The sequence below is a fragment of the Pleurodeles waltl genome, chromosome 3_1 (assembly GCF_031143425.1).
Source record: "Pleurodeles waltl isolate 20211129_DDA chromosome 3_1, aPleWal1.hap1.20221129, whole genome shotgun sequence".
Taxonomy (NCBI): Eukaryota; Metazoa; Chordata; class Amphibia; order Caudata; family Salamandridae; genus Pleurodeles; species Pleurodeles waltl.
Window position 1 is genome coordinate 858956453 of NC_090440.1, and position 72089 is coordinate 859028541.

Here is a 72089-nt window from a genome sequence, read left to right on the forward strand (position 1 = left end):
TGGCAGAAAGTTCTGGAATCTGAGAGGAGCCACAAATTTCCTTCCACCCAGCGTTCCTCCACGTCTCCCGATAAAAATGATACCTCACTTGTGTGGGTAGGCCTAGCGCCCGCGACAGGAAACGCCCCAAAGCGCAACGTGGACACAGCCAAATTTTTGAAGGAAAACAGAGGTGTTTTTTGCAAAGTGCCTACCTGTAGATTTTGGCCTGTAGTTCAGCCGCCACCTAGGGAAACCTACCAAACCTGTGCATTTCTGAAAACTAGAGATCTAGGGGAATCCAAGATGGGGTGACTTGTGTGGCTCGGACCAGGTTCTGTTACCCAGAATCCTTTGCAAACCTCAGAATTTGGTTAAAAAAACACACGTTCCTCACATTTCTGTGACAGAAAGTTCTGGAATCTGAGAGGAGCCACAAATTTCCTTCTACCCAGCGTTCCCCCACATCTCCAGATAAAAATGATACCTCACTTGTGTGGGTAGGCCTAGCACCGGCGACAGGAAACGCCCCAAAGCACAACGTGGACACAGCCAAATTTTTGAATGAAAACAGAGGTGTTTTTTGCAAAGTGCCTACCTGTAGAGTTTGGCCTGTAGCTCAGCCGCCACCTAGGGAAACCTACCAAACCTGTGCATTTCTGAAAACTAGAGACCTAGGGGAATCCAAGATGGGGTGACTTGTGTGGCTCGGACCAGGTTCTGTTACCCAGAATCCTTTGCAAACCTCAAAATTTGGCTAAAAACATGTTCCTCACATTTGTGTGGCAGAAAGTTCTGGAATCTGAGAAGAGCCACAAATTTCCTTCCACCCAGCGTTCCCCCACGTCTCCCGATAAAAATGATACCTCACTTGTGTGGGTAGGCCTAGCGCCCGCGACAGGAAACGCCCCAAAGCGCAACGTGGACACAGCCAAATTTTTTAATGAAAACAGAGGTGTTTTTTGCAAAGTGCCTACCTGTAGAGTTTTGCCTGTAGCTCATCCGCCACCTAGGGAAACCTACCAAACCTGTGCATTTCTGAAAACTAGAGACCTAGGGGAATCCAAGATGGGGTGACTTGTGTGGCTCGGACCAGGTTCTGTTACCCAGAATCCTTTGCAAACCTCAAAATTTGGCTAAAAACATGTTCCTCACATTTCTGTGGCAGAAAGTTCTGGAATCTGAGGGGAGCCACAAATTTCCTTCCACCCAGCGTTCCCCCACGTCTCCCGATAAAAATGATACCTCATTTGTGTGGGTAGGCCTAGCGCCCGCGACAGGAAACGCCCCAAAGCGCAACGTGGACACAGCCAAATTTTTGAAGGAAAACAGAGGTGTTTTTTGCAAAGTGCCTACCTGTAGATTTTGGCCTGTAGCTCATCCGCCACCTAGGGAAACCTACCAAACCTGTGCATTTCTGAAAACTAGAGACCTAGGGGAATCCAAGATGGGGTGACTTGTGTGGCTCGGACCAGGTTCTGTTACCCAGAATCCATTGCAAACCTCAAAATTTGGCTAAAAAAACACTTGTTCCTCATATTTCTGTGGCAGAAAGTTCTGGAATCTGAAAGGAGCCACAAATTTCCTTCCACCCAGCGTTCCCCCACGTCTCCGTGATAAAAATGATACCTCACTTGTGTGGGTAGGCCTAGCGCCCGCGACAGGAAACGCCCCAAAGCGCAACGTGGACACAGCCAAATTTTTGAAGGAAAACAGAGGTGTTTTTTGCAAAGTGCCTACCTGTAGATTTTGGCCTGTAGCTCAGCCGCCACCTAGGGAAACCTACCAAACCTGTGCATTTCTGAAAACTAGAGACCTAGGGGAATCCAAGATGGGGTGACTTGTGTGGCTCGGACCAGGTTCTGTTACCCAGAATCCTTTGCAAACCTCAAAATTTGGCTAAAAAAACACATGTTCCTCACATTTCTGTGGCAGAAAGTTCTGGAATCTGAGGGGAGCCACAAATTTCCTTCCACCCAGCGTTCCCCCACGTCTCCCGATATAAATGATACCTCACTTGTGTGGGTAGGCCTAGCGCCCGCGACAGGAAACGCCCCAAAGCGCCACTTGGACACAGCCAAATTTTTGAAGGAAAACAGAGGTGTTTTTTGCAAAGTGCCTACCTGTAGATTTTGGCCTGTAGCTCAGCCGCCACCTAGGGAAACCTACCAAACCTGTGCATTTCTGAAAACTAGAGACCTAGGGGAATCCAAGATGGGGTGACTTGTGTGGCTCGGACCAGGTTCTGTTACCCAGAATCCATTGCAAACCTCAAAATTTGGCTAAAAAAACACATGTTCCTCACATTTCTGTGGCAGAAAGTTCTGGAATCTGAAAGGAGCCACAAATTTCCTTCCACCCAGCGTTCCCCCACGTCTCCCGATAAAAATGATACCTCACTTGTGTGGGTAGGCCTAGCGCCCGCGACAGGAAACGCCCCAAAGCGCAACGTGGACACAGCCAAATTTTTGAAGGAAAACAGAGGTGTTTATTGCAAAGTGCTTACCTGTAGATTTTGGCCTGTAGCTCAGCCGCCACCTAGGGAAACCTACCAAACCTGTGCATTTCTGAAAACTAGAGACCTAGGGGAATCCAAGATGGGGTGACTTGTGTGGCTCGGACCAGGTTCTGTTACCCAGAATCCTTTGCAAACCTCAAAATTTAGCTAAAAAAACACATGTTCCTCACATTTCTGTGGCAGAAAGTTCTGGAATCTGAGGGGAGCCACAAATTTCCTTCCACCCAGCGTTCCCCCACGTCTCCCGATAAAAATGATACCTCACTTGTGTGGGTAGGCCTAGCGCCCGCGACAGGAAACGCCCCAAAGCGCAACGTGGACACAGCCAAATTTTTGAAGGAAAACAGAGGTGTTTTTTGCAAAGTGCCTACCTGTAGAGTTTGGCCTGTAGCTCAGCCGCTACCTAGGGAAACCTACCAAACCTGTGCATTTATGAAAACTAGAGACCTAGGGGAATCCAAGATGGGGTGACTTGTGTGGCTCGGACCAGGTTCTGTTACCCAGAATCCTTTGCATACCTCAAAATTTGGCTTAAAAAACACATGTTCCTCACATTTCTGTGGCAGAAAGTTCTGGAATCTGAGAGGAGCCACAAATTTCCTTCCACCCAGCGTTCCCCCTCGTCTCCCGATAAAAATGATACCTCACTTGTGTGGGTAGGCCTAGCGCCCGCGACAGGAGACGCCCCAAAGCGCAACGTGGACACAGCCACATTTTTGAAGGAAAACAGAGGTGTTTTTTTGCCAAGTGCCTACCTGTAGATTTTGGCCTGTAGCTCAGCCGCCACCTAGGGAAACCTACCAAACCTGTGCATTTCTGAAAACTAGAGACCTAGGGGAATCCAAGATGGGGTTACTTGTGTGGCTCGGACCAGGTTCTGTTACCCAGAATCCATTGCAAACCTCCAAATTTGGCTAAAAAAACACATGTTCCTCACATTTCTGTGGCAGAAAGTTCTGGAATCTGAGAGGAGCCACAAATTTCCTTCCACCCAGCGTTCCCCCACGTCTCCCGATAAAAATGATACCTCACTTGTGTGGGTAGGCCTAGCGCCCGCGACAGGAAACGCCCCAAAGCGCAACGTGGACACAGCCAAATTTTTGAAGGAAAACAGAGGTGTTTTTTGCAAAGTGCCTACCTGTAGATTTTGGCCTGTAGCTCAGCCGCCACCTAGGGAAACCTACCAAACCTGTGCATTTCTGAAAACTAGAGACCTAGGGGAATCCAAGATGGGGTGACTTGTGTGGCTCGGACCAGGTTCTGTTACCCAGAATCCATTGCAAACCTCAAAATTTGGCTAGAAAAACACATGTTCCTCACATTTCTGTGGCAGAAAGTTCTGGAATCTGAAATGAGCCACAAATTTCCTTCCACCCAGCGTTCCCCCACGTCTCCCGATAAAAATGATACCTCACTTGTGTGGGTAGGCCTAGCGCCCGCGACAGGAAACGCCCCAAAGCGCAACGTGGACACAGCCAAATTTTTGAAGGAAAACAGAGGTGTTTATTGCAAAGTGCCTACCTGTAGATTTTGGCCTGTAGCTCAGCCGCCACCTAGGGAAACCTACCAAACCTGTGCATTTCTGAAAACTAGAGACCTAGGGGAATCCAAGATGGGGTGACTTGTGTGGCTCGGACCAGGTTCTGTTACCCAGAATCCTTTGCAAACCTCAAAATTTAGCTAAAAAAACACATGTTCCTCACATTTCTGTGGCAGAAAGTTCTGGAATCTGAGGGGAGCCACAAATTTCCTTCCACCCAGCGTTCCCCCACGTCTCCCGATAAAAATGATACCTCACTTGTGTGGGTAGGCCTAGCGCCCGCGACAGGAAACGCCCCAAAGCGCAACGTGGACACAGCCAAATTTTTGAAGGAAAACAGAGGTGTTTTTTGCAAAGTGCCTACCTGTAGATTTTGGCCTGTAGCTCAGCCGCCACCTAGGGAAACCTACCAAACCTGTGCATTTCTGAAAACTAGAGACCTAGGGGAATCCAAGATGGGGTGACTTGTGTGGCTCGGACCAGGTTCTGTTACCCAGAATCCTTTGCAAACCTCAGAATTTGGCTAAAAAAACACATGTTCCTCACATTTCTGTGGCAGAAAGTTCTGGAATCTGAGAGGAGCCACAAATTTCCTTCCACCCAGCGTTCCCCCACGTCTCCCGATAAAAATGATGCCTCACTTGTGTGGGTAGGCCTAGCGCCCGCGACAGGAAAGGCCCCAAAGCGCAACGTGGACACAGCCAAATTTTTGAAGGAAAACAGAGTTGTTTTTTGCAAAGTGCCTACCTGTAGAGTTTGGCCTGTAGCTCAGCCGCTACCTAGGGAAACCTACCAAACCTGTGCATTTATGAAAACTAGAGACCTAGGGGAATCCAAGATGGGGTGACTTGTGTGGCTCGGACCAGGTTCTGTTACCCAGAATCCTTTGCAAACCTCAAAATTTGGCTAAAAAAACACATGTTCCTCACATTTCTGTGGCAGAAAGTTCTGGAATCTGAGAGGAGCCACAAATTTCCTTCCACCCAGCGTTCCCCCTCGTCTCCCGATAAAAATGATACCTCACTTATGTGGGTAGGCCTAGCGCCCGTGACAGGAAACGCCCCAAAGCGCAACGTGGACACAGCCAAATTTTTTAAGGAAAACAGAGGTGTTTTTTGCAAAGTGCCTACCTGTAGATTTTGGCCTGTAGCTCAGCCGCCACCTAGGGAAACCTACCAAACCTGTGCATTTCTGAAAACTAGAGACCTAGGGGAATCCAAGATGGGGTGACTTCTGTGGCTCGGACCAGGTTCTGTTACCCAGAATCCTTTGCAAACCTCAAAATTTGGCTAAAAAAACACATGTTCCTCACATTTCTGTGGCAGAAAGTTCTGGAATCTGAGAGGAGCCACAAATTTCCTTCCACCCAGCATTCCCCCACGTCTCCCGATAAAAATGATACCTCACTTGTGTGGGTAGGCCTAGCGCCCGCGACAGGAAACGCCCCAAAGCGCAACGTGGACACAGCCAAATTTTTGAAGGAAAACAGAGGTGTTTTTTTGCCAAGTGCCTACCTGTAGATTTTGGCCTGTAGCTCAGCCGCCACCTAGGGAAACCTACCAAACCTGTGCATTTCTGAAAACTAGAGACCTAGGGGAATCCAAGATGGGGTTACTTGTGTGGCTCGGACCAGGTTCTGTTACCCAGAATCCATTGCAAACCTCCAAATTTGGCTAAAAAAACACATGTTCCTCACATTTCTGTGGCAGAAAGTTCTGGAATCTGAGAGGAGCCACAAATTTCCTTCCACCCAGCGTTCCCCCACGTCTCCCGATAAAAATGATACCTCACTTGTGTGGGTAGGCCTAGCGCCCGCGACAGGAAACGCCCCAAAGCGCAACGTGGACACAGCCAAATTTTTGAAGGAAAACAGAGGTGTTTTTTGCAAAGTGCCTACCTGTAGATTTTGGCCTGTAGCTCAGCCGCCACCTAGGGAAACCTACCAAACCTGTGCATTTCTGAAAACTAGAGACCTAGGGGAATCCAAGATGGGGTGACTTGTGTGGCTCGGACCAGGTTGTGTTACCCAGAATCCTTTGCAAACCTCAGAATTTGGCTAAAAAAACACATGTTCCTCACATTTCTGTGGCAGAAAGTTCTGGAATCTGAGAGGAGCCACAGATTTCCTTCCACCCAGCGTTCCCCCACGTCTCCCGATAAAAATGATACCTCACTTGTGTGGGTAGGCCTAGCGCCCGCGACAGGAAAGGCCCCAAAGCGCAACGTGGACACAGCCAAATTTTTGAAGGAAAACAGAGGTGTTTTTTGCAAAGTGCCTACCTGTAGAGTTTGGCCTGTAGCTCAGCCGCTACCTAGGGAAACCTACCAAACCTGTGCATTTATGAAAACTAGAGACCTAGGGGAATCCAAGATGGGGTGACTTGTGTGGCTCGGACCAGGTTCTGTTACCCAGAATCCTTTGCAAACCTCAAAATTTGGCTAAAAAAACACATGTTCCTCACATTTCTGTGGCAGAAAGTTCTGGAATCTGAGAGGAGCCACAAATTTCCTTCCACCCAGCGTTCCTCCACGTCTCCCGATAAAAATGATACCTCACTTGTGTGGGTAGGCCTAGCGCCCGCGACAGGAAACGCCCCAAAGCGCAACGTGGACACAGCCAAATTTTTGAAGGAAAACAGAGGTGTTTTTTTGCCAAGTGCCTACCTGTAGATTTTGGCCTGTAGCTCAGCCGCCACCTAGGGAAACCTACCAAACCTGTGCATTTCTGAAAACTAGAGACCTAGGGGAATCCAAGATGGGGTTACTTGTGTGGCCCGGACCAGGTTCTGTTACCCAGAATCCATTGCAAACCTCCAAATTTGGCTAAAAAAACACATGTTCCTCACATTTCTGTGGCAGAAAGTTCTGGAATCTGAGAGGAGCCACAAATTTCCTTCCACCCAGCGTTCCCCCACGTCTCCCAATAAAAATGATACCTCACTTGTGTGGGTAGGCCTAGCGCCCGCGACAGGAAACGCCCCAAAGCGCAACGTGGACACAGCCAAATTTTTGAAGGAAAACAGAGGTGTTTTTTGCAAAGTGCCTACCTGTAGAGTTTGGCCTGTAGCTCAGCCGCCACCTAGGGAAACCTACCAAACCTGTGCATTTCTGAAAACTAGAGACCTAGGGGAATCCAAGATGGGGTGACTTGTGTGGCTCGGACCAGGTTCTGTTACCCAGAATCCTTTGCAAACCTCAAAATTTGGCTAAAAAAACACATGTTCCTCACATTTCTGTGGCAGAAAGTTCTGGAATCTGAGAGGAGCCACAAATTTCCTTTCAACCAGCGTTCCCCCACGTCTCCCGATAAAAATGATACCTCACTTGTGTGGGTAGGCCTAGCGCCCGCAACAGGAAATGCCCCAAAGCGCAACGTGGACACAGCCAAATTTTTGAAGGAAAACAGAGGTGTTTTTTGCAAAGTGCCTACCTGTAGATTTTGGCCTGTAGCTCAGCCGCCACCTAGGGAAACCTACCAAACCTGTGCATTTCTGAAAACTAGAGACCTAGGGGAATCCAAGATGGGGTGACTTGTGTGGCTCGGACCAGGTTCTGTTACCCAGAATCCTTTGCAAACCTCAAAATTTGGCTAAAAACATGTTCCTCATATTTCTGTGGCAGAAAGTTCTGGAATCTGAGAAGAGCCACAAATTTCCTTCCACCCAGCGTTCCCCCATGTCTCCCGATAAAAATGATACCTCACTTGTGTGGGTAGGCCTACCGCCCGCGACAGGAAACGCCCCAAAGCGCAACGTGGACACAGCCAAATTTTTGAAGGAAAACAGAGGTGTTTTTTGCAAAGTGCCTACCTGTAGATTTTGGCCTGTAGCTCATCCGCCACCTAGGGAAACCTACCAAACCTGTGCATTTCTGAAAACTAGAGACCTAGGGGAATCCAAGATGGGGTGACTTGTGTGGCTCGGACCAGGTTCTGTTACCCAGAATCCATTGCAAACCTCAAAATTTGGCTAAAAAAACACATGTTCCTCACATTTCTGTGGCAGAAAGTTTTGGAATCTGAAAGGAGCCACAAATTTCCTTCCACCCAGCGTTCCCCCACGTCTCCCGATAAAAATGATACCTCACTTGTGTGGGTAGGCCTAGCGCCCGCGACAGGAAATGCCCCAAAGCGCAACGTGGACACAGCCAAATTTTTTAAGGAAAACAGAGGTGTTTTTTGCAAAGTGCCTACCTGTAGATTTTGGCCTGTAGCTCAGCCGCCACCTAGGGAAACCTACCAAACCTGTGCATTTCTGAAAACTAGAGACCTAGGGGAATCCAAGATGGGGTGACTTGTGTGGCTCGGACCAGGTTCTGTTACCCAGAATCCTTTGCAAACCTCAAAATTTGGCAAAAAAACACATGTTCCTCACATTTCTGTGGCAGAAAGTTCTGGAATCTGAGAGGAGCCACAAATTTCCTTCCACCCAGCGTTCCCCCATGTCTCCCGATAAAAATGATACCTCACTTGTGTGGGTAGGCCTAGCGCCGGCGACAGGAAACGCCCCAAAGCGCAACGTGGACACAGCCAAATTTTTGAAGGAAAACAGAGGTGTTTTTTGCAAAGTGCCTACCTGTAGATTTTGGCCTGTAGCTCAGCCACCACCTAGGGAAACCTACCAAACCTATGCATTTCTGAAAACTAGAGACCTAGGGGAATCCAAGATGGGGTGACTTGTGTGGCTCGGACCAGGTTCTGTTACCCAGAATCCTTTGCAAACCTCAAAATTTGGCTAAAAAAACACATGTTCCTCACATTTCTGTGGCAGAAAGTTCTGGAATGTGAGAAGAGCCACAAATTTCCTTCCACCCAGCATTCCCCCACGTCTCCCGATAAAAATGATAACTCACTTGTGTGGGTAGGCCTAGCGCCCGCGACAGGAAACGCCCCAAAGCGCAACGTGGACACAGCCAAATTTTTGAAGGAAAACAGAGGTGTTTTTTGCAAAGTGCCTACCTGTAGATTTTGGCCTGTAGCTCAGCCGCCACCTAGGGAAACCTACCAAACCTGTGCATTTCTGAAAACTAGAGACCTAGGGGAATCCAAGATGGGGTGACTTGTGTTGCTCGGACCAGGTTCTGTTACCCAGAATCCTTTGCAAACCTCAAAATTTGGCTAAAAAAACACATGTTCCTCACATTTCTGTGGCAGAAAGTTCTGGAATCTGAGAGGAGCCACAAATTTCCTTCCACCCAGCGTTCCCCCACGTCTCCCGATAAAAATTATACCTCACTTGTGTGGGTAGTCCTAGCGCCCGCGACAGGAAACGCCCCAAAGCGCAACATGGACACAGCCAAATTTTTGAAGGAAAACAGAGGTGTTTTTTGCAATGTGCCTACCTGTAGATTTTGGCCTGTAGCTCAGCCGCCACCTAGGGAAACCTACCAAACCTGTGCATTTCTGAAAACTTGAGACCTAGGGGAATCCAAGATGGGGTGACTTGTGTGGCTCGGACCAGGTTCTGTTACCCAGAATCCTTTGCAAACCTCAAAATTTGGCTAAAAAAACACATGTTCCTCACATTTCTGTGGCAGAAAGTTCTGGAATCTGAGAGGAGCCACAAATTTCCTTTCACCCAGCGTTCCCCCACGTCTCCCGATAAAAATGATACCTCACTTGTGTGGGTAGGCCTAGCGCCCGCGACAGGAAACGCCCCAAAGCGCAACGTGGACACAGATAAATTTTTGAAGGAAAACAGAGGTGTTTTTTGCAAAGTGCCTACCTGTAGATTTTGGCCTGTAGCTCAGCCGCCACCTAGGGAAACCTACCAAACCTATGCATTTCTGAAAACTAGAGACCTAGGGGAATCCAAGATGGGGTGACTTGTGTGGCTCGGACCAGGTTCTGTTACCCAGAATCCTTTGCAAACCTCAAAATTTGGCTAAAAAAACACATGTTCCTCACATTTCTGTGGCAGAAAGTTCTGGAATCTGAGAGGAGCCACAAATTTCCTTCCACCCAGCGTTCCCCCACGTCTCCCGATAAAAATAATACCTCACTTGTGTGGGTAGTCCTAGCGACCGCGACAGGAAACGCCCCAAAGCGCAACGTGGACACAGCCAAATTTTTGAAGGAAAACAGAGGTGTTTTTTGCAAAGTGCCTACCTGTAGATTTTGGCCTGTAGCTCAGCCGCCACCTAGGGAAACCTACCAAACCTATGCATTTCTGAAAACTAGAGACCTAGGGGAATCCAAGATGGGGTGACTTGTGTGGCTCGGACCATGTTCTGTTACCCAGAATCCTTTGCAAACCTCAAAATTTGGCTAAAAAAACACATGTTCCTCACATTTCTGTGGCAGAAAGTTCTGGAATGTGAGAAGAGCCACAAATTTCCTTCCACCCAGCATTCCCCCACGTCTCCCGATAAAAATGATACCTCACTTGTGTGGGTAGGCCTAGCGCCCGCGACAGGAAACGCCCCAAAGCGCAACGTGGACACAGCCAAATTTTTGAAGGAAAACAGAGGTGTTTTTTGCAAAGTGCCTACCTGTAGATTTTGGCCTGTAGCTCAGCCGCCACCTAGGGAAACCTACCAAACCTATGCATTTCTGAAAACTAGAGACCTAGGGGAATCCAAGATGGGGTGACTTGTGTTGCTCGGACCAGGTTCTGTTACCCAGAATCCTTTGCAAACCTCAAAATTTGGCTAAAAAAACACATGTTCCTCACATTTCTGTGGCAGAAAGTTCTGGAATCTGAGAGGAGCCACAAATTTCCTTCCACCCAGCGTTCCCCCACGTCTCCCGATAAAAATTATACCTCACTTGTGTGGGTAGTCCTAGCGCCCGCGACAGGAAACGCCCCAAAGCGCAACATGGACACAGCCAAATTTTTGAAGGAAAACAGAGGTGTTTTTTGCAATGTGCCTACCTGTAGATTTTGGCCTGTAGCTCAGCCGCCACCTAGGGAAACCTACCAAACCTGTGCATTTCTGAAAACTTGAGACCTAGGGGAATCCAAGATGGGGTGACTTGTGTGGCTCGGACCAGGTTCTGTTACCCAGAATCCTTTGCAAACCTCAAAATTTGGCTAAAAAAACACATGTTCCTCACATTTCTGTGGCAGAAAGTTCTGGAATCTGAGAGGAGCCACAAATTTCCTTTCACCCAGCGTTCCCCCACGTCTCCCGATAAAAATGATACCTCACTTGTGTGGGTAGGCCTAGCGCCCGCGACAGGAAACGCCCCAAAGCGCAACGTGGACACAGATAAATTTTTGAAGGAAAACAGAGGTGTTTTTTGCAAAGTGCCTACCTGTAGATTTTGGCCTGTAGCTCAGCCGCCACCTAGGGAAACCTACCAAACCTATGCATTTCTGAAAACTAGAGACCTAGGGGAATCCAAGATGGGGTGACTTGTGTGGCTCGGACCAGGTTCTGTTACCCAGAATCCTTTGCAAACCTCAAAATTTGGCTAAAAAAACACATGTTCCTCACATTTCTGTGGCAGAAAGTTCTGGAATCTGAGAGGAGCCACAAATTTCCTTCCACCCAGCGTTCCCCCACGTCTCCCGATAAAAATAATACCTCACTTGTGTGGGTAGTCCTAGCGACCGCGACAGGAAACGCCCCAAAGCGCAACGTGGACACAGCCAAATTTTTGAAGGAAAACAGAGGTGTTTTTTGCAAAGTGCCTACCTGTAGATTTTGGCCTGTAGCTCAGCCACCACCTAGGGAAACCTACCAAACCTATGCATTTCTGAAAACTAGAGACCTAGGGGAATCCAAGATGGGGTGACTTGTGTGGCTCGGACCATGTTCTGTTACCCAGAATCCTTTGCAAACCTCAAAATTTGGCTAAAAAAACACATGTTCCTCACATTTCTGTGGCAGAAAGTTCTGGAATGTGAGAAGAGCCACAAATTTCCTTCCACCCAGCATTCCCCCACGTCTCCCGATAAAAATGATACCTCACTTGTGTGGGTAGGCCTAGCGCCCGCGACAGGAAACGCCCCAAAGCGCAACGTGGACACAGCCAAATTTTTGAAGGAAAACAGAGGTGTTTTTTGCAAAGTGCCTACCTGTAGATTTTGGCCTGTAGCTCAGCCGCCACCTAGGGAAACCTACCAAACCTGTGCATTTCTGAAAACTAGAGACCTAGGGGAATCCAAGATGGGGTGACTTGTGTTGCTCGGACCAGGTTCTGTTACCCAGAATCCTTTGCAAACCTCAAAATTTGGCTAAAAAAACACATGTTCCTCACATTTCTGTGGCAGAAAGTTCTGGAATCTGAGAGGAGCCACAAATTTCCTTCCACCCAGCGTTCCCCCACGTCTCCCGATAAAAATTATACCTCACTTGTGTGGGTAGTCCTAGCGCCCGCGACAGGAAACGCCCCAAAGCGCAACATGGACACAGCCAAATTTTTGAAGGAAAACAGAGGTGTTTTTTGCAATGTGCCTACCTGTAGATTTTGGCCTGTAGCTCAGCCGCCACCTAGGGAAACCTACCAAACCTGTGCATTTCTGAAAACTTGAGACCTAGGGGAATCCAAGATGGGGTGACTTGTGTGGCTCGGACCAGGTTCTGTTACCCAGAATCCTTTGCAAACCTCAAAATTTGGCTAAAAAAACACATGTTCCTCACATTTCTGTGGCAGAAAGTTCTGGAATCTGAGAGGAGCCACAAATTTCCTTTCACCCAGCGTTCCCCCACGTCTCCCGATAAAAATGATACCTCACTTGTGTGGGTAGGCCTAGCGCCCGCGACAGGAAACGCCCCAAAGCGCAACGTGGACACAGATAAATTTTTGAAGGAAAACAGAGGTGTTTTTTGCAAAGTGCCTACCTGTAGATTTTGGCCTGTAGCTCAGCCGCCACCTAGGGAAACCTACCAAACCTATGCATTTCTGAAAACTAGAGACCTAGGGGAATCCAAGATGGGGTGACTTGTGTGGCTCGGACCAGGTTCTGTTACCCAGAATCCTTTGCAAACCTCAAAATTTGGCTAAAAAAACACATGTTCCTCACATTTCTGTGGCAGAAAGTTCTGGAATCTGAGAGGAGCCACAAATTTCCTTCCACCCAGCGTTCCCCCACGTCTCCCGATAAAAATAATACCTCACTTGTGTGGGTAGTCCTAGCGACCGCGACAGGAAACGCCCCAAAGCGCAACGTGGACACAGCCAAATTTTTGAAGGAAAACAGAGGTGTTTTTTGCAAAGTGCCTACCTGTAGATTTTGGCCTGTAGCTCAGCCGCCACCTAGGGAAACCTACCAAACCTATGCATTTCTGAAAACTAGAGACCTAGGGGAATCCAAGATGGGGTGACTTGTGTGGCTCGGACCATGTTCTGTTACCCAGAATCCTTTGCAAACCTCAAAATTTGGCTAAAAAAACACATGTTCCTCACATTTCTGTGGCAGAAAGTTCTGGAATGTGAGAAGAGCCACAAATTTCCTTCCACCCAGCATTCCCCCACGTCTCCCGATAAAAATGATACCTCACTTGTGTGGGTAGGCCTAGCGCCCGCGACAGGAAACGCCCCAAAGCGCAACGTGGACACAGCCAAATTTTTGAAGGAAAACAGAGGTGTTTTTTGCAAAGTGCCTACCTGTAGATTTTGGCCTGTAGCTCAGCCGCCACCTAGGGAAACCTACCAAACCTATGCATTTCTGAAAACTAGAGACCTAGGGGAATCCAAGATGGGGTGACTTGTGTTGCTCGGACCAGGTTCTGTTACCCAGAATCCTTTGCAAACCTCAAAATTTGGCTAAAAAAACACATGTTCCTCACATTTCTGTGGCAGAAAGTTCTGGAATCTGAGAGGAGCCACAAATTTCCTTCCACCCAGCGTTCCCCCACGTCTCCCGATAAAAATTATACCTCACTTGTGTGGGTAGTCCTAGCGCCCGCGACAGGAAACGCCCCAAAGCGCAACATGGACACAGCCAAATTTTTGAAGGAAAACAGAGGTGTTTTTTGCAATGTGCCTACCTGTAGATTTTGGCCTGTAGCTCAGCCGCCACCTAGGGAAACCTACCAAACCTGTGCATTTCTGAAAACTTGAGACCTAGGGGAATCCAAGATGGGGTGACTTGTGTGGCTCGGACCAGGTTCTGTTACCCAGAATCCTTTGCAAACCTCAAAATTTGGCTAAAAAAACACATGTTCCTCACATTTCTGTGGCAGAAAGTTCTGGAATCTGAGAGGAGCCACAAATTTCCTTTCACCCAGCGTTCCCCCACGTCTCCCGATAAAAATGATACCTCACTTGTGTGGGTAGGCCTAGCGCCCGCGACAGGAAACGCCCCAAAGCGCAACGTGGACACAGATAAATTTTTGAAGGAAAACAGAGGTGTTTTTTGCAAAGTGCCTACCTGTAGATTTTGGCCTGTAGCTCAGCCGCCACCTAGGGAAACCTACCAAACCTATGCATTTCTGAAAACTAGAGACCTAGGGGAATCCAAGATGGGGTGACTTGTGTGGCTCGGACCAGGTTCTGTTACCCAGAATCCTTTGCAAACCTCAAAATTTGGCTAAAAAAACACATGTTCCTCACATTTCTGTGGCAGAAAGTTCTGGAATCTGAGAGGAGCCACAAATTTCCTTCCACCCAGCGTTCCCCCACGTCTCCCGATAAAAATAATACCTCACTTGTGTGGGTAGTCCTAGCGACCGCGACAGGAAACGCCCCAAAGCGCAACGTGGACACAGCCAAATTTTTGAAGGAAAACAGAGGTGTTTTTTGCAAAGTGCCTACCTGTAGATTTTGGCCTGTAGCTCAGCCGCCACCTAGGGAAACCTACCAAACCTATGCATTTCTGAAAACTAGAGACCTAGGGGAATCCAAGATGGGGTGACTTGTGTGGCTCGGACCATGTTCTGTTACCCAGAATCCTTTGCAAACCTCAAAATTTGGCTAAAAAAACACATGTTCCTCACATTTCTGTGGCAGAAAGTTCTGGAATGTGAGAAGAGCCACAAATTTCCTTCCACCCAGCATTCCCCCACGTCTCCCGATAAAAATGATACCTCACTTGTGTGGGTAGGCCTAGCGCCCGCGACAGGAAACGCCCCAAAGCGCAACGTGGACACAGCCAAATTTTTGAAGGAAAACAGAGGTGTTTTTTGCAAAGTGCCTACCTGTAGATTTTGGCCTGTAGCTCAGTCGCCACCTAGGGAAACCTACCAAACCTGTGCATTTCTGAAAACTAGAGACCTAGGGGAATCCAAGATGGGGTGACTTGTGTGGCTCGGACCAGGTTGTGTTACCCAGAATCCTTTGCAAACCTCAGAATTTGGCTAAAAAAACACATGTTCCTCATATTTCTGTGGCAGAAAGTTCTGGAATCTGAGAGGAGCCACAAATTTCCTTCCACCCAGCGTTCCCCCACGTCTCCCGATAAAAATGATACCTCACTTGTGTGGGTAGGCCTAGCGCCCGCGACAGGAAAGGCCCCAAAGCGCAACGTGGACACAGCCAAATTTTTGAAGGAAAACAGAGGTGTTTTTTGCAAAGTGCCTACCTGTAGAGTTTGGCCTGTAGCTCAGCCGCTACCTAGGGAAACCTACCAAACCTGTGCATTTATGAAAACTAGAGACCTAGGGGAATCCAAGATGGGGTGACTTGTGTGGCTCGGACCAGGTTCTGTTACCCAGAATCCTTTGCAAACCTCAAAATTTGGCTAAAAAAACACATGTTCCTCACATTTCTGTGGCAGAAAGTTCTGGAATCTGAGAGGAGCCACAAATTTCCTTCCACCCAGCGTTCCCCCACGTCTCCCGATAAAAATGATACCTCACTTGTGTGGGTAGGCCTAGCGCCCGCGACAGGAAACGCCCCAAAGTGCAACGTGGACACAGCCAAATTTTTGAAGGAAAACAGAGGTGTTTTTTTGCCAAGTGCCTACCTGTAGATTTTGGCCTGTAGCTCAGCCGCCACCTAGGGAAACCTACCAAACCTGTGCATTTCTGAAAACTAGAGACCTAGGGGAATCCAAGATGGGGTTACTTGTGTGGCTCGGACCAGGTTCTGTTACCCAGAATCCATTGCAAACCTCCAAATTTGGCTAAAAAAACACATGTTCCTCACATTTCTGTGGCAGAAAGTTCTGGAATCTGAGAGGAGCCACAAATTTCCTTCCACCCAGCGTTCCCCCACGTCTCCCAATAAAAATGATACCTCACTTGTGTGGGTAGGCCTAGCGCCCGCGACAGGAAACGCCCCAAAGCGCAACGTGGACACAGCCAAATTTTTGAAGGAAAACAGAGGTGTTTATTGCAAAGTGCCTACCTGTAGATTTTGGCCTGTAGCTCAGCCGCCACCTAGGGAAACCTACCAAACCTGTGCATTTCTGAAAACTAGAGACCTAGGGGAATCCAAGATGGGGTGACTTGTGTGGCTCGGACCAGGTTCTGTTACCCAGAATCCTTTGCAAACCTCAAAATTTTGCTAAAAAAACACATGTTCCTCACATTTCTGTGGCAGAAAGTTCTGGAATCTGAGGGGAGCCACAAATTTCCTTCCACCCAGCGTTCCCCCACGTCTCCCGATAAAAATGATACCTCACTTGTGTGGGTAGGCCTAGCGCCCGCAACAGGAAACGCCCTAAAGCGCAACGTGGACACAGCCAAATTTTTGAAGGAAAACAGAGGTGTTTTTTGCAAAGTGCCTACCTGTAGATTTTGGCCTGTAGCTCAGCCGCCACCTAGGGAAACCTACCAAACCTGTGCATTTCTGAAAACTAGAGACCTAGGGGAATCCAAGATGGAGTGACTTGTGTGGCTCGGACCAGGTTCTGTTACCCAGAATCCTTTGCAAACCTCAGAATTTGGCTAAAAAAACACATGTTCCTCACATTTCTGTGGCAGAAAGTTCTGGAATCTGAGAGGAGCCACAAATTTCCTTCCACCCAGCGTTCCCCCACGTCTCCCGATAAAAATGATACCTCACTTGTGTGGGTAGGCCTAGCGCCCGCGACAGGAAAGGCCCCAAAGCGCAACGTGGACACAGCCACATTTTTGAAGGAAAACAGAGGTGTTTTTTTGCCAAGTGCCTACCTGTAGATTTTGGCCTGTAGCTCAGCCGCCACCTAGGGAAACCTACCAAACCTGTGCATTTCTGAAAACTAGAGACCTAGGGGAATCCAAGATGGGGTTACTTGTGTGGCTCGGACCAGGTTCTGTTACCCAGAATCCATTGCAAACCTCCAAATTTGGCTAAAAAAACACATGTTCCTCACATTTCTGTGGCAGAAAGTTCTGGAATCTGAGAGGAGCCACAAATTTCCTTCCACCCAGCGTTCCCCCACGTCTCCCAATAAAAATGATACCTCACTTGTGTGGGTAGGCCTAGCGCCCGCGACAGGAAACGCCCCAAAGCGCAACGTGGACACAGCCAAATTTTTGAAGGAAAACAGAGGTGTTTTTTGCAAAGTGCCTACCTGTAGAGTTTGGCCTGTAGCTCAGCCGCCACCTAGGGAAACCTACCAAACCTGTGCATTTCTGAAAACTAGAGACCTAGGGGAATCCAAGATGGGGTGACTCGTGTGCCTCGGACCAGGTTCTGTTACCCAGAATCCTTTGCAAACCTCAAAATTTGGCTAAAAAAACACATGTTCCTCACATTTCTGTGGCAGAAAGTTCTGGAATCTGAGAGGAGCCACAAATTTCCTTTCAACCAGCGTTCCCCCACGTGTCCCGATAAAAATGATACCTCACTTGTGTGGGTAGGCCTAGCGCCCGCAACAGGAAACGCCCCAAAGCGCAACGTGGACACAGCCACATTTTTGAAGGAAAACAGAGGTGTTTTTTGCAAAGTGCCTACCTGTAGATTTTGGCCTGTAGCTCAGCCGCCACCTAGGGAAACCTACCAAACCTGTGCATTTCTGAAAACTAGAGACCTAGGGGAATCCAAGATGGGGTGACTTGTGTGGCTCGGACCAGGTTGTGTTACCCAGAATCCTTTGCAAACCTCAGAATTTGGCTAAAAAAACACATGTTCCTCACATTTCTGTGGCAGAAAGTTCTGGAATCTGAGAGGAGCCACAAATTTCCTTCCACCCAGCGTTCCCCCACGTCTCCCGATAAAAATGATACCTCACTTGTGTGGGTAGGCCTAGCGCCCGCGACAGGAAAGGCCCCAAAGCGCAACGTGGACACAGCCAAATTTTTGAAGGAAAACAGAGGTGTTTTTTGCAAAGTGCCTACCTGTAGAGTTTGGCCTGTAGCTCAGCCGCTACCTAGGGAAACCTACCAAACCTGTGCATTTATGAAAACTAGAGACCTAGGGGAATCCAAGATGGGGTGACTTGTGTGGCTCGGACCAGGTTCTGTTACCCAGAATCCTTTGCAAACCTCAAAATTTGGCAAAAAAAACACATGTTCCTCACATTTCTGTGGCAGAAAGTTCTGGAATCTGAGAGGAGCCACAAATTTCCTTCCACCCAGCGTTCCCCAATGTCTCCCGATAAAAATGATACCTCACTTGTGTGGGTAGGCCTAGCGCCGGCGACAGGAAACGCCCCAAAGCGCAACGTGGACACAGCCAAATTTTTGAAGGAAAACAGAGGTGTTTTTTGCAAAGTGCCTACCTGTAGATTTTGGCCTGTAGCTCAGCCACCACCTAGGGAAACCTACCAAACCTATGCATTTCTGAAAACTAGAGACCTAGGGGAATCCAAGATGGGGTGACTTGTGTGGATCGGACCAGGTTCTGTTACCCAGAATCCTTTGCAAACCTCAAAATTTGGCTAAAAAAACACATGTTCCTCACATTTCTGTGGCAGAAAGTTCTGGAATGTGAGAAGAGCCACAAATTTCCTTCCACCCAGCATTCCCCCACGTCTCCCGATAAAAATGATACCTCACTTGTGTGGGTAGGCCTAGCGCCCGCGACAGGAGACGCCCCAAAGCGCAACGTGGACACAGCCAAATTTTTGAAGGAAAACAGAGGTGTTTTTTGCAAAGTGCCTACCTGTAGATTTTGGCCTGTAGCTCAGCCGCCACCTAGGGAAACCTACCAAACCTGTGCATTTCTGAAAACTAGAGACCTAGGGGAATCCAAGATGGGGTGACTTGTGTTGCTCGGACCAGGTTCTGTTACCCAGAATCCTTTGCAAACCTCAAAATTTGGCTAAAAAAACACATGTTCCTCACATTTCTGTGGCAGAAAGTTCTGGAATCTGAGAGGAGCCACAAATTTCCTTCCACCCAGCGTTCCCCCACGTCTCCCGATAAAAATTATACCTCACTTGTGTGGGTAGTCCTAGCGCCCGCGACAGGAAACGCCCCAAAGCGCAACATGGACACAGCCAAATTTTTGAAGGAAAACAGAGGTGTTTTTTGCAATGTGCCTACCTGTAGATTTTGGCCTGTAGCTCAGCCGCCACCTAGGGAAACCTACCAAACCTGTGCATTTCTGAAAACTTGAGACCTAGGGGAATCCAAGATGGGGTGACTTGTGTGGCTCGGACCAGGTTCTGTTACCCAGAATCCTTTGCAAACCTCAAAATTTGGCTAAAAAAACACATGTTCCTCACATTTCTGTGGCAGAAAGTTCTGGAATCTGAGAGGAGCCACAAATTTCCTTCCACCCAGCGTTCCCCCACGTCTCCCGATAAAAATGATACCTCACTTGTGTGGGTAGGCCTAGCGCCCGCGACAGGAAACGCCCCAAAGCGCAACGTGGACACAGATAAATTTTTGAAGGAAAACAGAGGTGTTTTTTGCAAAGTGCCTACCTGTAGATTTTGGCCTGTAGCTCAGCCGCCACCTAGGGAAACCTACCAAACCTATGCATTTCTGAAAACTAGAGACCTAGGGGAATCCAAGATGGGGTGACTTGTGTGGCTCGGACCAGGTTCTGTTACCCAGAATCCTTTGCAAACCTCAGAATTTGGCTAAAAAAACACATGTTCCTCACATTTCTGTGGCAGAAAGTTCTGGAATCTGAGAGGAGCCACAAATTTCCTTCCACCCAGCGTTCCCCCACGTCTCCCGATAAAAATGATGCCTCACTTGTGTGGGTAGGCCTAGCGCCCGCGACAGGAAAGGCCCCAAAGCGCAACGTGGACACAGCCAAATTTTTGAAGGAAAACAGAGTTGTTTTTTGCAAAGTGCCTACCTGTAGAGTTTGGCCTGTAGCTCAGCCGCTACCTAGGGAAACCTACCAAACCTGTGCATTTATGAAAACTAGAGACCTAGGGGAATCCAAGATGGGGTGACTTGTGTGGCTCGGACCAGGTTCTGTTACCCAGAATCCTTTGCAAACCTCAAAATTTGGCTAAAAAAACACATGTTCCTCACATTTCTGTGGCAGAAAGTTCTGGAATCTGAGAGGAGCCACAAATTTCCTTCCACCCAGCGTTCCCCCTCGTCTCCCGATAAAAATGATACCTCACTTATGTGGGTAGGCCTAGCGCCCGTGACAGGAAACGCCCCAAAGCGCAACGTGGACACAGCCAAATTTTTTAAGGAAAACAGAGGTGTTTTTTGCAAAGTGCCTACCTGTAGATTTTGGCCTGTAGCTCAGCCGCCACCTAGGGAAACCTACCAAACCTGTGCATTTCTGAAAACTAGAGACCTAGGGGAATCCAAGATGGGGTGACTTCTGTGGCTCGGACCAGGCTCTGTTACCCAGAATCCTTTGCAAACCTCAAAATTTGGCTAAAAAAACACATGTTCCTCACATTTCTGTGGCAGAAAGTTCTGGAATCTGAGAGGAGCCACAAATTTCCTTCCACCCAGCATTCCCCCACGTCTCCCGATAAAAATGATACCTCACTTGTGTGGGTAGGCCTAGCGCCCGCGACAGGAAACGCCCCAAAGCGCAACGTGGACACAGCCAAATTTTTGAAGGAAAACAGAGGTGTTTTTTTGCCAAGTGCCTACCTGTAGATTTTGGCCTGTAGCTCAGCCGCCACCTAGGGAAACCTACCAAACCTGTGCATTTCTGAAAACTAGAGACCTAGGGGAATCCAAGATGGGGTTACTTGTGTGGCTCGGACCAGGTTCTGTTACCCAGAATCCATTGCAAACCTCCAAATTTGGCTAAAAAAACACATGTTCCTCACATTTCTGTGGCAGAAAGTTCTGGAATCTGAGAGGAGCCACAAATTTCCTTCCACCCAGCGTTCCCCCACGTCTCCCGATAAAAATGATACCTCACTTGTGTGGGTAGGCCTAGCGCCCGCGACAGGAAACGCCCCAAAGCGCAACGTGGACACAGCCAAATTTTTGAAGGAAAACAGAGGTGTTTTTTGCAAAGTGCCTACCTGTAGATTTTGGCCTGTAGCTCAGCCGCCACCTAGGGAAACCTACCAAACCTGTGCATTTCTGAAAACTAGAGACCTAGGGGAATCCAAGATGGGGTGACTTGTGTGGCTCGGACCAGGTTGTGTTACCCAGAATCCTTTGCAAACCTCAGAATTTGGCTAAAAAAACACATGTTCCTCACATTTCTGTGGCAGAAAGTTCTGGAATCTGAGAGGAGCCACAAATTTCCTTCCACCCAGCGTTCCCCCACGTCTCCCGATAAAAATGATACCTCACTTGTGTGGGTAGGCCTAGCGCCCGCGACAGGAAAGGCCCCAAAGCGCAACGTGGACACAGCCAAATTTTTGAAGGAAAACAGAGGTGTTTTTTGCAAAGTGCCTACCTGTAGAGTTTGGCCTGTAGCTCAGCCGCTACCTAGGGAAACCTACCAAACCTGTGCATTTATGAAAACTAGAGACCTAGGGGAATCCAAGATGGGGTGACTTGTGTGGCTCGGACCAGGTTCTGTTACCCAGAATCCTTTGCAAACCTCAAAATTTGGCTAAAAAAACACATGTTCCTCACATTTCTGTGGCAGAAAGTTCTGGAATCTGAGAGGAGCCACAAATTTCCTTCCACCCAGCGTTCCCCCACGTCTCCCGATAAAAATGATACCTCACTTGTGTGGGTAGGCCTAGCGCCCGCGACAGGAAACGCCCCAAAGCGCAACGTGGACACAGCCAAATTTTTGAAGGAAAACAGAGGTGTTTTTTTGCCAAGTGCCTACCTGTAGATTTTGGCCTGTAGCTCAGCCGCCACCTAGGGAAACCTACCAAACCTGTGCATTTCTGAAAACTAGAGACCTAGGGGAATCCAAGATGGGGTTACTTGTGTGGCCCGGACCAGGTTCTGTTACCCAGAATCCATTGCAAACCTCCAAATTTGGCTAAAAAAACACATGTTCCTCACATTTCTGTGGCAGAAAGTTCTGGAATCTGAGAGGAGCCACAAATTTCCTTCCACCCAGCGTTCCCCCACGTCTCCCAATAAAAATGATACCTCACTTGTGTGGGTAGGCCTAGCGCCCGCGACAGGAAACGCCCCAAAGCGCAACGTGGACACAGCCAAATTTTTGAAGCAAAACAGAGGTGTTTTTTGCAAAGTGCCTACCTGTAGAGTTTGGCCTGTAGCTCAGCCGCCACCTAGGGAAACCTACCAAAACCTGTGCATTTCTGAAAACTAGAGACCTAGGGGAATCCAAGATGGGGTGACTTGTGTGGCTCGGACCAGGTTCTGTTACCCAGAATCCTTTGCAAACCTCAAAATTTGGCTAAAAAAACACATGTTCCTCACATTTCTGTGGCAGAAAGTTCTGGAATCTGAGAGGAGCCACAAATTTCCTTTCAACCAGCGTTCCCCCACGTCTCCCGATAAAAATGATACCTCACTTGTGTGGGTAGGCCTAGCGCCCGCAACAGGAAATGCCCCAAAGCGCAACGTGGACACAGCCAAATTTTTGAAGGAAAACAGAGGTGTTTTTTGCAAAGTGCCTACCTGTAGATTTTGGCCTGTAGCTCAGCCGCCACCTAGGGAAACCTACCAAACCTGTGCATTTCTGAAAACTAGAGACCTAGGGGAATCCAAGATGGGGTGACTTGTGTGGCTCGGACCAGGTTCTGTTACCCAGAATCCTTTGCAAACCTCAAAATTTGGCTAAAAACATGTTCCTCATATTTCTGTGGCAGAAAGTTCTGGAATCTGAGAAGAGCCACAAATTTCCTTCCACCCAGCGTTCCCCCATGTCTCCCGATAAAAATGATACCTCACTTGTGTGGGTAGGCCTACCGCCCGCGACAGGAAACGCCCCAAAGCGCAACGTGGACACAGCCAAATTTTTGAAGGAAAACAGAGGTGTTTTTTGCAAAGTGCCTACCTGTAGATTTTGGCCTGTAGCTCATCCGCCACCTAGGGAAACCTACCAAACCTGTGCATTTCTGAAAACTAGAGACCTAGGGGAATCCAAGATGGGGTGACTTGTGTGGCTCGGACCAGGTTCTGTTACCCAGAATCCATTGCAAACCTCAAAATTTGGCTAAAAAAACACATGTTCCTCACATTTCTGTGGCAGAAAGTTTTGGAATCTGAAAGGAGCCACAAATTTCCTTCCACCCAGCGTTCCCCCACGTCTCCCGATAAAAATGATACCTCACTTGTGTGGGTAGGCCTAGCGCCCGCGACAGGAAATGCCCAAAGCGCAACGTGGACACAGCCAAATTTTTTAAGGAAAACAGAGGTGTTTTTTGCAAAGTGCCTACCTGTAGATTTTGGCCTGTAGCTCAGCCGCCACCTAGGGAAACCTACCAAACCTGTGCATTTCTGAAAACTAGAGACCTAGGGGAATCCAAGATGGGGTGACTTGTGTGGCTCGGACCAGGTTCTGTTACCCAGAATCCTTTGCAAACCTCAAAATTTGGCAAAAAAACACATGTTCCTCACATTTCTGTGGCAGAAAGTTCTGGAATCTGAGAGGAGCCACAAATTTCCTTCCACCCAGCGTTCCCCCATGTCTCCCGATAAAAATGATACCTCACTTGTGTGGGTAGGCCTAGCGCCGGCGACAGGAAACGCCCCAAAGCGCAACGTGGACACAGCCAAATTTTTGAAGGAAAACAGAGGTGTTTTTTGCAAAGTGCCTACCTGTAGATTTTGGCCTGTAGCTCAGCCACCACCTAGGGAAACCTACCAAACCTATGCATTTCTGAAAACTAGAGACCTAGGGGAATCCAAGATGGGGTGACTTGTGTGGCTCGGACCAGGTTCTGTTACCCAGAATCCTTTGCAAACCTCAAAATTTGGCTAAAAAAACACATGTTCCTCACATTTCTGTGGCAGAAAGTTCTGGAATGTGAGAAGAGCCACAAATTTCCTTCCACCCAGCATTCCCCCACGTCTCCCGATAAAAATGATAACTCACTTGTGTGGGTAGGCCTAGCGCCCGCGACAGGAAACGCCCCAAAGCGCAACGTGGACACAGCCAAATTTTTGAAGGAAAACAGAGGTGTTTTTTGCAAAGTGCCTACCTGTAGATTTTGGCCTGTAGCTCAGCCGCCACCTAGGGAAACCTACCAAACCTGTGCATTTCTGAAAACTAGAGACCTAGGGGAATCCAAGATGGGGTGACTTGTGTTGCTCGGACCAGGTTCTGTTACCCAGAATCCTTTGCAAACCTCAAAATTTGGCTAAAAAAACACATGTTCCTCACATTTCTGTGGCAGAAAGTTCTGGAATCTGAGAGGAGCCACAAATTTCCTTCCACCCAGCGTTCCCCCACGTCTCCCGATAAAAATTATACCTCACTTGTGTGGGTAGTCCTAGCGCCCGCGACAGGAAACGCCCCAAAGCGCAACATGGACACAGCCAAATTTTTGAAGGAAAACAGAGGTGTTTTTTGCAATGTGCCTACCTGTAGATTTTGGCCTGTAGCTCAGCCGCCACCTAGGGAAACCTACCAAACCTGTGCATTTCTGAAAACTTGAGACCTAGGGGAATCCAAGATGGGGTGACTTGTGTGGCTCGGACCAGGTTCTGTTACCCAGAATCCTTTGCAAACCTCAAAATTTGGCTAAAAAAACACATGTTCCTCACATTTCTGTGGCAGAAAGTTCTGGAATCTGAGAGGAGCCACAAATTTCCTTTCACCCAGCGTTCCCCCACGTCTCCCGATAAAAATGATACCTCACTTGTGTGGGTAGGCCTAGCGCCCGCGACAGGAAACGCCCCAAAGTGCAACGTGGACACAGATAAATTTTTGAAGGAAAACAGAGGTGTTTTTTGCAAAGTGCCTACCTGTAGATTTTGGCCTGTAGCTCAGCCGCCACCTAGGGAAACCTACCAAACCTATGCATTTCTGAAAACTAGAGACCTAGGGGAATCCAAGATGGGGTGACTTGTGTGGCTCGGACCAGGTTCTGTTACCCAGAATCCTTTGCAAACCTCAAAATTTGGCTAAAAAAACACATGTTCCTCACATTTCTGTGGCAGAAAGTTCTGGAATCTGAGAGGAGCCACAAATTTCCTTCCACCCAGCGTTCCCCCACGTCTCCCGATAAAAATAATACCTCACTTGTGTGGGTAGTCCTAGCGACCGCGACAGGAAACGCCCCAAAGCGCAACGTGGACACAGCCAAATTTTTGAAGGAAAACAGAGGTGTTTTTTGCAAAGTGCCTACCTGTAGATTTTGGCCTGTAGCTCAGCCGCCACCTAGGGAAACCTACCAAACCTATGCATTTCTGAAAACTAGAGACCTAGGGGAATCCAAGATGGGGTGACTTGTGTGGCTCGGACCATGTTCTGTTACCCAGAATCCTTTGCAAACCTCAAAATTTGGCTAAAAAAACACATGTTCCTCACATTTCTGTGGCAGAAAGTTCTGGAATGTGAGAAGAGCCACAAATTTCCTTCCACCCAGCATTCCCCCACGTCTCCCGATAAAAATGATACCTCACTTGTGTGGGTAGGCCTAGCGCCCGCGACAGGAAACGCCCCAAAGCGCAACGTGGACACAGCCAAATTTTTGAAGGAAAACAGAGGTGTTTTTTGCAAAGTGCCTACCTGTAGATTTTGGCCTGTAGCTCAGTCGCCACCTAGGGAAACCTACCAAACCTGTGCATTTCTGAAAACTAGAGACCTAGGGGAATCCAAGATGGGGTGACTTGTGTGGCTCGGACCAGGTTGTGTTACCCAGAATCCTTTGCAAACCTCAGAATTTGGCTAAAAAAACACATGTTCCTCACATTTCTGTGGCAGAAAGTTCTGGAATCTGAGAGGAGCCACAAATTTCCTTCCACCCAGCGTTCCCCCACGTCTCCCGATAAAAATGATACCTCACTTGTGTGGGTAGGCCTAGCGCCCGCGACAGGAAAGGCCCCAAAGCGCAACGTGGACACAGCCAAATTTTTGAAGGAAAACAGAGGTGTTTTTTGCAAAGTGCCTACCTGTAGAGTGTGGCCTGTAGCTCAGCCGCTACCTAGGGAAACCTACCAAACCTGTGCATTTATGAAAACTAGAGACCTAGGGGAATCCAAGATGGGGTGACTTGTGTGGCTCGGACCAGGTTCTGTTACCCAGAATCCTTTGCAAACCTCAAAATTTGGCTAAAAAAACACATGTTCCTCACATTTCTGTGGCAGAAAGTTCTGGAATCTGAGAGGAGCCACAAATTTCCTTCCACCCAGCGTTCCCCCACGTCTCCCGATAAAAATGATACCTCACTTGTGTGGGTAGGCCTAGCGCCCGCGACAGGAAACGCCCCAAAGTGCAACGTGGACACAGCCAAATTTTTGAAGGAAAACAGAGGTGTTTTTTTGCCAAGTGCCTACCTGTAGATTTTGGCCTGTAGCTCAGCCGCCACCTAGGGAAACCTACCAAACCTGTGCATTTCTGAAAACTAGAGACCTAGGGGAATCCAAGATGGGGTTACTTGTGTGGCTCGGACCAGGTTCTGTTACCCAGAATCCATTGCAAACCTCCAAATTTGGCTAAAAAAACACATGTTCCTCACATTTCTGTGGCAGAAAGTTCTGGAATCTGAGAGGAGCCACAAATTTCCTTCCACCCAGCGTTCCCCCACGTCTCCCAATAAAAATGATACCTCACTTGTGTGGGTAGGCCTAGCGCCCGCGACAGGAAACGCCCCAAAGCGCAACGTGGACACAGCCAAATTTTTGAAGGAAAACAGAGGTGTTTATTGCAAAGTGCCTACCTGTAGATTTTGGCCTGTAGCTCAGCCGCCACCTAGGGAAACCTACCAAACCTGTGCATTTCTGAAAACTAGAGACCTAGGGGAATCCAAGATGGGGTGACTTGTGTGGCTCGGACCAGGTTCTGTTACCCAGAATCCTTTGCAAACCTCAAAATTTAGCTAAAAAAACACATGTTCCTCACATTTCTGTGGCAGAAAGTTCTGGAATCTGAGGGGAGCCACAAATTTCCTTCCACCCAGCGTTCCCCCACGTCTCCCGATAAAAATGATACCTCACTTGTGTGGGTAGGCCTAGCGCCCGCAACAGGAAACGCCCTAAAGCGCAACGTGGACACAGCCAAATTTTTGAAGGAAAACAGAGGTGTTTTTTGCAAAGTGCCTACCTGTAGATTTTGGCCTGTAGCTCAGCCGCCACCTAGGGAAACCTACCAAACCTGTGCATTTCTGAAAACTAGAGACCTAGGGGAATCCAAGATGGAGTGACTTGTGTGGCTCGGACCAGGTTCTGTTACCCAGAATCCTTTGCAAACCTCAGAATTTGGCTAAAAAAACACATGTTCTTCACATTTCTGTGGCAGAAAGTTCTGGAATCTGAGAGGAGCCACAAATTTCCTTCCACCCAGCGTTCCCCCACGTCTTCCGATAAAAATGATACCTCACTTGTGTGGGTAGGCCTAGCGCCCGCGACAGGAAAGGCCCCAAAGCGCAACGTGGACACAGCCACATTTTTGAAGGAAAACAGAGGTGTTTTTTTGCCAAGTGCCTACCTGTAGATTTTGGCCTGTAGCTCAGCCGCCACCTAGGGAAACCTACCAAACCTGTGCATTTCTGAAAACTAGAGACCTAGGGGAATCCAAGATGGGGTTACTTGTGTGGCTCGGACCAGGTTCTGTTACCCAGAATCCATTGCAAACCTCCAAATTTGGCTAAAAAAACACATGTTCCTCACATTTCTGTGGCAGAAAGTTCTGGAATCTGAGAGGAGCCACAAATTTCCTTCCACCCAGCGTTCCCCCACGTCTCCCAATAAAAATGATACCTCACTTGTGTGGGTAGGCCTAGCGCCCGCGACAGGAAACGCCCCAAAGCGCAACGTGGACACAGCCAAATTTTTGAAGGAAAACAGAGGTGTTTTTTGCAAAGTGCCTACCTGTAGAGTTTGGCCTGTAGCTCAGCCGCCACCTAGGGAAACCTACCAAACCTGTGCATTTCTGAAAACTAGAGACCTAGGGGAATCCAAGATGGGGTGACTCGTGTGCCTCGGACCAGGTTCTGTTACCCAGAATCCTTTGCAAACCTCAAAATTTGGCTAAAAAAACACATGTTCCTCACATTTCTGTGGCAGAAAGTTCTGGAATCTGAGAGGAGCCACAAATTTCCTTTCAACCAGCGTTCCCCCACGTGTCCCGATAAAAATGATACCTCACTTGTGTGGGTAGGCCTAGCGCCCGCAACAGGAAACGCCTCAAAGCGCAACGTGGACACAGCCACATTTTTGAAGGAAAACAGAGGTGTTTTTTGCAAAGTGCCTACCTGTAGATTTTGGCCTGTAGCTCAGCCGCCACCTAGGGAAACCTACCAAACCTGTGCATTTCTGAAAACTAGAGACCTAGGGGAATCCAAGATGGGGTGACTTGTGTGGCTCGGACCAGGTTGTGTTACCCAGAATCCTTTGCAAACCTCAGAATTTGGCTAAAAAAACACATGTTCCTCACATTTCTGTGGCAGAAAGTTCTGGAATCTGAGAGGAGCCACAAATTTCCTTCCACCCAGCGTTCCCCCACGTCTCCCGATAAAAATGATACCTCACTTGTGTGGGTAGGCCTAGCGCCCGCGACAGGAAAGGCCCCAAAGCGCAACGTGGACACAGCCAAATTTTTGAAGGAAAACAGAGGTGTTTTTTGCAAAGTGCCTACCTGTAGAGTTTGGCCTGTAGCTCAGCCGCTACCTAGGGAAACCTACCAAACCTGTGCATTTATGAAAACTAGAGACCTAGGGGAATCCAAGATGGGGTGACTTGTGTGGCTCGGACCAGGTTCTGTTACCCAGAATCCTTTGCAAACCTCAAAATTTGGCAAAAAAAACACATGTTCCTCACATTTCTGTGGCAGAAAGTTCTGGAATCTGAGAGGAGCCACAAATTTCCTTCCACCCAGCGTTCCCCCATGTCTCCCGATAAAAATGATACCTCACTTGTGTGGGTAGGCCTAGCGCCGGCGACAGGAAACGCCCCAAAGCGCAACGTGGACACAGCCAAATTTTTGAAGGAAAACAGAGGTGTTTTTTGCAAAGTGCCTACCTGTAGATTTTGGCCTGTAGCTCAGCCACCACCTAGGGAAACCTACCAAACCTATGCATTTCTGAAAACTAGAGACCTAGGGGAATCCAAGATGGGGTGACTTGTGTGGATCGGACCAGGTTCTGTTACCCAGAATCCTTTGCAAACCTCAAAATTTGGCTAAAAAAACACATGTTCCTCACATTTCTGTGGCAGAAAGTTCTGGAATGTGAGAAGAGCCACAAATTTCCTTCCACCCAGCATTCCCCCACGTCTCCCGATAAAAATGATACCTCACTTGTGTGGGTAGGCCTAGCGCCCGCGACAGGAGACGCCCCAAAGCGCAACGTGGACACAGCCAAATTTTTGAAGGAAAACAGAGGTGTTTTTTGCAAAGTGCCTACCTGTAGATTTTGGCCTGTAGCTCAGCCGCCACCTAGGGAAACCTACCAAACCTGTGCATTTCTGAAAACTAGAGACCTAGGGGAATCCAAGATGGGGTGACTTGTGTTGCTCGGACCAGGTTCTGTTACCCAGAATCCTTTGCAAACCTCAAAATTTGGCTAAAAAAACACATGTTCCTCACATTTCTGTGGCAGAAAGTTCTGGAATCTGAGAGGAGCCACAAATTTCCTTCCACCCAGCGTTCCCCCACGTCTCCCGATAAAAATTATACCTCACTTGTGTGGGTAGTCCTAGCGCCCGCGACAGGAAACGCCCCAAAGCGCAACATGGACACAGCCAAATTTTTGAAGGAAAACAGAGGTGTTTTTTGCAATGTGCCTACCTGTAGATTTTGGCCTGTAGCTCAGCCGCCACCTAGGGAAACCTACCAAACCTGTGCATTTCTGAAAACTTGAGACCTAGGGGAATCCAAGATGGGGTGACTTGTGTGGCTCGGACCAGGTTCTGTTACCCAGAATCCTTTGCAAACCTCAAAATTTGGCTAAAAAAACACATGTTCCTCACATTTCTGTGGCAGAAAGTTCTGGAATCTGAGAGGAGCCACAAATTTCCTTCCACCCAGCGTTCCCCCACGTCTCCCGATAAAAATGATACCTCACTTGTGTGGGTAGGCCTAGCGCCCGCGACAGGAAACGCCCCAAAGCGCAACGTGGACACAGATAAATTTTTGAAGGAAAACAGAGGTGTTTTTTGCAAAGTGCCTACCTGTAGATTTTGGCCTGTAGCTCAGCCGCCACCTAGGGAAACCTACCAAACCTATGCATTTCTGAAAACTAGAGACCTAGGGGAATCCAAGATGGGGTGACTTGTGTGGCTCGGACCAGGTTCTGTTACCCAGAATCCTTTGCAAACCTCAAAATTTGGCTAAAAAAACACATGTTCCTCACATTTCTGTGGCAGAAAGTTTTGGAATCTGAGAGGAGCCACAAATTTCCTTCCACCCAGCGTTCCCATACGTCTCCCGATAAAAATAATACCTCACTTGTGTGGGTAGTCCTAGCGCCCGCGACAGGAAACGCCCCAAAGCGCAACGTGGACACAGCCAAATTTTTGAAGGAAAACAGAGGTGTTTTTTGCAAAGTGCCTACCTGTAGATTTTGGCCTGTAGCTCAGCCGCCACCTAGGGAAACCTACCAAACCTGTGCATTTCTGAAAACTAGAGACCTAGGGGAATCCAAGATGGGGTGACTTGTGTGGCTCGGACCAGGTTGTGTTACCCAGAATCCTTTGCAAACCTCAGAATTTGACTAAAAAAACACATGTTCCTCACATTTCTGTGGCAGAAAGTTCTGGAATCTGAGAGGAGCCACAAATTTCCTTCCACCCAGCGTTCCCCCACGTCTCCCGATAAAAATGATACCTCACTTGTGTGGGTAGGCCTAGCGCCCGCGACAGGAAAGGCCCCAAAGCGCAACGTGGACACAGCCAAATTTTTGAAGGAAAACGGAGGTGTTTTTTGCAAAGTGCCTACCTGTAGAGTTTGGCCTGTAGCTCAGCCGCTACCTAGGGAAACCTACCAAACCTGTGCATTTATGAAAACTAGAGACCTAGGGGAATCCAAGATTGGGTGACTTGTGTGGCTCGGACCAGGTTCTGTTACCCAGAATCCTTTGCAAACCTCAAAAGTTGGCTAAAAAAACACATGTTCCTCACATTTCTGTGGCAGAAAGTTCTGGAATCTGAGAGGAGCCACAAATTTCCTTCCACCCAGCGTTCCCCCACGTCTCCCGATAAAAATGATACCTCACTTGTGTGGGTAGGCCTAGCGCCCGCGACAGGAAACGCCCCAAAGTGCAACGTGGACACAGCCAAATTTTTGAAGGAAAACAGAGGTGTTTTTTTGCCAAGTGCCTACCTGTAGATTTTGGCCTGTAGCTCAGCCGCCACCTAGGGAAACCTACCAAACCTGTGCATTTCTGAAAACTAGAGACCTAGGGGAATCCAAGATGGGGTGACTCGTGTGCCTCGGACCAGGTTCTGTTACCCAGAATCCTTTGCAAACCTCAAAATTTGGCTAAAAAAACACATGTTCCTCACATTTCTGTGGCAGAAAGTTCTGGAATCTGAGAGGAGCCACAAATTTCCTTTCAACCAGCGTTCCCCCACGTCTCCCGATAAAAATGATACCTCACTTGTGTGGGTAGGCCTAGCGCCCGCAACAGGAAACGCCCCAAAGCGCAACATGGACACAGCCAAATTTTTGAAGGAAAACAGAGGTGTTTTTTGCAAAGTGCCTACCTGTAGATTTTGGCCTGTAGCTCAGCCGCCACCTAGGGAAACCTACCAAACCTGTGCATTTCTGAAAACTAGAGACCTAGGGGAATCCAAGATGGGGTGACTTGTGTGGCTCGGACCAGGTTCTGTTACCCAGAATCCTTTGCAAACCTCAAAATTTGGCTAAAAACATGTTCCTCATATTTCTGTGGCAGAAAGTTCTGGAATCTGAGAAGAGCCACAAATTTCCTTCCACCCAGCGTTCCCCCACGTCTCCCGATAAAAATGATACCTCACTTGTGTGGGTAGGCCTACCGCCCGCGACAGGAAACGCCCCAAAGCGCAACGTGGACACAGCCAAATTTTTGAAGGAAAACAGAGCTGTTTTTTGCAAAGTGCCTACCTGTAGATTTTGGCCTGTAGCTCATCCGCCACCTAGGGAAACCTACCAAACCTGTGCATTTCTGAAAACTAGAGACCTAGGGGAATCCAAGATGGGGTGACTTGTGTGGCTCGGACCAGGTTCTGTTACCCAGAATCCATTGCAAACCTCAAAATTTGGCTAAAAAATCACATGTTCCTCACATTTCTGTGGCAGAAAGTTCTGGAATCTGAAAGGAGCCACAAATTTCCTTCCACCCAGCGTTCCCCCACGTCTCCCGATAAAAATGATACCTCACTTGTGTGGGTAGGCCTAGCGCCCGCGACAGGAAACGCCCCAAAGCGCAACGTGGACACAGCCAAATTTTTGAAGGAAAACGGAGGTGTTTTTTGCAAAGTGCCTACCTGTAGATTTTGGCCTGTAGCTCAGCCGCCACCTAGGGAAACCTACCAAACCTATGCATTTCTGAAAACTAGAGACCTAGGGGAATCCAAGATGGGGTGACTTGTGTGGCTCGGACCAGGTTCTGTTACCCAGAATCCTTTGCAAACCTCAAAATTTGGCTAAAAAAACACATGTTCCTCACATTTCTGTGGCAGAAAGTTCTGGAATCTGAGAGGAGCCACAAATTTCCTTCTACCCAGCGTTCCCCCACGTCTCCCGATAAAAATGATACCTCACTTGTGTGGGTAGGCCTAGCGCCCGCGACAGGAAACGCCCCAAAGCGCAACGTGGACACAGATACATTTTTGAAGGAAAACAGAGGTGTTTTTTGCAAAGTGCCTACCTGTAGATTTTGGCCTGTAGCTCAGCCGCCACCTAGGGAAACCTACCAAACCTATGAATTTCTGAAAACTAGAGACCTAGGGGAATCCAAGATGGGGTGACTTGTGTGGCTCGGACCAGGTTCTGTTACCCAGAATCCTTTGCAAACCTCAAAATTTGGCTAAAAAAACACATGTTCCTCACATTTCTGTGGCAGAAAGTTCTGGAATCTGAGAGGAGCCACAAATTTCCTTCCACCCAGCGTTCCCCCACGTCTCCCGATAAAAATAATACCTCACTTGTGTGGGTAGTCCTAGCGCCCGCGACAGGAAATGCCCCAAAGCGCAACGTGGACACAGCCAAATTTTTGAAGGAAAACAGAGGTGTTTTTTGCAAAGTGCCTACCTGTAGATTTTGGCCTGTAGCTCAGCCGCCACCTAGGGAAACCTACCAAACCTATGCATTTCTGAAAACTAGAGACCTAGGGGAATCCAAGATGGGGTGACTTGTGTGGCTCGGACCATGTTCTGTTACCCAGAATCCTTTGCAAACCTCAAAATTTGGCTAAAAAAACACATGTTCCTCACATTTCTGTGGCAGAAAGTTCTGGAATGTGAGAAGAGCCACAAATTTCCTTCCACCCAGCATTCCCCCACGTCTCCCGATAAAAATGATACCTCACTTGTGTGGGTAGGCCTAGCGCCCGCGACAGGAAACGCCCCAAAGCGCAACGTGGACACAGCCAAATTTTTGAAGGAAAACAGAGGTGTTTTTTGCAAAGTGCCTACCTGTAGATTTTGGCCTGTAGCTCAGCCGCCACCTAGGGAAACCTACCAAACCTGTGCATTTCTGAAAACTAGAGACCTAGGGGAATCCAAGATGGGGTGACTTGTGTGGCTCGGACCAGGTTGTGTTACCCAGAATCCTTTGCAAACCTCAGAATTTGGCTAAAAAAACACATGTTCCTCACATTTCTGTGGCAGAAAGTTCTGGAATCTGAGAGGAGCCACAAATTTCCTTTCACCCAGCGTTCCCCCACGTCTCCCGATAAAAATGATACCTCACTTGTGTGGGTAGGCCTAGCGCCCGCGACAGGAAAGGCCCCAAAGCGCAACGTGGACACAGCCAAATTTTTGAAGGAAAACAGAGGTGTTTTTTGCAAAGTGCCTACCTGTAGAGTTTGGCCTGTAGCTCAGCCGCTACCTAGGGAAACCTACCAAACCTGTGCATTTATGAAAACTAGAGACCTAGGGGAATCCAAGATGGGGTGACTTGTGTGGCTCGGACCAGGTTCTGTTACCCAGAATCCATTGCAAACCTCCAAATTTGGCTAAAAAAACACATGTTCCTCACATTTCTGTGGCAGAAAGTTCTGGAATCTGAGAGGAGCCACAAATTTCCTTCCACCCAGCGTTCCCCCACGTCTCCCAATAAAAATGATACCTCACTTGTGTGGGTAGGCCTAGCGCCCGCGACAGGAAACGCCCCAAAGCGCAACGTGGACACAGCCAAATTTTTGAAGGAAAACGGAGGTGTTTTTTGCAAAGTGCCTACCTGTAGATTTTGGCCTGTAGCTCAGCCGCCACCTAGGGAAACCTACCAAACCTATGCATTTCTGAAAACTAGAGACCTAGGGGAATCCAAGATGGGGTGACTTGTGTGGCTCGGACCAGGTTCTGTTACCCAGAATCCTTTGCAAACCTCAAAATTTGGCTAAAAAAACACATGTTCCTCACATTTCTGTGGCAGAAAGTTCTGGAATCTGAGAGGAGCCACAAATTTCCTTCTACCCAGCGTTCCCCCACGTCTCCCGATAAAAATGATACCTCACTTGTGTGGGTAGGCCTAGCGCCCGCGACAGGAAACGCCCCAAAGCGCAACGTGGACACAGATACATTTTTGAAGGAAAACAGAGGTGTTTTTTGCAAAGTGCCTACCTGTAGATTTTGGCCTGTAGCTCAGCCGCCACCTAGGGAAACCTACCAAACCTATGAATTTCTGAAAACTAGAGACCTAGGGGAATCCAAGATGGGGTGACTTGTGTGGCTCGGACCAGGTTCTGTTACCCAGAATCCTTTGCAAACCTCAAAATTTGGCTAAAAAAACACATGTTCCTCACATTTCTGTGGCAGAAAGTTCTGGAATCTGAGAGGAGCCACAAATTTCCTTCCACCCAGCGTTCCCCCACGTCTCCCGATAAAAATAATACCTCACTTGTGTGGGTAGTCCTAGCGCCCGCGACAGGAAATGCCCCAAAGCGCAACGTGGACACAGCCAAATTTTTGAAGGAAAACAGAGGTGTTTTTTGCAAAGTGCCTACCTGTAGATTTTGGCCTGTAGCTCAGCCGCCACCTAGGGAAACCTACCAAACCTATGCATTTCTGAAAACTAGAGACCTAGGGGAATCCAAGATGGGGTGACTTGTGTGGCTCGGACCATGTTCTGTTACCCAGAATCCTTTGCAAACCTCAAAATTTGGCTAAAAAAACACATGTTCCTCACATTTCTGTGGCAGAAAGTTCTGGAATGTGAGAAGAGCCACAAATTTCCTTCCACCCAGCATTCCCCCACGTCTCCCGATAAAAATGATACCTCACTTGTGTGGGTAGGCCTAGCGCCCGCGACAGGAAACGCCCCAAAGCGCAACGTGGACACAGCCAAATTTTTGAAGGAAAACAGAGGTGTTTTTTGCAAAGTGCCTACCTGTAGATTTTGGCCTGTAGCTCAGCCGCCACCTAGGGAAACCTACCAAACCTGTGCATTTCTGAAAACTAGAGACCTAGGGGAATCCAAGATGGGGTGACTTGTGTGGCTCGGACCAGGTTGTGTTACCCAGAATCCTTTGCAAACCTCAGAATTTGGCTAAAAAAACACATGTTCCTCACATTTCTGTGGCAGAAAGTTCTGGAATCTGAGAGGAGCCACAAATTTCCTTCCACCCAGCGTTCCCCCACGTCTCCCGATAAAAATGATACCTCACTTGTGTGGGTAGGCCTAGCGCCAGCGACAGGAAAGGCCCCAAAGCGCTACGTGGACACAGCCAAATTTTTGAAGGAAAACAGAGGTGTTTTTTGCAAAGTGCCTACCTGTAGAGTTTGGCCTGTAGCTCAGCCGCTACCTAGGGAAACCTACCAAACCTGTGCATTTATGAAAACTAGAGACCTAGGGGAATCCAAGATGGGGTGACTTGTGTGGCTCGGACCAGGTTCTGTTACCCAGAATCCATTGCAAACCTCCAAATTTGGCTAAAAAAACACATGTTCCTCACATTTCTGTGGCAGAAAGTTCTGGAATCTGAGAGGAGCCACAAATTTCCTTCCACCCAGCGTTCCCCCACGTCTCCCAATAAAAATGATACCTCACTTGTGTGGGTAGGCCTAGCGCCCGCGACAGGAAACGCCCCAAAGTGCAACGTGGACACAGCCAAATTTTTGAAGGAAAACAGAGGTGTTTTTTGCAAAGTGCCTACCTGTAGAGTTTGGCCTGTAGCTCAGCCGCCACCTAGGGAAACCTACCAAACCTGTGCATTTCTGAAAACTAGAGACCTAGGGGAATCCAAGATGGGGTGACTTGTGTGCCTCGGACCAGGTTCTGTTACCCAGAATCCTTTGCAAACCTCAAAATTTGGCTAAAAAAACACATGTTCCTCACATTTCTGTGGCAGAAAGTTCTGGAATCTGAGAGGAGCCACAAATTTCCTTTCAACCAGCGTTCCCCCACGTGTCCCGATAAAAATGATACCTCACTTGTGTGGGTAGGCCTAGCGCCCGCAACAGGAAACGCCCCAAAGCGCAACGTGGACACAGCCAAATTTTTGAAGGAAAACAGAGGTGTTTTTTGCAAAGTGCCTACCTGTAGATTTTGGCCTGTAGCTCAGCCGCCACCTAGGGAAACCTACCAAACCTGTGCATTTCTGAAAACTAGAGACCTAGGGGAATCCAAGATGGGGTGACTTGTGTGGCTCGGACCAGGTTGTGTTACCCAGAATCCTTTGCAAACCTCAGAATTTGGCTAAAAAAACACATGTTCCTCACATTTCTGTGGCAGAAAGTTCTGGAATGTGAGAAGAGCCACAAATTTCCTTCCACCCAGCATTCCCCCACGTCTCCCGATAAAAATGATACCTCACTTGTGTGGGTAGGCCTAGCGCCCGCGACAGGAAAGGCCCCAAAGCGCAACGTGGACACAGCCAAATTTTTGAAGGAAAACAGAGGTGTTTTTTGCAAAGTGCCTACCTGTAGAGTGTGGCCTGTAGCTCCGCCGCTACCTAGGGAAACCTACCAAACCTGTGCATTTATGAAAACTAGAGACCTAGGGGAATCCAAGATGGGGTGACTTGTGTGGCTCGGACCAGGTTCTGTTACCCAGAATCCTTTGCAAACCTCAAAATTTGGCTAAAAAAACACATGTTCCTCACATTTCTGTGGCAGAAAGTTCTGGAATGTGAGAAGAGCCACAAATTTCCTTCCACCCAGCATTCCCCCACGTCTCCCGATAAAAATGATACCTCACTTGTGTGGGTAGGCCTAGCGCCCGCGACAGGAAACGCCCCAAAGCGCAACGTGGACACAGCCAAATTTTTGAAGGAAAACAGAGGTGTTTTTTGCAAAGTGCCTACCTGTAGATTTTGGCCTGTAGCTCAGTCGCCACCTAGGGAAACCTACCAAACCTGTGCATTTCTGAAAACTAGAGACCTAGGGGAATCCAAGATGGGGTGACTTGTGTGGCTCGGACCAGGTTGTGTTACCCAGAATCCTTTGCAAACCTCAGAATTTGGCTAAAAAAACACATGTTCCTCACATTTCTGTGGCAGAAAGTTCTGGAATCTGAGAGGAGCCACAAATTTCCTTCCACCCAGCGTTCCCCCACGTCTCCCGATAAAAATGATACCTCACTTGTGTGGGTAGGCCTAGCGCCCGCGACAGGAAAGGCCCCAAAGCGCAACGTGGACACAGCCAAATTTTTGAAGGAAAACAGAGGTGTTTTTTGCAAAGTGCCTACCTGTAGAGTTTGGCCTGTAGCTCAGCCGCTACCTAGGGAAACCTACCAAACCTGTGCATTTATGAAAACTAGAGACCTAGGGGAATCCAAGATGGGGTGACTTGTGTGGCTCGGACCAGGTTCTGTTACCCAGAATCCTTTGCAAACCTCAAAATTTGGCTAAAAAAACACATGTTCCTCACATTTCTGTGGCAGAAAGTTCTGGAATCTGAGAGGAGCCACAAATTTCCTTCCACCCAGCGTTCCCCCACGTCTCCCGATAAAAATGATACCTCACTTGTGTGGGTAGGCCTAGCGCCCGCGACAGGAAACGCCCCAAAGTGCAACGTGGACACAGCCAAATTTTTGAAGGAAAACAGAGGTGTTTTTTTGCCAAGTGCCTACCTGTAGATTTTGGCCTGTAGCTCAGCCGCCACCTAGGGAAACCTACCAAACCTGTGCATTTCTGAAAACTAGAGACCTAGGGGAATCCAAGATGGGGTTACTTGTGTGGCTCGGACCAGGTTCTGTTACCCAGAATCCATTGCAAACCTCCAAATTTGGCTAAAAAAACACATGTTCCTCACATTTCTGTGGCAGAAAGTTCTGGAATCTGAGAGGAGCCACAAATTTCCTTCCACCCAGCGTTCCCCCACGTCTCCCAATAAAAATGATACCTCACTTGTGTGGGTAGGCCTAGCGCCCGCGACAGGAAACGCCCCAAAGCGCAACGTGGACACAGCCAAATTTTTGAAGGAAAACAGAGGTGTTTATTGCAAAGTGCCTACCTGTAGATTTTGGCCTGTAGCTCAGCCGCCACCTAGGGAAACCTACCAAACCTGTGCATTTCTGAAAACTAGAGACCTAGGGGAATCCAAGATGGGGTGACTTGTGTGGCTCGGACCAGATTCTGTTACCCAGAATCCTTTGCAAACCTCAAAATTTAGCTAAAAAAACACATGTTCCTCACATTTCTGTGGCAGAAAGTTCTGGAATCTGAGGGGAGCCACAAATTTCCTTCCACCCAGCGTTCCCCCACGTCTCCCGATAAAAATGATACCTCACTTGTGTGGGTAGGCCTAGCGCCCGCAACAGGAAACGCCCTAAAGCGCAACGTGGACACAGCCAAATTTTTGAAGGAAAACAGAGGTGTTTTTTGCAAAGTGCCTACCTGTAGATTTTGGCCTGTAGCTCAGCCGCCACCTAGGGAAACCTACCAAACCTGTGCATTTCTGAAAACTAGAGACCTAGGGGAATCCAAGATGGAGTGACTTGTGTGGCTCGGACCAGGTTCTGTTACCCAGAATCCTTTGCAAACCTCAGAATTTGGCTAAAAAAACACATGTTCCTCACATTTCTGTGGCAGAAAGTTCTGGAATCTGAGAGGAGCCACAAATTTCCTTCCACCCAGCGTTCCCCCACGTCTCCCGATAAAAATGATACCTCACTTGTGTGGGTAGGCCTAGCGCCCGCGACAGGAAAGGCCCCAAAGCGCAACGTGGACACAGCCACATTTTTGAAGGAAAACAGAGGTGTTTTTTTGCCAAGTGCCTACCTGTAGATTTTGGCCTGTAGCTCAGCCGCCACCTAGGGAAACCTACCAAACCTGTGCATTTCTGAAAACTAGAGACCTAGGGGAATCCAAGATGGGGTTACTTGTGTGGCTCGGACCAGGTTCTGTTACCCAGAATCCATTGCAAACCTCCAAATTTGGCTAAAAAAACACATGTTCCTCACATTTCTGTGGCAGAAAGTTCTGGAATCTGAGAGGAGCCACAAATTTCCTTCCACCCAGCGTTCCCCCACGTCTCCCAATAAAAATGATACCTCACTTGTGTGGGTAGGCCTAGCGCCCGCGACAGGAAACGCCCCAAAGCGCAACGTGGACACAGCCAAATTTTTGAAGGAAAACAGAGGTGTTTTTTGCAAAGTGCCTACCTGTAGAGTTTGGCCTGTAGCTCAGCCGCCACCTAGGGAAACCTACCAAACCTGTGCATTTCTGAAAACTAGAGACCTAGGGGAATCCAAGATGGGGTGACTCGTGTGCCTCGGACCAGGTTCTGTTACCCAGAATCCTTTGCAAACCTCAAAATTTGGCTAAAAAAACACATGTTCCTCACATTTCTGTGGCAGAAAGTTCTGGAATCTGAGAGGAGCCACAAATTTCCTTTCAACCAGCGTTCCCCCACGTGTCCCGATAAAAATGATACCTCACTTGTGTGGGTAGGCCTAGCGCCCGCAACAGGAAACGCCCCAAAGCGCAACGTGGACACAGCCACATTTTTGAAGGAAAACAGAGGTGTTTTTTGCAAAGTGCCTACCTGTAGATTTTGGCCTGTAGCTCAGCCGCCACCTAGGGAAACCTACCAAACCTGTGCATTTCTGAAAACTAGAGACCTAGGGGAATCCAAGATGGGGTGACTTGTGTGGCTCGGACCAGGTTGTGTTACCCAGAATCCTTTGCAAACCTCAGAATTTGGCTAAAAAAACACATGTTCCTCACATTTCTGTGGCAGAAAGTTCTGGAATCTGAGAGGAGCCACAAATTTCCTTCCACCCAGCGTTCCCCCACGTCTCCCGATAAAAATGATACCTCACTTGTGTGGGTAGGCCTAGCGCCCGCGACAGGAAAGGCCCCAAAGCGCAACGTGGACACAGCCAAATTTTTGAAGGAAAACAGAGGTGTTTTTTGCAAAGTGCCTACCTGTAGAGTTTGGCCTGTAGCTCAGCCGCTACCTAGGGAAACCTACCAAACCTGTGCATTTATGAAAACTAGAGACCTAGGGGAATCCAAGATGGGGTGACTTGTGTGGCTCGGACCAGGTTCTGTTACCCAGAATCCTTTGCAAACCTCAAAATTTGGCTAAAAAAACACATGTTCCTCACATTTCTGTGGCAGAAAGTTCTGGAATCTGAGAGGAGCCACAAATTTCCTTCCACCCAGCGTTCCCCCACGTCTCCCGATAAAAATGATACCTCACTTGTGTGGGTAGGCCTAGCGCCGGCGACAGGAAACGCCCCAAAGCGCAACGTGGACACAGCCAAATTTTTGAAGGAAAACAGAGGTGTTTTTTGCAAAGTGCCTACCTGTAGATTTTGGCCTGTAGCTCAGCCGCCACCTAGGGAAACCTACCAAACCTGTGCATTTCTGAAAACTAGAGACCTAGGGGAATCCAAGATGGGGTGACTTGTGTGGCTCGGACCAGGTTCTGTTACCCAGAATCCTTTGCAAACCTCAAAATTTGGCAAAAAAAACACATGTTCCTCACATTTCTGTGGCAGAAAGTTCTGGAATCTGAGAGGAGCCACAAATTTCCTTCCACCCAGCGTTCCCCCATGTCTCCCGATAAAAATGATACCTCACTTGTGTGGGTAGGCCTAGCGCCGGCGACAGGAAACGCCCCAAAGCGCAACGTGGACACAGCCAAATTTTTGAAGGAAAACAGAGGTGTTTTTTGCAAAGTGCCTACCTGTAGATTTTGGCCTGTAGCTCAGCCACCACCTAGGGAAACCTACCAAACCTATGCATTTCTGAAAACTAGAGACCTAGGGGAATCCAAGATGGGGTGACTTTTGTGGATCGGACCAGGTTCTGTTACCCAGAATCCTTTGCAAACCTCAAAATTTGGCTAAAAAAACACATGTTCCTCACATTTCTGTGGCAGAAAGTTCTGGAATGTGAGAAGAGCCACAAATTTCCTTCCACCCAGCATTCCCCCACGTCTCCCGATAAAAATGATACCTCACTTGTGTGGGTAGGCCTAGCGCCCGCGACAGGAAACGCCCCAAAGCGCAACGTGGACACAGCCAAATTTTTGAAGGAAAACAGAGGTGTTTTTTGCAAAGTGCCTACCTGTAGATTTTGGCCTGTAGCTCAGCCGCCACCTAGGGAAACCTACCAAACCTGTACATTTCTGAAAACTAGAGACCTAGGGGAATCCAAGATGGGGTGACTTGTGTTGCTCGGACCAGGTTCTGTTACCCAGAATCCTTTGCAAACCTCAAAATTTGGCTAAAAAAACACATGTTCCTCACATTTCTGTGGCAGAAAGTTCTGGAATCTGAGAGGAGCCACAAATTTCCTTCCACCCAGCGTTCCCCCACGTCTCCCGATAAAAATTATACCTCACTTGTGTGGGTAGTCCTAGCGCCCGCGACAGGAAACGCCCCAAAGCGCAACATGGACACAGCCAAATTTTTGAAGGAAAACAGAGGTGTTTTTTGCAATGTGCCTACCTGTAGATTTTGGCCTGTAGCTCAGCCGCCACCTAGGGAAACCTACCAAACCTGTGCATTTCTGAAAACTTGAGACCTAGGGGAATCCAAGATGGGGTGACTTGTGTGGCTCGGACCAGGTTCTGTTACCCAGAATCCTTTGCAAACCTCAAAATTTGGCTAAAAAAACACATGTTCCTCACATTTCTGTGGCAGAAAGTTCTGGAATCTGAGAGGAGCCACAAATTTCCTTCCACCCAGCGTTCCCCCACGTCTCCCGATAAAAATGATACCTCACTTGTGTGGGTAGGCCTAGCGCCCGCGACAGGAAACGCCCCAAAGCGCAACGTGGACACAGATAAATTTTTGAAGGAAAACAGAGGTGTTTTTTGCAAAGTGCCTACCTGTAGATTTTGGCCTGTAGCTCAGCCGCCACCTAGGGAAACCTACCAAACCTATGCATTTCTGAAAACTAGAGACCTAGGGGAATCCAAGATGGGGTGACTTGTGTGGCTCGGACCAGGTTCTGTTACCCAGAATCCTTTGCAAACCTCAAAATTTGGCTAAAAAAACACATGTTCCTCACATTTCTGTGGCAGAAAGTTCTGGAATCTGAGAGGAGCCACAAATTTCCTTCCACCCAGCGTTCCCATACGTCTCCCGATAAAAATAATACCTCACTTGTGTGGGTAGTCCTAGCGCCCGCGACAGGAAACGCCCCAAAGCGCAACGTGGACACAGCCAAATTTTTGAAGGAAAACAGAGGTGTTTTTTGCAAAGTGCCTACCTGTAGATTTTGGCCTGTAGCTCAGCCGCCACCTAGGGAAACCTACCAAACCTATGCATTTCTGAAAACTAGAGACCTAGGGGAATCCAAGATGGGGTGACTTGTGTGGCTCGGACCATGTTCTGTTACCCAGAATCCTTTGCAAACCTCAAAATTTGGCTAAAAAAACACATGTTCCTCACATTTCTGTGGCAGAAAGTTCTGGAATGTGAGAAGAGCCACAAATTTCCTTCCACCCAGCATTCCCCCACGTCTCCCGATAAAAATGATACCTCACTTGTGTGGGTAGGCCTAGCGCCCGCGACAGGAAACGCCCCAAAGCGCAACGTGGACACAGCCAAATTTTTGAAGGAAAACAGAGGTGTTTTTTGCAAAGTGCCTACCTGTAGATTTTGGCCTGTAGCTCAGCCGCCACCTAGGGAAACCTACCAAACCTGTGCATTTCTGAAAACTAGAGACCTAGGGGAATCCAAGATGGGGTGACTTGTGTGGCTCGGACCAGGTTGTGTTACCCAGAATCCTTTGCAAACCTCAGAATTTGGCTAAAAAAACACATGTTCCTCACATTTCTGTGGCAGAAAGTTCTGGAATCTGAGAGGAGCCACAAATTTCCTTCCACCCAGCGTTCCCCCACGTCTCCCGATAAAAATGATACCTCACTTGTGTGGGTAGGCCTAGCGCCCGCGACAGGAAAGGCCCCAAAGCGCAACGTGGACACAGCCAAATTTTTGAAGGAAAACGGAGGTGTTTTTTGCAAAGTGCCTACCTGTAGAGTTTGGCCTGTAGCTCAGCCGCTACCTAGGGAAACCTACCAAACCTGTGCATTTATGAAAACTAGAGACCTAGGGGAATCCAAGATTGGGTGACTTGTGTGGCTCGGACCAGGTTCTGTTACCCAGAATCCTTTGCAAACCTCAAAAGTTGGCTAAAAAAACACATGTTCCTCACATTTCTGTGGCAGAAAGTTCTGGAATCTGAGAGGAGCCACAAATTTCCTTCCACCCAGCGTTCCCCCACGTCTCCCGATAAAAATGATACCTCACTTGTGTGGGTAGGCCTAGCGCCCGCGACAGGAAACGCCCCAAAGTGCAACGTGGACACAGCCAAATTTTTGAAGGAAAACAGAGGTGTTTTTTTGCCAAGTGCCTACCTGTAGATTTTGGCCTGTAGCTCAGCCGCCACCTAGGGAAACCTACCAAACCTGTGCATTTCTGAAAACTAGAGACCTAGGGGAATCCAAGATGGGGTGACTCGTGTGCCTCGGACCAGGTTCTGTTACCCAGAATCCTTTGCAAACCTCAAAATTTGGCTAAAAAAACACATGTTCCTCACATTTCTGTGGCAGAAAGTTCTGGAATCTGAGAGGAGCCACAAATTTCCTTTCAACCAGCGTTCCCCCACGTCTCCCGATAAAAATGATACCTCACTTGTGTGGGTAGGCCTAGCGCCCGCAACAGGAAACGCCCCAAAGCGCAACATGGACACAGCCAAATTTTTGAAGGAAAACAGAGGTGTTTTTTGCAAAGTGCCTACCTGTAGATTTTGGCCTGTAGCTCAGCCGCCACCTAGGGAAACCTACCAAACCTGTGCATTTCTGAAAACTAGAGACCTAGGGGAATCCAAGATGGGGTGACTTGTGTGGCTCGGACCAGGTTCTGTTACCCAGAATCCTTTGCAAACCTCAAAATTTGGCTAAAAACATGTTCCTCATATTTCTGTGGCAGAAAGTTCTGGAATCTGAGAAGAGCCACAAATTTCCTTCCACCCAGCGTTCCCCCACGTCTCCCGATAAAAATGATACCTCACTTGTGTGGGTAGGCCTACCGCCCGCGACAGGAAACGCCCCAAAGCGCAACGTGGACACAGCCAAATTTTTGAAGGAAAACAGAGCTGTTTTTTGCAAAGTGCCTACCTGTAGATTTTGGCCTGTAGCTCATCCGCCACCTAGGGAAACCTACCAAACCTGTGCATTTCTGAAAACTAGAGACCTAGGGGAATCCAAGATGGGGTGACTTGTGTGGCTCGGACCAGGTTCTGTTACCCAGAATCCATTGCAAACCTCAAAATTTGGCTAAAAAAACACATGTTCCTCACATTTCTGTGGCAGAAAGTTCTGGAATCTGAAAGGAGCCACAAATTTCCTTCCACCCAGCGTTCCCCCACGTCTCCCGATAAAAATGATACCTCACTTGTGTGGGTAGGCCTAGCGCCCGCGACAGGAAACGCCCCAAAGCGCAACGTGGACACAGCCAAATTTTTGAAGGAAAACGGAGGTGTTTTTTGCAAAGTGCCTACCTGTAGATTTTGGCCTGTAGCTCAGCCGCCACCTAGGGAAACCTACCAAACCTATGCATTTCTGAAAACTAGAGACCTAGGGGAATCCAAGATGGGGTGACTTGTGTGGCTCGGACCAGGTTCTGTTACCCAGAATCCTTTGCAAACCTCAAAATTTGGCTAAAAAAACACATGTTCCTCACATTTCTGTGGCAGAAAGTTCTGGAATCTGAGAGGAGCCACAAATTTCCTTCTACCCAGCGTTCCCCCACGTCTCCCGATAAAAATGATACCTCACTTGTGTGGGTAGGCCTAGCGCCCGCGACAGGAAACGCCCCAAAGCGCAACGTGGACACAGATACATTTTTGAAGGAAAACAGAGGTGTTTTTTGCAAAGTGCCTACCTGTAGATTTTGGCCTGTAGCTCAGCCGCCACCTAGGGAAACCTACCAAACCTATGAATTTCTGAAAACTAGAGACCTAGGGGAATCCAAGATGGGGTGACTTGTGTGGCTCGGACCAGGTTCTGTTACCCAGAATCCTTTGCAAACCTCAAAATTTGGCTAAAAAAACACATGTTCCTCACATTTCTGTGGCAGAAAGTTCTGGAATCTGAGAGGAGCCACAAATTTCCTTCCACCCAGCGTTCCCCCACGTCTCCCGATAAAAATAATACCTCACTTGTGTGGGTAGTCCTAGCGCCCGCGACAGGAAATGCCCCAAAGCGCAACGTGGACACAGCCCAAATTTTTGAAGGAAAACAGAGGTGTTTTTTGCAAAGTGCCTACCTGTAGATTTTGGCCTGTAGCTCAGCCGCCACCTAGGGAAACCTACCAAACCTATGCATTTCTGAAAACTAGAGACCTAGGGGAATCCAAGATGGGGTGACTTGTGTGGCTCGGACCATGTTCTGTTACCCAGAATCCTTTGCAAACCTCAAAATTTGGCTAAAAAAACACATGTTCCTCACATTTCTGTGGCAGAAAGTTCTGGAATGTGAGAAGAGCCACAAATTTCCTTCCACCCAGCATTCCCCCACGTCTCCCGATAAAAATGATACCTCACTTGTGTGGGTAGGCCTAGCGCCCGCGACAGGAAACGCCCCAAAGCGCAACGTGGACACAGCCAAATTTTTGAAGGAAAACAGAGGTGTTTTTTGCAAAGTGCCTACCTGTAGATTTTGGCCTGTAGCTCAGCCGCCACCTAGGGAAACCTACCAAACCTGTGCATTTCTGAAAACTAGAGACCTAGGGGAATCCAAGATGGGGTGACTTGTGTGGCTCGGACCAGGTTGTGTTACCCAGAATCCTTTGCAAACCTCAGAATTTGGCTAAAAAAACACATGTTCCTCACATTTCTGTGGCAGAAAGTTCTGGAATCTGAGAGGAGCCACAAATTTCCTTCCACCCAGCGTTCCCCCACGTCTCCCGATAAAAATGATACCTCACTTGTGTGGGTAGGCCTAGCGCCCGCGACAGGAAAGGCCCCAAAGCGCAAATTGGACACAGCCAAATTTTTGAAGGAAAACAGAGGTGTTTTTTGCAAAGTGCCTACCTGTAGAGTTTGGCCTGTAGCTCAGCCGCTACCTAGGGAAACCTACCAAACCTGTGCATTTATGAAAACTAGAGACCTAGGGGAATCCAAGATGGGGTGACTTGTGTGGCTCGGACCAGGTTCTGTTACCCAGAATCCATTGCAAACCTCCAAATTTGGCTAAAAAAACACATGTTCCTCACATTTCTGTGGCAGAAAGTTCTGGAATCTGAGAGGAGCCACAAATTTCCTTCCACCCAGCGTTCCCCCACGTCTCCCAATAAAAATGATACCTCACTTGTGTGGGTAGGCCTAGCGCCCGCGACAGGAAACGCCCCAAAGCGCAACGTGGACACAGCCAAATTTTTGAAGGAAAACAGAGGTGTTTTTTGCAAAGTGCCTACCTGTAGAGTTTGGCCTGTAGCTCAGCCGCCACCTAGGGAAACCTACCAAACCTGTGCATTTCTGAAAACTAGAGACCTAGGGGAATCCAAGATGGGGTGACTTGTGTGCCTCGGACCAGGTTCTGTTACCCAGAATCCTTTGCAAACCTCAAAATTTGGCTAAAAAAACACATGTTCCTCACATTTCTGTGGCAGAAAGTTCTGGAATCTGAGAGGAGCCACAAATTTCCTTTCAACCAGCGTTCCCCCACGTGTCCCGATAAAAATGATACCTCACTTGTGTGGGTAGGCCTAGCGCCCGCAACAGGAAACGCCCCAAAGCGCAACGTGGACACAGCCAAATTTTTGAAGGAAAACAGAGGTGTTTTTTGCAAAGTGCCTACCTGTAGATTTTGGCCTGTAGCTCAGCCGCCACCTAGGGAAACCTACCAAACCTGTGCATTTCTGAAAACTAGAGACCTAGGGGAATCCAAGATGGGGTGACTTGTGTGGCTCGGACCAGGTTGTGTTACCCAGAATCCTTTGCAAACCTCAGAATTTGGCTAAAAAAACACATGTTCCTCACATTTCTGTGGCAGAAAGTTCTGGAATCTGAGAGGAGCCACAAATTTCCTTCCACCCAGCGTTCCCCCACGTCTCCCGATAAAAATGATACCTCACTTGTGTGGGTAGGCCTAGCGCCCGCGACAGGAAAGGCCCCCAAAGCGCAACGTGGACACAGCCAAATTTTTGAAGGAAAACAGAGGTGTTTTTTGCAAAGTGCCTACCTGTAGAGTGTGGCCTGTAGCTCCGCCGCTACCTAGGGAAACCTACCAAACCTGTGCATTTATGAAAACTAGAGACCTAGGGGAATCCAAGATGGGGTGACTTGTGTGGCTCGGACCAGGTTCTGTTACCCAGAATCCTTTGCAAACCTCAAAATTTGGCTAAAAAAACACATGTTCCTCACATTTCTGTGGCAGAAAGTTCTGGAATCTGAGAGGAGCCACAAATTTCCTTCCACCCAGCGTTCCCCCACGTCTCCCGATAAAAATGATACCTCACTTGTGTGGGTAGGCCTAGCGCCCGTGACAGGAAACGCCCCAAAGCGCAACGTGGACACAGCCAAATTTTTGAAGGAAAACAGAGGTGTTTTTTTGCCAAGTGCCTACCTGTAGATTTTGGCCTGTAGCTCAGCCGCCACCTAGGGAAACCTACCAAACCTGTGCATTTCTGAAAACTAGAGACCTAGGGGAATCCAAGATGGGGTTACTTGTGTGGCTCGGACCAGGTTCTGTTACCCAGAATCCATTGCAAACCTCCAAATTTGGCTAAAAAAACACATGTTCCTCACATTTCTGTGGCAGAAAGTTCTGGAATCTGAGAGGAGCCACAAATTTCCTTCCACCCAGCGTTCCCCCACGTCTCCCAATAAAAATGATACCTCACTTGTGTGGGTAGGCCTAGCGCCCGCGACAGGAAACGCCCCAAAGCGCAACGTGGACACAGCCAAATTTTTGAAGGAAAACAGAGGTGTTTTTTGCAAAGTGCCTACCTGTAGAGTTTGGCCTGTAGCTCAGCCGCCACCTAGGGAAACCTACCAAACCTGTGCATTTCTGAAAACTAGAGACCTAGGGGAATCCAAGATGGGGTGACTTGTGTGCCTCGGACCAGGTTCTGTTACCCAGAATCCTTTGCAAACCTCAAAATTTGGCTAAAAAAACACATGTTCCTCACATTTCTGTGGCAGAAAGTTCTGGAATCTGAGAGGAGCCACAAATTTCCTTTCAACCAGCGTTCCCCCACGTGTCCCGATAAAAATGATACCTCACTTGTGTGGGTAGGCCTAGCGCCCGCAACAGGAAACGCCCCAAAGCGCAACGTGGACACAGCCAAATTTTTGAAGGAAAACAGAGGTGTTTTTTGCAAGTGCCTACCTGTAGATTTTGGCCTGTAGCTCAGCCGCCACCTAGGGAAACCTACCAAACCTGTGCATTTCTGAAAACTAGAGACCTAGGGGAATCCAAGATGGGGTGACTTGTGTGGCTCGGACCAGGTTGTGTTACCCAGAATCCTTTGCAAACCTCAGAATTTGGCTAAAAAAACACATGTTCCTCACATTTCTGTGGCAGAAAGTTCTGGAATCTGAGAGGAGCCACAAATTTCCTTCCACCCAGCGTTCCCCCACGTCTCCCGATAAAAATGATACCTCACTTGTGTGGGTAGGCCTAGCGCCCGCGACAGGAAAGGCCCCAAAGCGCAACGTGGACACAGCCAAATTTTTGAAGGAAAACAGAGGTGTTTTTTGCAAAGTGCCTACCTGTACAGTTTGGCCTGTAGCTCAGCCGCTACCTAGGGAAACCTACCAAACCTGTGCATTTATGAAAACTAGAGACCTAGGGGAATCCAAGATGGGGTGACTTGTGTGGCTCGGACCAGGTTCTGTTACCCAGAATCCTTTGCAAACCTCAAAATTTGGCTAAAAAAACACATGTTCCTCACATTTCTGTGGCAGAAAGTTCTGGAATCTGAGAGGAGCCACAAATTTCCTTCCACCCAGCGTTCCCCCACGTCTCCCGATAAAAATGATACCTCACTTGTGTGGGTAGGCCTAGCGCCCGCGACAGGAAACGCCCCAAAGCGCAACGTGGACACAGCCAAATTTTTGAAGGAAAACAGAGGTGTTTTTTTGCCAAGTGCCTACCTGTAGATTTTGGCCTGTAGCTCAGCCGCCACCTAGGGAAACCTACCAAACCTGTGCATTTATGAAAACTAGAGACCTAGGGGAATCCAAGATGGGGTGACTTGTGTGGCTCGGACCAGGTTCTGTTACCCAGAATCCTTTGCAAACCTCAAAATTTGGCTAAAAAAACACATGTTCCTCACATTTCTGTGGCAGAAAGTTCTGGAATCTGAGAGGAGCCACAAATTTCCTTCCACCCAGCGTTCCCCCACGTCTCCCAATAAAAATGATACCTCACTTGTGTGGGTAGGCCTAGCGCCCGCGACAGGAAACGCCCCAAAGCGCAACGTGGACACAGCCAAATTTTTGAAGGAAAACAGAGGTGTTTTTTGCAAAGTGCCTACCTGTAGAGTTTGGCCTGTAGCTCAGCCGCCACCTAGGGAAACCTACCAAACCTGTGCATTTCTGAAAACTAGAGACCTAGGGGAATCCAAGATGGGGTGACTTGTGTGCCTCGGACCAGGTTCTGTTACCCAGAATCCTTTGCAAACCTCAAAATTTGGCTAAAAAAACACATGTTCCTCACATTTCTGTGGCAGAAAGTTCTGGAATCTGAGAGGAGCCACAAATTTCCTTTCAACCAGCGTTCCCCCACGTCTCCGAATAAAAATGATACCTCACTTGTGTGGGTAGGCCTAGCGCCCGCAACAGGAAACGCCCCAAAGCGCAACGTGGACACAGCCAAATTTTTGAAGGAAAACAGAGGTGTTTTTTGCAAAGTGCCTACCTGTAGATTTTGGCCTGTAGCTCAGCCGCCACCTAGGGAAACCTACCAAACCTGTGCATTTCTGAAAACTAGAGACCTAGGGGAATCCAAGATGGGGTGACTTGTGTGGCTCGGACCAGGTTCTGTTACCCAGAATCCTTTGCAAACCTCAAAATTTGGCTAAAAACATGTTCCTCATATTTCTGTGGCAGAAAGTTCTGGAATCTGAGAGGAGCCACAAATTTCCTTCCACCCAGCGTTCCCCCACGTCTCCCGATAAAAATGATACCTCACTTGTGTGGGTAGGCCTAGCGCCCGCGACAGGAAACGCCCCAAAGCGCAACGTGGACACAGCCAAATTTTTGAAGGAAAACAGAGGTGTTTTTTTGCCAAGTGCCTACCTGTAGATTTTGGCCTGTAGCTCAGCCGCCACCTAGGGAAACCTACCAAACCTGTGCATTTCTGAAAACTAGAGACCTAGGGGAATCCAAGATGGGGTTACTTGTGTGGCTCGGACCAGGTTCTGTTACCCAGAATCCATTGCAAACCTCCAAATTTGGCTAAAAAAACACATGTTCCTCACATTTCTGTGGCAGAAAGTTCTGGAATCTGAGAGGAGCCACAAATTTCCTTCCACCCAGCGTTCCCCCACGTCTCCCAATAAAAATGATACCTCACTTGTGTGGGTAGGCCTAGCGCCCGCGACAGGAAACGCCCCAAAGCGCAACGTGGACACAGCCAAATTTTTGAAGGAAAACAGAGGTGTTTTTTGCAAAGTGCCTACCTGTAGAGTTTGGCCTGTAGCTCAGCCGCCACCTAGGGAAACCTACCAAACCTGTGCATTTCTGAAAACTAGAGACCTAGGGGAATCCAAGATGGGGTGACTTGTGTGCCTCGGACCAGGTTCTGTTACCCAGAATCCTTTGCAAACCTCAAAATTTGGCTAAAAAAACACATGTTCCTCACATTTCTGTGGCAGAAAGTTCTGGAATCTGAGAGGAGCCACAAATTTCCTTTCAACCAGCGTTCCCCCACGTGTCCCGATAAAAATGATACCTCACTTGTGTGGGTAGGCCTAGCGCCCGCAACAGGAAACGCCCCAAAGCGCAACGTGGACACAGCCAAATTTTTGAAGGAAAACAGAGGTGTTTTTTGCAAAGTGCCTACCTGTAGATTTTGGCCTGTAGCTCAGCCGCCACCTAGGGAAACCTACCAAACCTGTGCATTTCTGAAAACTAGAGACCTAGGGGAATCCAAGATGGGGTGACTTGTGTGGCTCGGACCAGGTTGTGTTACCCAGAATCCTTTGCAAACCTCAGAATTTGGCTAAAAAAACACATGTTCCTCACATTTCTGTGGCAGAAAGTTCTGGAATCTGAGAGGAGCCACAAATTTCCTATCCACCCAGCGTTCCCCCACGTCTCCCGATAAAAATGATACCTCACTTGTGTGGGTAGGCCTAGCGCCCGCGACAGGAAAGGCCCCAAAGCGCAACGTGGACACAGCCAAATTTTTGAAGGAAAACAGAGGTGTTTTTTGCAAAGTGCCTACCTGTAGAGTTTGGCCTGTAGCTCAGCCGCTACCTAGGGAAACCTACCAAACCTGTGCATTTATGAAAACTAGAGACCTAGGGGAATCCAAGATGGGGTGACTTGTGTGGCTCGGACCAGGTTCTGTTACCCAGAATCCTTTGCAAACCTCAAAATTTGGCTAAAAAAACACATGTTCCTCACATTTCTGTGGCAGAAAGTTCTGGAATCTGAGAGGAGCCACAAATTTCCTTCCACCCAGCGTTCCCCCACGTCTCCCGATAAAAATGATACCTCACTTGTGTGGGTAGGCCTAGCGCCCGCGACAGGAAACGCCCCAAAGCGCAACGTGGACACAGCCAAATTTTTGAAGGAAAACAGAGGTGTTTTTTTGCCAAGTGCCTACCTGTAGATTTTGGCCTGTAGCTCAGCCGCCACCTAGGGAAACCTACCAAACCTGTGCATTTATGAAAACTAGAGACCTAGGGGAATCCAAGATGGGGTGACTTGTGTGGCTCGGACCAGGTTCTGTTACCCAGAATCCTTTGCAAACCTCAAAATTTGGTTAAAAAAACACATGTTCCTCACATTTCTGTGGCAGAAAGTTCTGGAATCTGAGAGGAGCCACAAATTTCCTTCCACCCAGCGTTCCCCCACGTCTCCCAATAAAAATGATACCTCACTTGTGTGGGTAGGCCTAGCGCCCGCGACAGGAAACGCCCCAAAGCGCAACGTGGACACAGCCAAATTTTTGAAGGAAAACAGAGGTGTTTTTTGCAAAGTGCCTACCTGTAGAGTTTGGCCTGTAGCTCAGCCGCCACCTAGGGAAACCTACCAAACCTGTGCATTTCTGAAAACTAGAGACCTAGGGGAATCCAAGATGGGGTGACTTGTGTGGCTCGGACCAGGTTCTGTTACCCAGAATCCTTTGCAAACCTCAAAATTTGGCTAAAAAAACACATGTTCCTCACATTTCTGTGGCAGAAAGTTCTGGAATCTGAGAGGAGCCACAAATTTCCTTTCAACCAGCGTTCCCCCACGTCTCCCGATAAAAATGATACCTCACTTGTGTGGGTAGGCCTAGCGCCCGCAACAGGAAACACCCCAAAGCGCAACGTGGACACAGCCAAATTTTTGAAGGAAAACAGAGGTGTTTTTTGCAAAGTGCCTACCTGTAGATTTTGGCCTGTAGCTCAGCCGCCACCTAGGGAAACCTACCAAACCTGTGCATTTCTGAAAACTAGAGACCTAGGGGAATCCAAGATGGGGTGACTTGTGTGGCTCGGACCAGGTTCTGTTACCCAGAATCCTTTGCAAACCTCAAAATTTGGCTAAAAACATGTTCCTCATATTTCTGTGGCAGAAAGTTCTGGAATCTGAGAAGAGCCACAAATTTCCTTCCACCCAGCGTTCCCCCACGTCTCCCGATAAAAATGATACCTCACTTGTGTGGGTAGGCCTACCGCCCGCGACAGGAAACGCCCCAAAGCGCAACGTGGACACAGCCAAATTTTTGAAGGAAAACAGAGGTGTTTTTTGCAAAGTGCCTACCTGTAGATTTTGGCCTGTAGCTCATCCGCCACCTAAGGAAACCTACCAAACCTGTGCATTTCTGAAAACTAGAGACCTAGGGGAATCCAAGATGGGGTGACTTGTGTGGCTCGGACCAGGTTCTGTTACCCAGAATCCATTGCAAACCTCAAAATTAGGCTAAAAAAACACATGTTCCTCACATTTCTGTGGCAGAAAGTTCTGGAATCTGAGAGGAGCCACAAATTTCCTTCCACCCAGCGTTCCCCCATGTCTCCCGATAAAAATGATACCTCACTTGTGTGGGTAGGCCTAGCGCCGGCGACAGGAAACGCCCCAAAGCGCAACGTGGACACAGCCAAATTTTTGAAGGAAAACAGAGGTGTTTTTTGCAAAGTGCCTACCTGTAGAGTTTGGCCTGTAGCTCAGCCGCTACCTAGGGAAACCTACCAAACCTGTGCATTTATGAAAACTAGAGACCTAGGGGAATCCAAGATGGGGTGACTTGTGTGGCTCGGACCAGGTTCTGTTACCCAGAATCCTTTGCAAACCTCAAAATTTGGCTAAAAAAACACATGTTCCTCACATTTCTGTGGCAGAAAGTTCTGGAATCTGAGAGGAGCCACAAATTTCCTGCCACCCAGCGTTCCCCCACGTCTCCCGATAAAAATGATACCTCACTTGTGTGGGTAGGCCTAGCGCCCGCGACAGGAAACGCCCCAAAGCGCAACGTGGACACAGCCAAATTTTTGAAGGAAAACAGAGGTGTTTTTTTGCCAAGTGCCTACCTGTAGATTTTGGCCTGTAGCTCAGCCGCCACCTAGGGAAACCTACCAAACCTGTGCATTTCTGAAAACTAGAGACCTAGGGGAATCCAAGATGGGGTTACTTGTGTGGCTCGGACCAGGTTCTGTTACCCAGAATCCATTGCAAACCTCCAAATTTGGCTAAAAAAACACATGTTCCTCACATTTCTGTGGCAGAAAGTTCTGGAATCTGAGAGGAGCCACAAATTTCCTTCCACCCAGCGTTCCCCCACGTCTCACAATAAAAATGATACCTCACTTGTGTGGGTAGGCCTAGCGCCCGCGACAGGAAACGCCCCAAAGCGCAACGTGGACACAGCCAAATTTTTGAAGGAAAACAGAGGTGTTTTTTGCAAAGTGCCTACCTGTAGAGTTTGGCCTGTAGCTCAGCCGCCACCTAGGGAAACCTACCAAACCTGTGCATTTCTGAAAACTAGAGACCTAGGGGAATCCAAGATGGGGTGACTTGTGTTGCTCGGACCAGGTTCTGTTACCCAGAATCCTTTGCAAACCTCAAAATTTGGCTAAAAAAACACATGTTCCTCACATTTCTGTGGCAGAAAGTTCTGGAATCTGAGAGGAGCCACAAATTTCCTTCCACCCAGCGTTCCCCCACGTCTCCCGATAAAAATTATACCTCACTTGTGTGGGTAGTCCTAGCGCCCGCGACAGGAAACGCCCCAAAGCGCAACATGGACACAGCCAAATTTTTGAAGGAAAACAGAGGTGTTTTTTGCAATGTGCCTACCTGTAGATTTTGGCCTGTAGCTCAGCCGCCACCTAGGGAAACCTACCAAACCTGTGCATTTCTGAAAACTTGAGACCTAGGGGAATCCAAGATGGGGTGACTTGAGTGGCTCGGACCAGGTTCTGTTACCCAGAATCCTTTGCAAACCTCAAAATTTGGCTAAAAAAACACATGTTCCTCACATTTCTGTGGCAGAAAGTTCTGGAATCTGAGAGGAGCCACAAATTTCCTTCCACCCAGCGTTCCCCCACGTCTCCCGATAAAAATGATACCTCACTTGTGTGGGTAGGCCTAGCGCCCGCGACAGGAAACGCCCCAAAGCGCAACGTGGACACAGATACATTTTTGAAGGAAAACAGAGGTGTTTTTTGCAAAGTGCCTACCTGTAGATTTTGGCCTGTAGCTCAGCCGCCACCTAGGGAAACCTACCAAACCTATGCATTTCTGAAAACTAGAGACCTAGGGGAATCCAAGATGGGGTGACTTGTGTGGCTCGGACCAGGTTCTGTTACCCAGAATCCTTTGCAAACCTCAAAATTTGGCTAAAAAAACACATAATCCTCACATTTCTGTGGCAGAAAGTTCTGGAATCTGAGAGGAGCCACAAATTTCCTTCCACCCAGCGTTCCCCCACGTCTCCCGATAAAAATAATACCTCACTTGTGTGGGTAGTCCTAGCGCCCGCAACAGGAAACGCCCCAAAGCGCAACGTGGACACAGCCAAATTTTTGAAGGAAAACAGAGGTGTTTTTTGCAAAGTGCCTACCTGTAGATTTTGGCCTGTAGCTCAGCCGCCACCTAGGGAAACCTACCAAACCTATGCATTTCTGAAAACTAGAGACCTAGGGGAATCCAAGATGGGGTGACTTGTGTGGCTCGGACCATGTTCTGTTACCCAGAATCCTTTGCAAACCTCAAAATTTGGCTAAAAAAACACATGTTCCTCACATTTCTGTGGCAGAAAGTTCTGGAATGTGAGAAGAGCCACAAATTTCCTTCCACCCAGCATTCCCCCACGTCTCCCGATAAAAATGATACCTCACTTGTGTGGGTAGGCCTAGCGCCCGCGACAGGAAACGCCCCAAAGCGCAACGTGGACACAGCCAAATTTTTGAAGGAAAACAGGTGTTTTTTGCAAAGTGCCTACCTGTAGATTTTGGCCTGTAGCTCAGCCGCCACCTAGGGAAACCTACCAAACCTGTGCATTTCTGAAAACTAGAGACCTAGGGGAATCCAAGATGGGGTGACTTGTGTGGCTCGGACCAGGTTCTGTTACCCAGAATCCTTTGCAAACCTCAAAATTTGGCTAAAAAAACACATGTTCCTCATATTTCTGTGGCAGAAAGTTCTGGAATCTGAGAGGAGCCACAAATTTCCTTCCACCCAGCGTTCCCCCACGTCTCCCGATAAAAATGATACCTCACTTGTGTGGGTAGTCCTAGCGCCCGCGACAGGAAACGCCCCAAAGCGCAACATGGACACAGCCAAATTTTTGAAGGAAAACAGAGGTGTTTTTTGCAATGTGCCTACCTGTAGATTTTGGCCTGTAGCTCAGCCGCCACCTAGGGAAACCTACCAAACCTGTGCATTTCTGAAAACTTGAGACCTAGGGGAATCCAAGATGGGGTGACTTGTGTGGCTCGGACCAGGTTCTGTTACCCAGAATCCTTTGCAAACCTCAAAATTTGGCTAAAAAAACACATGTTCCTCACATTTCTGTGGCAGAAAGTTCTGGAATCTGAGAGGAGCCACAAATTTCCTTCCACCCAGCGTTCCCCCACGTCTCCCGATAAAAATTATACCTCACTTGTGTGGGTAGGCCTAGCGCCCGCGACAGGAAACGCCCCAAAGCGCAACGTGGACACAGCCACATTTTTGAAGGAAAACAGAGGTGTTTTTTGCAAAGTGCCTACCTGTAGATTTTGGCCTGTAGCTCAGCCGCCACCTAGGGAAACCTACCAAACCTATGCATTTCTGAAAACTAGAGACCTAGGGGAATCCAAGATGGGGTGGCTTGTGTGGCTCGGACCAGGTTATGTTACCAAGAATCCTTTGCAAACCTCAAAATTTGGCTAAAAAAACACATGTTCCTCACATTTCTGTGGCAGAAAGATCTGGAATCTGAGAAGAGCCACAAATTTCCTTCCACCCAGCGTTCCCCCACGTCTCCCGATAAAAATGATACCGCACTTGTGTGGGTAGGCCTAGCGCCCACGACAGGAAACGCCCCAAAGCGCAACGTGGACACAGCCAAATTTTTGAAGGAAAACAGAGGTGTTTTTTGCAAAGTGCCTACCTGTAGATTTTGGCCTGTAGCTCAGCCGCCACCTAGGGAAACCTACCAAACCTATGCATTTCTGAAAACTAGAGACCTAGGGGAATCCAAGATGGGGTGACTTGTGTGGCTCGGACCATGTTCTGTTACCCAGAATCCTTTGCAAACCTCAAAATTTGGCTAAAAAAACACATGTTCCTCACATTTCTGTGGCAGAAAGTTCTGGAATGTGAGAAGAGCCACAAATTTCCTTCCACCCAGCATTCCCCCACGTCTCCCAATAAAAATGATACCTCACTTGTGTGGGTAGGCCTAGCGCCCGCGACAGGAAACGCCCCAAAGCGCAACGTGGACACAGCCAAATTTTTGAAGGAAAACAGGTGTTTTTTGCAAAGTGCCTACCTGTAGATTTTGGCCTGTAGCTCAGCCGCCACCTAGGGAAACCTACCAAACCTGTGCATTTCTAAAAACTAGAGACCTAGGGGAATCCAAGATGGGGTGACTTGTGTGGCTCGGACCAGGTTCTGTTACCCAGAATCCTTTGCAAACCTCAAAATTTGGCTAAAAAAACACATGTTCCTCATATTTCTGTGGCAGAAAGTTCTGGAATCTGAGAGGAGCCACAAATTTCCTTCCACCCAGCGTTCCCCCACGTCTCCCGATAAAAATGATACCTCACTTGTGTGGGTAGTCCTAGCGCCCGCGACAGGAAACGCCCCAAAGCGCAACATGGACACAGCCAAATTTTTGAAGGAAAACAGAGGTGTTTTTTGCAATGTGCCTACCTGTAGATTTTGGCCTGTAGCTCAGCCGCCACCTAGGGAAACCTACCAAACCTGTGCATTTCTGAAAACTTGAGACCTAGGGGAATCCAAGATGGGGTGACTTGTGTGGCTCGGACCAGGTTCTGTTACCCAGAATCCTTTGCAAACCTCAAAATTTGGCTAAAAAAACACATGTTCCTCACATTTCTGTGGCAGAAAGTTCTGGAATCTGAGAGGAGCCACAAATTTCCTTCCACCCAGCGTTCCCCCACGTCTCCCGATAAAAATGATACCTCACTTGTGTGGGTAGGCCTAGCGCCCGCGACAGGAAACGCCCCAAAGCGCAACGTGGACACAGCCAAATTTTTGAAGGAAAACAGAGGTGTTTTTTGCAAAGTGCCTACCTGTAGATTTTGGCCTGTAGCTCAGCCGCCACCTAGGGAAACCTACCAAACCTATGCATTTCTGAAAACTAGAGACCTAGGGGAATCCAAGATGGGGTGACTTGTGTGGCTCGGACCAGGTTATGTTACCAAGAATCCTTTGCAAACCTCAAAATTTGGCTAAAAAAACACATGTTCCTCACATTTCTGTGGCAGAAAGTTCTGGAATCTGAGAAGAGCCACAAATTTCCTTCCACCCAGCGTTCCCCCACGTCTCCCGATAAAAATGATACCGCACTTGTGTGGGTAGGCCTAGCGCCCACGACAGGAAACGCCCCAAAGCGCAACGTGGACACAGCCAAATTTTTGAAGGAAAACAGAGGTGTTTTTGCAAAGTGCCTACCTGTAGATTTTGGCCTGTAGCTCAGCCGCCACCTAGGGAAACCTACCAAACCTGTGCATTTCTGAAAACTAGAGACCTAGGGGAATCCAAGATGGGGTGACTTGTGTGGCTCGGACCAGGTTCTGTTACCCAGAATCCTTTGCAAACCTCAAAATTTGGCTAAAAACATGTTCCTCATATTTCTGTGGCAGAAAGTTCTGGAATCTGAGAAGAGCCACAAATTTCCTTCCACCCAGCGTTCCCCCACGTCTCCCGATAAAAATGATACCTCACTTGTGTGGGTAGGCCTACCGCCCGCGACAGGAAACGCCCCAAAGCGCAACGTGGACACAGCCAAATTTTTGAAGGAAAACAGAGGTGTTTTTTGCAAAGTGCCTACCTGTAGATTTTGGCCTGTAGCTCATCCGCCACCTAAGGAAACCTACCAAACCTGTGCATTTCTGAAAACTAGAGACCTAGGGGAATCCAAGATGGGGTGACTTGTGTGGCTCGGACCAGGTTCTGTTACCCAGAATCCATTGCAAACCTCAAAATTTGGATAAAAAAACACATGTTCCTCACATTTCTGTGGCAGAAAGTTCTGGAATCTGAAAGGAGCCACAAATTTCCTTCCACCCAGCGTTCCCCCACGTCTCCCGATAAAAATGATACCTCACTTGTGTGGGTAGGCCTAGCGCCCGCGACAGGAAACGCCCCAAAGCGCAACGTGGACACAGCCAAATTTTTGAAGGAAAACAGAGGTGTTTTTTGCAAAGTGCCTACCTGTAGATTTTGGCCTGTAGCTCAGCCGCCACCTAGGGAAACCTACCAAACCTGTGCATTTCTGAAAACTAGAGACCTAGGGGAATCCAAGATGGGGTGACTTGTGTGGCTCGGACCAGGTTCTGTTACCCAGAATCCTTTGCAAACCTCAAAATTTGGCAAAAAAAACAAATGTTCCTCACATTTCTGTGGCAGAAAGTTCTGGAATCTGAGAGGAGCCACAAATTTCCTTCCACCCAGCGTTCCCCCATGTCTCCCGATAAAAATGATACCTCACTTGTGTGGGTAGGCCTAGCGCCGGCGACAGGAAACGCCCCAAAGCGCAACGTGGACACAGCCACATTTTTGAAGGAAAACAGAGGTGTTTTTTGCAAAGTGCCTACCTGTAGATTTTGGCCTGTAGCTCAGCCGCCACCTAGGGAAACCTACCAAACCTATGCATTTCTGAAAACTAGAGACCTAGGGGAATCCAAGATGGGGTGACTTGTGTGGCTCGGACCAGGTTCTGTTACCCAGAATCCTTTGCAAACCTCAAAATTTGGCTAAAAAAACACATGTTTCTCACATTTCTGTGGCAGAAAGTTCTGGAATGTGAGAAGAGCCACAAATTTCCTTCCACCCAGCATTCCCCCACGTCTCCCGATAAAAATGATACCTCACTTGTGTGGGTAGGCCTAGCGCCCGCGACAGGAAACGCCCCAAAGCGCAACGTGGACACAGCCAAATTTTTGAAGGAAAACAGAGGTGTTTTTTGCAAAGTGCCTACCTGTAGATTTTGGCCTGTAGCTCAGCCGCCACCTAGGGAAACCTACCAAACCTGTGCATTTCTGAAAACTAGAGACCTAGGGGAATCCAAGATGGGGTGACTTGTGTTGCTCGGACCAGGTTCTGTTACCCAGAATCCTTTGCAAACCTCAAAATTTGGCTAAAAAAACACATGTTCCTGACATTTCTGTGGCAGAAAGTTCTGGAATCTGAGAGGAGCCACAAATTTCCTTCCACCCAGCGTTCCCCCACGTCTCCCGATAAAAATAATACCTCACTTGTGTGGGTAGTCCTAGCGCCCGCAACAGGAAACGCCCCAAAGCGCAACGTGGACACAGCCAAATTTTTGAAGGAAAACAGAGGTGTTTTTTGCAAAGTGCCTACCTGTAGATTTTGGCCTGTAGCTCAGCCGCCACCTAGGGAAACCTACCAAACCTATGCATTTCTGAAAACTAGAGACCTAGGGGAATCCAAGATGGGGTGACTTGTGTGGCTCGGACCATGTTCTGTTACCCAGAATCCTTTGCAAACCTCAAAATTTGGCTAAAAAAACACATGTTCCTCACATTTCAGTGGCAGACAGTTCTGGAATGTGAGAAGAGCCACAAATTTCCTTCCACCCAGCATTCCCCCACGTCTCCCGATAAAAATGATACCTCACTTGTGTGGGTAGGCCTAGCGCCCGCGACAGGAAACGCCCCAAAGCGCAACGTGGACACAGCCAAATTTTTTAAGGAAAACAGGTGTTTTTTGCAAAGTGCCTACCTGTAGATTTTGGCCTGTAGCTCAGCCGCCACCTAGGGAAACCTACCAAACCTGTGCATTTCTGAAAACTAGAGACCTAGGGGAATCCAAGATGGGGTGACTTGTGTGGCTCGGACCAGGTTCTGTTACCCAGAATCCTTTGCAAACCTCAAAATTTGGCTAAAAAAACACATGTTCCTCATATTTCTGTGGCAGAAAGTTCTGGAATCTGAGAGGAGCCACAAATTTCCTTCCACCCAGCGTTCCCCCACGTCTCCCGATAAAAATGATACCTCACTTGTGTGGGTAGTCCTAGCGCCCGCGACAGGAAACGCCCCAAAGCGCAACATGGACACAGCCAAATTTTTGAAGGAAAACAGAGGTGTTTTTTGCAATGTGTCTACCTGTAGATTTTGGCCTGTAGCTCAGCCGCCACCTAGGGAAACCTACCAAACCTGTGCATTTCTGAAAACTTGAGACCTAGGGGAATCCAAGATGGGGTGACTTGTGTGGCTCGGACCAGGTTGTGTTACCCAGAATCCTTTGCAAACCTCAAAATTTGGCTAAAAAAACACATGTTCCTCACATTTCTGTGGCAGAAAGTTCTGGAATCTGAGAGGAGCCACAAATTTCCTTCCACCCAGCGTTCCCCCACGTCTCCCGATAAAAATTATACCTCACTTGTGTGGGTAGGCCTAGCGCCCTCGACAGGAAACGCCCCAAAGCGCAACGTGGACACAGCCAAATTTTTGAAGGAAAACAGAGGTGTTTTTTGCAAAGTGCCTACCTGTAGATTTTGGCCTGTAGCTCAGCCGCCACCTAGTGAAACCTACCAAACCTATGCATTTCTGAAAACTAGAGACCTAGGGGAATCCAAGATGGGGTGACTTGTGTGGCTCGGACCAGGTTATGTTACCAAGAATCCTTTGCAAACCTCAAATTTTGGCTAAAAAAACACATGTTCCTCACATTTCTGTGGCAGAAAGTTCTGGAATCTGAGAAGAGCCACAAATTTCCTTCCACCCAGCGTTCCCCCACGTCTCCCGATAAAAATGATACCGCACTTGTGTGGGTAGGCCTAGCGCCCACGACAGGAAACGCCCCAAAGCGCAACGTGGACACAGCCAAATTTTTGAAGGAAAACAGAGGTGTTTTTTGCAAAGTGCCTACCTGTAGATTTTGGCCTGTAGCTCAGCCGCCACCTAGGGAAACCTACCAAACCTGTGCATTTCTGAAAACTAGAGACCTAGGGGAATCCAAGATGGGGGGACTTGTGTGGCTCGGACCAGGTTCTGTTACCCAGAATCCTTTGCAAACCTCAAAATTTGGCTAAAAAAACACATGTTCCTCACATTTCTGTGGCAGAAAGTTCTGGAATCTGAGGGGAGCCACAAATTGCCTTCCACCCAGCGTTCCCCCACGTCTCCCGATAAAAATGATACCTCACTTGTGTGGGTAGGCCTAGCGCCCGCGACAGGAAACGCCCCAAAGCGCAACGTGGACACAGCCAAATTTTTTAAGGAAAACAGAGGTGTTTTTTGCAAAGTGCCTACCTGTAGATTTTGGCCTGTAGCTCAGCCGCCACCTAGGGAAACCTACCAAACCTGCGCATTTCTGAAAACTAGAGACCTAGGGGAATCCAAGATGGGGTGACTTGTGTGGCTCGGACCAGGTTCTGTTACCCAGAATCCTTTGCAAACCTCAAAATTTGGCTAAAAAAACACATGTTCCTCACATTTCTGTGGCAGAAAGTTCTCGAATCTGAGAGGAGCCACAAATTTCCTTTCACCCAGCGTTCCCCCACGTCTCCCGATAAAAATGATACCTCACTTGTGTGGGTAGGCCTAGCGCCCGCAACAGGAAACGCCCCAAAGCGCAATATGGACACAGCCAAATTTTTGAAGGAAAACAGAGGTGTTTTTTGCAAAGTGCTTACCTGTAGATTTTGGCCTGTAGCTCAGCCGCCACCTAGGGAAACCTACCAAACCTATGCATTTCTGAAAACTAGAGACCTAGGGGAATCCAAGATGGGGTGACTTGTGTGGCTCGGACCAGGTTCTGTTACCCAGAATCCTTTGCAAACCTCAAAATTTGGCTAAAAAAACACATGTTCCTCACATTTCTGTGGCAGAAAGTTCTGGAATCTGAGAAGAGCCACAAATTTCCTTCCACCCAGCGTTCCCCCACGTCTCCCGATAAAAATGATACCGCACTTGTGTGGGTAGGCCTAGCGCCCGCGACAGGAAACGCCCCAAAGCGCAACGTGGGCACAGCCAAATTTTTGAAGGAAAACAGAGGTGTTTTTTGCAAAGTGCCTACCTGTAGATTTTGGCCTGTAGCTCAGCCGCCACCTAGGGAAACCTACCAAACCTGTGCATTTCTGAAAACTAGAGACCTAGGGGAATCCAAGATGGGGGGACTTGTGAGGCTCGGACCAGGTTCTGTTACCCAGAATCCTTTGCAAACCTCAAAATTTGGCTAAAAAAACACATGTTCCTCACATTTCTGTGGCAGAAAGTTCTGGAATCTGAGGGGAGCCACAAATTTCCTTCCACCCAGCGTTCCCCCACGTCTCCCGATAAAAATGATACCTCACTTGTGTGGGTAGGCCTAGCGCCCGCGACAGGAAACGCCCCAAAGCGCAACGTGGACACAGCCACATTTTTGAAGGAAAACAGAGGTGTTTTTTGCAAAGTGCCTACCTGTAGATTTTGGCCTGTAGCTCAGCCGCCACCTAGGGAAACCTACCAAACCTGCGCATTTCTGAAAACTAGAGACCTAGGGGAATCCAAGATGGGGTGACTTGTGTGGCTCGGACCAGGTTCTGTTACCCAGAATCCTTTGCAAACCTCAAAATTTGGCTAAAAAACACATGTTCCTCACATTTCTGTGGCAGAAAGTTCTGGAATCTGAGAGGAGCCACAAATTTCCTTCCACCCAGCGTTCCCCCACGTCTCCCGATAAAAATGATACCTCACTTGTGTGGGTAGGCCTAGCGCCCACAACAGGAAACGCCCCAAAGCGCAACATGGACACAGCCAAATTTTTGAATGAAAACAGAGGTGTTTTTTGCAAAGTGCCTACCTGTAGAGTTTGGCCTGTAGCTCAGCCGCCACCTAGGGAAACCTACCAAACCTGTGCATTTCTGAAAACTAGAGACCTAGGGGAATCCAAGATGGGGTGACTTGTGTGGCTCGGACCAGGTTCTGTTACCCAGAATCCTTTGCAAACCTCAAAATTTGGCTAAAAAAACACATGTTCCTCACATTTCTGTGGCAGAAAGTTCTCGAATCTGAGAGGAGCCACAAATTTCCTTTCACCCAGCGTTCCCCCACGTCTCCCGATAAAAATGATACCTCACTTGTGTGGGTAGGCCTAGCGCCCGCAACAGGAAACGCCCCAAAGCGCAATATGGACACAGCCAAATTTTTGAAGGAAAACAGAGGTGTTTTTTGCAAAGTGCTTACCTGTAGATTTTGGCCTGTAGCTCAGCCGCCACCTAGGGAAACCTACCAAACCTGTGCATTTCTGAAAACTAGAGACCTAGGGGAATCCAAGATGGGGTGACTTGTGTGGCTCGGACCAGGTTCTGTTACCCAGAATCCTTTGCAAACCTCAGAATTTGGCTAAAAAATCACATGTTACTCACATTTCTGTGGCAGAAAGTTCTGGAATCTGAGATGAGCCACAAATTTCCTTCCACCCAGCGTTCCCCCATGTCTCCCGATAAAAATGATACCTCACTTGTGTGGGTAGGCCTAGCGCCGGCGACAGGAAACACCCCAAAGCGCAACATGGACACAGCCAAATTTTTGAAGGAAAACAGAGGTGTTTTTTGCAAAGTGCCTACCTGTAGATTTTGGCCTGTAGCTCAGCCGCCACCTAGGGAAACCTACCAAACCTATGCATTTCTGAAAACTAGAGACCTAGGGGAATCCAAGATGGGGTGACTTGTGTGGCTCGGACCAGGTTCTGTTACCCAGAATCCTTTGCAAACCTCAGAATTTGGCTAAAAAATCACATGTTACTCACATTTCTGTGGCAGAAAGTTCTGGAATCTGAGATGAGCCACAAATTTCCTTCCACCCAGCGTTCCCCCACGTCCCCCGATAAAAATGATTCCGCACTTGTGTGGGTAGGCCTAGCGCCCGCGACAGGAAACGCCCCAAAGCGCAACGTGGACACAGCCAAATTTTTGAAGGAAAACAGAGGTGTTTTTTGCAAAGTGCCTACCTGTAGATTTTGGCCTGTAGCTCAGCCGCCACCTAGGGAAACCTACCAAACCTGTGCATTTCTGAAAACTAGAGACCTAGGGGAATCCAAGATGGGGGGAATTGTGTGGCTCGGACCAGGTTCTGTTACCCAGAATCCTTTGCAAACCTCAAAATTTGGCTAAAAAAACACATGTTCCTCACATTTCTGTGGCAGAAAGTTCTGGAATCTGAGGGGAGCCACAAATTTCCTTCCACCCAGCGTTCCCCCACGTCTCCCGATAAAAATGATACCTCACTTGTGTGGGTAGGCCTAGCGCCCGCGACAGGAAACGCCCCAAAGCGCAACGTGGACACAGCCACATTTTTGAAGGAAAACAGAGGTGTTTTTTGCAAAGTGCCTACCTGTAGATTTTGGCCTGTAGCTCAGCCGCCACCTAGGGAAACCTACCAAACCTGCGCATTTCTGAAAACTAGAGACCTAGGGGAATCCAAGATGGGGTGACTTGTGTGGCTCGGACCAGGTTCTGTTACCCAGAATCCTTTGCAAACCTCAAAATTTGGCTAAAAAACACATGTTCCTCACATTTCTGTGGCAGAAAGTTCTGGAATCTGAGAGGAGCCACAAATTTCCTTCCACCCAGCGTTCCCCCACGTCTCCCGATAAAAATGATACCTCACTTGTGTGGGTAGGCCTAGCGCCCACAACAGGAAACGCCCCAAAGCGCAACATGGACACAGCCAAATTTTTGAATGAAAACAGAGGTGTTTTTTGCAAAGTGCCTACCTGTAGAGTTTGGCCTGTAGCTCAGCCGCCACCTAGGGAAACCTACCAAACCTGTGCATTTCTGAAAACTAGAGACCTAGGGGAATCCAAGATGGGGTGACTTGTGTGGCTCGGACCAGGTTCTGTTACCCAGAATCCTTTGCAAACCTCAAAATTTGGCTAAAAAAACACATGTTCCTCACATTTCTGTGGCAGAAAGTTCTCGAATCTGAGAGGAGCCACAAATTTCCTTTCACCCAGCGTTCCCCCACGTCTCCCGATAAAAATGATACCTCACTTGTGTGGGTAGGCCTAGCGCCCGCAACAGGAAACGCCCCAAAGCGCAATATGGACACAGCCAAATTTTTGAAGGAAAACAGAGGTGTTTTTTGCAAAGTGCTTACCTGTAGATTTTGGCCTGTAGCTCAGCCGCCACCTAGGGAAACCTACCAAACCTGTGCATTTCTGAAAACTAGAGACCTAGGGGAATTCAAAATGGGGTGACTTGTGTGGCTCGGACCAGGTTCTGTTACCCAGAATCCTTTGCAAACCTCAGAATTTGGCTAAAAAATCACATGTTACTCACATTTCTGTGGCAGAAAGTTCTGGAATCTGAGATGAGCCACAAATTTCCTTCCACCCAGCGTTCCCCCACGTCTCCCGATAAAAATGATACCTCACTTGTGTGGGTAGGCCTAGCGCCCGCGACAGGAAACGCCCCAAAGCGCAACGTGGACACAGCCAAATTTTTGAAGGAAAACAGAGGTGTTTTTTGCAAAGTGCCTACCTGTAGATTTTGGCCTGTAGCTCAGCCACCACCTAGAGAAACCTACCAAACCTGTGCATTTCTGAAAACTAGAGACCTAGGGGAATCCAAGATGGGGTGACTTGTGTGGCTCGGACCAGGTTCTGTTACCCAGAATCCTTTGCAAACCTCAAAATTTGGCTAAAAAAACACATGTTCCTCACATTTCTGTGGCAGAAAGTTCTGGAATCTGAGAAGAGCCACAAATTTCCTTCCACCCAGCGTTCCCCCATGTCTCCCGATAAAAATGATACCTCACTTGTGTGGGTAGGCCTAGCGCCGGCGACAGGAAACGCCCCAAAGCGCAACGTGGACACAGCCAAATTTTTGAAGGAAAACAGAGGTGTTTTTTGCAAAGTGCCTACCTGTAGATTTTGGCCTGTAGCTCAGCCGCCACCTAGGGAAACCTACCAAACCTATGCATTTCTGAAAACTAGAGACCTAGGGGAATCCAAGATGGGGTGACTTGTGTGGCTCGGACCAGGTTCTGTTACCCAGAATCCTTTGCAAACCTCAGAATTTGGCTAAAAAATCACATGTTACTCACATTTCTGTGGCAGAAAGTTCTGGAATCTGAGATGAGCCACAAATTTCCTTCCACCCAGCGTTTCCCCACGTCTCCCGATAAAAATGATACCGCACTTGTGTGGGTAGGCCTAGCGCCCGCGACAGGAAACGCCCCAAAGCGCAACGTGGGCACAGCCAAATTTTTGAAGGAAAACAGAGGTGTTTTTTGCAAAGTGCCTACCTGTAGATTTTGGCCTGTAGCTCAGCCGCCACCTAGGGAAACCTACCAAACCTGTGCATTTCTGAAAACTAGAGACCTAGGGGAATCCAAGATGGGGGGACTTGTGTGGCTCGGACCAGGTTCTGTTACCCAGAATCCTTTGCAAACCTCAAAATTTGGCTAAAAAAACACATGTTCCTCACATTTCTGTGGCAGAAAGTTCTGGAATCTGAGGGGAGCCACAAATTTCCTTCCACCCAGCGTTCCCCCACGTCTCCCGATAAAAATGATACCTCACTTGTGTGGGTAGGCCTAGCGCCCGCGACAGGAAACGCCCCAAAGCGCAACGTGGACACAGCCACATTTTTGAAGGAAAACAGAGGTGTTTTTTGCAAAGTGCCTACCTGTAGAGTTTGGCCTGTAGCTCAGCCGCCACCTAGGGAAACCTACCAAACCTGCGCATTTCTGAAAACTAGAGACCTAGGGGAATCCAAGATGGGGTGACTTGTGTGGCTCGGACCAGGTTCTGTTACCCAGAATCCTTTGCAAACCTCAAAATTTGGCTAAAAAACACATGTTCCTCACATTTCTGTGGCAGAAAGTTCTGGAATCTGAGAGGAGCCACAAATTTCCTTCCACCCAGCGTTCCCCCACGTCTCCCGATAAAAATGATACCTCACTTGTGTGGGTAGGCCTAGCGCCCGCAACAGGAAACGCCCCAAAGCGCAACATGGACACAGCCAAATTTTTGAATGAAAACAGAGGTGTTTTTTGTAAAGTGCCTACCTGTAGAGTTTGGCCTGTAGCTCAGCCGCCACCTAGGGAAACCTACCAAACCTGTGCATTTCTGAAAACTAGAGACCTAGGGGAATCCAAGATGGGGTGACTTGTGTGGCTCGGACCAGGTTCTGTTACCCAGAATCCTTTGCAAACCTCAAAATTTGGCTAAAAAAACACATGTTCCTCACATTTCTGTGGCAGAAAGTTCTCGAATCTGAGAGGAGCCACAAATTTCCTTTCACCCAGCGTTCCCCCACGTCTCCCGATAAAAATGATACCTCACTTGTGTGGGTAGGCCTAGCGCCCGCAACAGGAAACGCCCCAAAGCGCAATATGGACACAGCCAAATTTTTGAAGGAAAACAGAGGTGTTTTTTGCAAAGTGCTTACCTGTAGATTTTGGCCTGTAGCTCAGCCGCCACCTAGGGAAACCTACCAAACCTGTGCATTTCTGAAAACTAGAGACCTAGGGGAATCCAAGATGGGGTGACTTGTGTGGCTCGGACCAGGTTCTGTTACCCAGAATCCTTTGCAAACCTCAGAATTTGGCTAAAAAATCACATGTTACTCACATTTCTGTGGCAGAAAGTTCTGGAATCTGAGATGAGCCACAAATTTCCTTCCACCCAGCGTTCCCCCACGTCTCCCGATAAAAATGATACCTCACTTGTGTGGGTAGGCCTAGCGCCCGCGACAGGAAACGCCCCAAAGCGCAACGTGGACACAGCCAAATTTTTGAAGGAAAACAGAGGTGTTTTTTGCAAAGTGCCTACCTGTAGATTTTGGCCTGTAGCTCAGCCACCACCTAGAGAAACCTACCAAACCTGTGCATTTCTGAAAACTAGAGACCTAGGGGAATCCAAGATGGGGTGACTTGTGTGGCTCGGACCAGGTTCTGTTACCCAGAATCCTTTGCCAACCTCAAAATTTGGCTAAAAAAAACACATGTTCCTCACATTTCTGTGGCAGAAAGTTCTGGAATCTGAGAAGAGCCACAAATTTCCTTCCACCCAGCGTTCCCCCTTGTCTCCCGATAAAAATTATACCTCACTTGTGTGGGTAGGCCTAGCGCCCGCGACAGGAAACGCCCCAAAGCGCAACGTGGACACAGCCAAATTTTTGAAGGAAAACAGGTGTTTTTTGCAAAGTGCCTACCTGTAGATTTTGGCCTGTAGCTCAGCCGCCACCTAGGGAAACCTACCAAACCTGTGCATTTCTGAAAACTAGAGACCTAGGGGAATCCAAGATGGGGTGACTTGTGTGGCTCGGACCAGGTTCTGTTACCCAGAATCCTTTGCAAACCTCAAAATTTGGCTAAAAAAACACATGTTCCTCACATTTCTGTGGCAGAAAGTTCTGGAATCTGAGAGGAGCCACAAATTTCCTTCCACCCAGCGTTCCCCCACGTCTCCCGATAAAAATGATACCTCACTTGTGTGGGTAGTCCTAGCGCCCGCGACAGGAAACGCCCCAAAGCGCAACATGGACACAGCCAAATTTTTGAAGGAAAACAGAGGTGTTTTTTGCAATGTGCCTACCTGTAGATTTTGGCCTGTAGCTCAGCCGCCACCTAGGGAAACCTACCAAACCTGTGCATTTCTGAAAACTTGAGACCTAGGGGAATCCAAGATGGGGTGACTTGTGTGGCTCGGACCAGGTTCTGTTACCCAGAATCCTTTGCAAACCTCAAAATTTGGCTAAAAAAACACATGTTCCTCACATTTCTGTGGCAGAAAGTTCTGGAATCTGAGAGGAGCCACAAATTTCCTTCCACCCAGCGTTCCCCCACGTCTCCCGATAAAAATTATACCTCACTTGTGTGGGTAGGCCTAGCGCCCGCGACAGGAAACGCCCCAAAGCGCAACGTGGACACAGCCAAATTTTTGAAGGAAAACAGAGGTGTTTTTTGCAAAGTGCCTACCTGTAGATTTTGGCCTGTAGCTCAGCCGCCACTTAGGGAAACCTACCAAACCTATGCATTTCTGAAAACTAGAGACCTAGGGGAATCCAAGATGGGGTGACTTGTGTGGCTCGGACCAGGTTCTGTTACCCAGAATCCTTTGCAAACCTCAAAATTTGGCTAAAAAAACACATGTTCCTCACATTTCTGTGGCAGAAAGTTCTGGAATCTGAGAAGAGCCACAAATTTCCTTCCACCCAGCGTTCCCCCACGTCTCCCGATAAAAATGATACCGCACTTGTGTGGGTAGGCCTAGCGCCCGCGACAGGAAACGCCCCAAAGCGCAACGTGGACACAGCCACATTTTTGAAGGAAAACAGAGGTGTTTTTTGCAAAGTGCCTACCTGTAGATTTTGGCCTGTAGCTCAGCCGCCACCTAGGGAATCCTACCAAACCTGTGCATTTCTGAAAACTAGAGACCTAGGGGAATCCAAGATGGGGGGACTTGTGTGGCTCGGACCAGGTTCTGTTACCCAGAATCCTTTGCAAACCTCAAAATTTGGCTAAAAAAACACATGTTCCTTACATTTCTGTGGCAGAAAGTTCTGGAATCTGAGGGGAGCCACAAATTTCCTTCCACCCAGCGTTCCCCCACGTCTCCCGATAAAAATGATACCTCACTTGTGTGGGTAGGCCTAGCGCCCGCGACAGGAAACGCCCCAAAGCGCAACATGGACACAGCCAAATTTTTGAAGGAAAACAGAGGTGTTTTTTGCAAAGTGCCTACCTGTAGATTTGGGCCTGTAGCTCAGCCGCCACCTAGGGAAACCTACCAAACCTGCACATTTCTGAAAACTAGAGACCTAGGGGAATCCAAGATGGGGTGACTTGTGTGGCTCGGACCAGGTTCTGTTACCCAGAATCCTTTGCAAACCTCAACATTTGGCTAAAAAAACACATGTTCCTCACATTTCTGTGGCAGAAAGTTCTGGAATCTGAGAGGAGCCACAAATTTCCTTCCACCCAGCGTTCCCCCACGTCTCCCGATAAAAATTATACCTCACTTGTGTGGGTAGGCCTAGCGCCCGCGACAGGAAACGCCCCAAAGCGCAACGTGGACACAGCCAAATTTTTGAAGGAAAACAGAGGTGTTTTTTGCAAAGTGCCTACCTGTAGATTTTGGCCTGTAGCTCAGCCGCCACCTAGGGAAACCTACCAAACCTGTGCATTTCTGAAAACTAGAGACCTAGGGGAATCCAAGATGGGGTGACTTGTGTGGCTCGGACCAGGTTCTGTTACCCAGAATCCTTTGCAAACCTCAAAATTTGGCTAAAAAAACACATGTTCCTCACATTTCTGTGGCAGAAAGTTCTGGAATCTGAGAGGAGCCACAAATTTCCTTCCACCCAGCGTTCCCCCACGTCTCCCGATAAAAATGATACCTCACTTGTGTGGGTAGTCCTAGCGCCCGC